At 40.2% G+C, this 72,089-nt stretch overlaps 1 protein-coding gene across 1 annotated transcript; it reads right to left on the bottom strand.

Annotated features, from left to right (window-relative positions):
* Nucleotides 1-11,618: 11,618 nt before the first annotated feature.
* On the bottom strand, nucleotides 11,619-64,919 carry nrip1b (nuclear receptor interacting protein 1b). The gene is made up of 2 exons (XM_084730571.1): nucleotides 64,601-64,919; nucleotides 11,619-15,977 (listed from the first exon to the last, which is right to left on the bottom strand). Exon 2 carries the CDS (start codon nucleotides 15,533-15,535, stop codon nucleotides 11,900-11,902), a length of 3,636 nt encoding a protein of 1,211 aa, XP_084586697.1. The 5' UTR covers nucleotides 15,536-15,977; nucleotides 64,601-64,919; the 3' UTR covers nucleotides 11,619-11,899.
* Between the last annotated feature and the right edge of the window lie 7,170 nt (nucleotides 64,920-72,089).

Genomic DNA, 72,089 nt, shown 5'->3' with positions numbered 1-72,089 from the left:
TTGGTCACAGTTAACTGTGAACCTGATTGTTACTATTTCGTTGCCTTAAGATTAAATGGTTTACGCTATGATTTTTTAAATACAACATTTTGGGATTTGGAAAAAAACTCAAAGTTTTAAGTTAAATCTAGAGAAAAAAAAGTAAATTATGTCAATGATAAAACTTCTTCATAACTAAAGAATTTGACTTGGGCTCAAAACTCAAATATCTATTGCAGTATGTTGGATTAAAATTTTGAGCTGTCTCAACTTTCCCATAGACCCACAACAATGAAACATGAAAGATATTTTAAAAATATAATATTATTAATTTCCATATTATATTTTGCCAAAGTCACAGAGAGCCACTGGAGAGGAGCTAAAGAGCCACATGTGGCGCTGGAGCCTCAGGTTGCAGACCCCTGACTTAGACCATTTTAACAACACATTTTACTGCAGATTATACATTTTACTCACTGACTACACAATATTATCCTTGCTGATTTAATAAATGTACAGCATGTGTTTCAAAAGAAATGAAGTCTTCACTGAAATTTTAGGATGTGGGGGGAGGTGGGTTGGCACCATAGTGCCCTCTTTGACCAGCAGCCACTGCAAACACCCCAAAATTGCACTACAGTTCTTGCACCTTGGGGGTTTGAGCTAAATGCTAACAAAGGCTTGTTAACATGTTCACAATTTGACGAAGCTAACATGCTGATGTTTAGCAGTATAATATTTAGCATGATCACCATCTTAATTAAAGTGTTCGCATACTAGCATTTGCTCATTAGCATTAAACACAATATGACTAATAACTAAGCTAACATGCCTATTATCACACAATCGGCTGGGGAATCTCCTGTTCCTGCACATACTTGACCAGACTGCCACCTTTGATGGCTACCTACGGCAACATCACTTGGACAAACCAAATAGTTTGCTAGTATTAGCCTGTTAGCCAGCCGCCAAACCAAGATTCTGAATTGATTCTTTCAGTTCTTAAGACATTTTTTCATTTACATTTATACTTTTGTTGTTTTGTTATGTTGTGTGTTGATATTTATTTTTCTCTTAATTTCTGCATTATCCCTTTAAAGTTTTTTTTTTTTCCAGACTTGCTGTGGTTATTGTATTTTGCTACTCACACAGAACTATTAATGCTGCAAACCACATGGTTGTCCAACTGCTGTTGCCGTAGGAAGCTATCCAGGATGGTGGCCTACTTGCACATGTGCAGGAATTGATCGTACAGCTGGTACAGATTGTGTACTGACAATGCTGATGTTAAGCAGGTGTTTAGGGTGTTAGCTTACTAACATTTGCTCATTTGCATTAAATACAAAATGTCAAAGAAAACATGCTTTTGTTTAGCAGGTATAATATTTAGCATGTTCACTATCTTAATGAAGAGTGTCAGCATAGCCTACTAATATTTGCTACATTAAACATTAAACTACATTTAGCATTAAACACAATATGACAGAGCTAACGTCAATTTTTAGCAAGTATTGAAAGTGTTAGCATACTAGCATTTGCTTATAACATAGCATGCTGATCTTTAGCAGGTATAACATTTAGCATGATCACATCTTAATTAGAGTGTTAGCATACTAATAAATGATAATTAGCATTAAACACAATATGACAGAGCTAATGTTGATTTTTAGCAAGTATTGAGTGTTAGCATACTAACATTTGCTAATTAGCATTAAACAGGTACAGCTGAGGCTGATGGAAATGTCATTGGTTTTGCAGGTGGTATGTGGTCATAAAGTGGTGAACCAGTTTAAGTTTTGAAAGTCAGCAGACCACCAAAGTTGGTACATTTAATTCTGTGGGTGAAGGTCTGAACTAAATTTCATGTTACTACCATTTGTCATTGAGATATTTTAGTCTGGACCACCGACAGTCATAGTGCTACCTTGCTAACAGAGCTAAAAACCAGTCAAAAAAATTAAATATAAGCAATGTCATCATGACTGTAATTCTAATTTCATTCTGCTGTTTCACATTACAAAATACTTAACAATGACAAAGCAGGATATTTCCTTCCTCTCTTCATATCTTACAGTGTGATTGCTCTTTTAAATATTGAATTACATTGTCAAACTTGTTAAGAGCTTTTAACATTCTTTCTGAGATGTAACTGAATCCCCTCTGAGTGCCAGATGCAGCTCTATTATTTTTTTTTCCGTATGACTTCACACTGAGTGGAACATCAGAGCACAAATTCAACAACAGAGTTAAATTTGGCATGCTTCGTCCTAAATGGCCCTTAGCCCCCGCAGCACAAAGTTCACATCCCTAGCTGGTCTTAGCCAGACTGGTTGACACTGAACTGCCCTTTCTCATTCTACCGGGGATTTTCAGAAATGTTTACTTGGAAAGTTCATGACCCTGCAGATCAACCACAGCGTCATCAGTTGAGATGAAACTTACAGGAAGTTAGTGGTAAATACATTTCCTGAAGATGAGATTTTTCACATGAAAGAGTTAGAATTTGGTAAGATGCACACCTTTCTCAGGGTCTAAAGTTCAGAAGCATAAGCAGTGGTGGAATGTAACTACATACATTTAATAAAGTACTGTACTCAAGTACAAATGAGGTACTTTACTTATTATTTAAGTATTTTCTTCTTTCTTCTTCAATGCAACAAGCATTGTGACTTTAGTCCATAATAAAAATAATCATTAGTTAGTCTGAAATGCTACAATCCAATAGAAAACACTGTTAGATTAGTTGATTCCACTAAATTGAGGTATGATGTTTTACAGTGTTGGTAGAATTGGGATAATTTACTTAGTAAATAGCTGTGATTATCTTCAGCACTTGGCCTGGAGCCTCGTATCTACGACCGTATCACTGCCATGCTGATATTAAGCACAACAGCACTGCCTCTTGTTTGATATTGCTTTAATAATTTGTAAGTCTCTTCTGCACCAAATAAAGTAAATTAATACAGTAAATTATCCTGATTATACTATTCTTATTAAATAAATTTAAATATATGAGTTTTATTTATTCAGATTAATAACATTAGATATTTTCAGAACACTTCAAAACTAAACATGAGGTCTTCTAACTTGAAATCTTTTAACTTTAAATGATGAGTTGAATGAAGGTACTGTACAAAGTTCAATCAACTCATTACTTTAAGATTCTAAAGAAACTTGATCAGCATATTAGTAGACATGCTGATATTTAGCAGGTATAATATTTAGCCTGATTACCCTCTTAATTAGGGTGTTAGTATACTAACATTAGCAAATTAGCGTTAGTCATAATATATTAGCATTAAACATAATGCTAACATGCTGATGTTTACCAGGTATTAAGTGTGTTAGCATACTTACATTTGGTAATTTACTTTAAACACAACATGACAAAGATAACATAATGATGTTTAGCAGGTATAATATTTAGCATGCTCACTATCTCTACGTAGGAGTGCTAGCATAGCCTACTAACAATTGTTGATTAGCATTAAAGAGAATATGACAAAGCTAACATGCTGATGTTCACCAGGTATTGAGAGTGTTAGCATACTAACATTTTCTCGTTAGCATTAACAAGGTAGTTGTGGTACTGAGGCTGATGGGAATGTCATTTGTTTTTGCAGGTGGTATTTGGTTGGCAACATGTTTGGCAAATTTAATTTCAACTTAATATATTTAGTTTATTGAACTTGTTTTCTCAAGTACAACTGAATTACTATCAAGTTAATTTGACTTTGATTTTAACTTTTTAAAAGTTAAAATAAATTGTTTATTTTCGCAGTGTACATCCTACTGTATAAATAACATTTTCAGTGCACAACTTTAACTTGTGATGAACTATTTTGGCAGTGTTATATTAGTACTTCTAGTAAAGGGTGTGAATACTTCCTCCACCACTGAGAGTAAATTGCGGTCAGAGTCAGGTCAAGAGTGAGATTAATCACCTCTGAATGAACCCAGAGGGGACTTTCTTCTGTCTACAGGAATTGAAACCCTCACATGTATGAGCAAAAACCTCTGTAAGAAAAGACATACAGAGAGATCCGTGGAGGTAGAAGACGCTGGCAGACAGGAGATTGACATTGCTAGCTCTCCCTGGCCAGTTTGTAAAACATTTACCCTTGCGCTTATCCGACATGGCAAACATCATCCATGTTCTTTCAGTGTCAGCCAAGATCCCTCAAGCTGACAGGCTGAACTGTGGACCACAGGGACTCTCACTCATCATGAATATTACATCGGCTCTGTTTACATGCTGCACACAGCCACCAATAAGGAAGCTGTACGAAATAGCTGCCACTGATCTTAGCAACTATAAAAAAAAAACAGTAAATTCTTGTACTTTACTCTTGTACTTTACACCCAGTGGGCTTACTGGTGAAGTAGGTAGTCTTTTAACTTTTAACTTATTGTTTCCATCTCTTCTGCAGACACTCTGCACATCAAGCTTACTATTTATTTATGCAGAAGTGGGAAGTAACCAAGTACAAACACTTCGTTACTGTACTTAAGTAGACTTTTCAGGTATCTGTAATTAATTTGAGCATTTATTTGAGGTAACAAAATGTAACAAGATGAAAAAGACATAAAAGACATAAAAAGATGAAAACAACGTAATAAGATGGAAAAGACATGAGATGAAAAAGATGTTAAAGACATAACAAGATGAATAAGTCGTAACAAGATGAAAACAACATAAGAAAAAAGTCAGAACAAAATGAAAAAGATGTAAACAATAAGAATAGATAACAATAACAATAAGAAAATGGCATATCAAGATAAATAAGTTGCAACAAGATGAAAAAGATGTAACAAGATATAACAAGACATATCAAGATGAAAACAATGTAACAAGATGAAATAGATATAACAAGGCAAAAAACATAAAAGATAAAGTGAAAACAATGTAACACAACAAGATGAAAAAGATGTAAAAGACATAACAATATGAAAATGATGTAACAAGATGTAAACAACATAACAAGACAAAAAAGTCATAACAAGATAAGAAAGATGTGAAAGATGTAGAAGGATGAAAATGACATAACAAGGTGTAACAAGACAAAAAGGACGCAACAAGATAAAAACAATGTAACAAAACATATCAAGATGAAAACAACATAATGAGACATAAGAAGAGATAAACTACATAAAAAATATAACAAGACAAAACGGGAGCCTCCCTGATAGCTGATAGAAATATCCCTCAGAGGACGACTTTTTACTTTTATACATTCAGAATCTGTACTTTTACCCTTTTACTTGAATAAAGTAAAGTTGAATCTGTACTTCTAGTTTGACCAGAGTCTTTAACATAAGTATCTGTACTTCCATGTGAGTAACAGAAGTGTGCTTTTGCTGCCTCTGCATTAATGACTAATTGCCACGTCATACATGTTGGCCATGGGAAGCAGCAGGGGTCAAGAGGCTGTCAGGCATAAGAAGAAAGAAAGGACTTGAGCCGTGCTGCCGCTTGTCATATTTACACAAAAAACGAGAAGAATGGCCTGAGTGTAACGCTGTGAAGGGGAGGAAGGTGGGTGGTGGTGTGTGGTTTGTGAGTGTATGTGAGGAGTGGGAGGCTCGGGGGTGGGGTGGAGGGGCTGCCACAGCTGCAGGCCAACAGTTGATCCTGTCCCGGGAAACAGGATCAGCCAGGTCAGGGCAAGGAGGGAGGGGGGAGGGGGCAAAAAGGTCATGACCCCCGGGGGTTAAGGAACAGACTTCACAAAGAGGTACATCTTCAAAAGCAAAGGCCCCACTGGGGGAACCGGTATAAGGTTGGGAAAATAAACCAATCTGACCTCTTTTCTCGGAGCAGGAGTTTCCCCAGGTGTTTGCTTTAACCTCTTTATTGTTGTCTGACTTGTGGCGCTGCTGCTCTCATGTGTGCTCACGCTCATCCAGCCACCGCTGCAGCTTCTCATCGAGGCAAAGCACAGATACCTTTCAGCAAGAAGGTGGTGTCTTGGCATTTTATTCATATATTCTGTCGTTACGATGCTCCAAATGGGGTCATGTGACCCATAAAATGCTAATTGCATTGTGTGTGTGTGTGTGTGTGTGTGTGTGTGTGTGTGTGTGTGTGTGTGTGTTTACATAACGTGAGGTCAAGCCACATGCTCAAAGTTCAAACAGTTGTATGAGGAGAGGGTGATCGAACATCTGTGAGCATATTCATCACACCAATCACCATGACAACTAATGACAAGTGATAGCTCCGTATGACCTCCATGTGAATAAACAAAGCACCTAACAGGCAGTGGTAGAAAGAGTACTGAAAATCAAGTACAAGTACTGTTACATTACTGAAATATTATCCACATTGTGAAAATAAACAGTTTGGTTAAACTTAAAAAGTCAGTGTCCAGGCTGCCTGAAAATTTTAAGTTGACTGAATTTGAAAGGACAGGTTGAGGTAATTCAAAACAAACAACAAAATAAACCTTTCCAGTCAAAGTTAATAATAATTCAATGACTTGATTGAACTCTGTACAGTACATTCACTCCTGTCTATGAGTTCTGAAGTGTTCTGAAAATTAATACTAGAAATTAAAATTTTGATAAAAAATAATGTATAATTACATTAAGTTAATGAGAAAAGTTTAGTTGATTCCACTAATACCTGTATGTTTTTTATTTAACAGATAATAATAAGATAAACAAACAGCTGTTCAAACTTAATTTAATAAGTTGATTAAAGTCCCTCTCTCTTCCCTACTTGTTCTTTTTCTTTTTTGGAAAAAAAAGTATTTCAAAGAATTGAGTAAACTTATTAAAGTTAAAGTGAATAAAAGCTAATAATTTAATATTTAATATAATTTAATAACCATTTAATCTTCAAACACAAATAATGACGAACTGGGTTCACAGCACACTCTGAACAATTCTTGAAGTACAGAATTTTAGGTATTTTTAAAACTCAAAGATGTTCAAAGAAGTAACTCATTTTAACAAAAGATTACGTGTCAGCAAAACTAAAAAAACATAAATAAAAAAAATTCAAAGCTTGTGCATTTGAGTTTGACTTATAACTAAAAAAAATAGTGAAGACAGTTGCCTAAAAATTGAGTGAGCTTTTTCTTTCAACTTTTCTTTACAATGTATGTTATGGTAAATAAATATTCAAATTACTGTACTCAGTAGTGAATTAGGATTTTAAAAGTACATACGTATATGAATGTATAGGCCTACCTAAATACTCATCAAAGTAGGCTACAAATACCCCCAGCATGACTTAATTCCAGTATTTGAGTGGATGTAGTCACTTTCACTCCTGGTAACAATCTGTGCACAGTGGTAGTTGGTGTTTTAAACAGTTCCCATGTCTATAAACACTGAACCAGGCGAGCACATTAAGTGCAGTCATTAAGTTGTTTGTCAGAGAATAAGCATCTGTATCGCCAGGAAATAGTTTTCGGAGGCCTCATAACTATGAAATGTCTGTTGTGGGACTTCCGAGTCCTTGGCCTCTGGTTGAGTCACTGGTGGCCTGGTGTGCAGCACTCACATCCTTTTGGCCTCATGCTGAGGTCAGGAAATCAAAGAGAGAAGCCACAGACAAACAGCCGATTGTCAAGTTTTACACCTTGACCTCAGCTTAAACTTGTGACTCCCGCCTTTATGTTTGCCGCTTGCTTCAGCAATCGGAGGAAATCGAGAGGTTACTGGCGGTTCAGCCTTGATAAGAATCTTGAAATGGAGAAGTTCACGGAGGGGAAAGGTTACCGGGAGTTTAAAGAGAGTGCAGTCAGTCATGGGGAGTATTAAATAAAAGGGAAGTCAGGGCTGAGGAACTGCGCTGCGATTTCAAAAGTGCACTGCAGACAAAAAGCCGTCTGTTCACCCACTGGACTTCATATTCAGAGCAAGGGAAGTTTAGCCTGAACTCATCTTCACCTTTAGGAAGTCTCACGCTACAGGCTGTTTTTCTCAAGTCAAGAAAACAACAACAAAACGGACAACTTTGTGCACCGAACATAAGAACTACGGTTTTGTATTGACTGTACAATGAGAGCTATTTTGGGTTCCAAATAAAAGATATATGTTCCATTTTGTAAGGCACATCCTTGGGCATTCAGAGTACATCTGGTGACCTCCATGTGTCCTCCCTCCTTTCAGTGTCTTTCCTGCCTTTGTTAAGACTCAGCACTGTGGTGAACAGCAGCCAACTCAGAAGCACAAGTTTTAGGGCAAATACAGGACATCCTCTCACTCTGCTTTAATAGACCCCAGTCTTTGATTACACAAAGTGCAGTTTGGCTTTGATGTCATTTTTTAATAATAATATATATGTTGTGAGGTAAATCAGATATTGGGACATATGGTGCCCCTTATTTTGCCCTGTTGGTTGCTTTGGTTCATGTTCTGAGAGGCTGACACACCAACAAGGATTCATTTTTAAACACAGGTAAATCAAGGTTAAACTTAAAATTATGTTATACTGTACCTAAACTAATTTAAAATGAATAAAGATTCAATTTAAACCCCAATCAATTTTTTTTTTTACTCTAAACCTAGATTAAATTGATTTCAGTTGCACCAAAACATTAAAATCCAATTTAAAATGTGACCCAAACTTTGAAAAAAATTAAAGAGCAGACAGCAAACAGTTTTCTGTTAAGTATTTAGCTAGCTAACAAACAATGCAACGCTTTGTTAACTTTTTAGCTAGCTAACAATGTAGCTAACGTACAGAGCCACCAAAAGTTAACGGTTCCCTCCTTACTAGGTCAAGACAGTATGCAAACCCATATTGATTAAACTCTACTACTACTGTTACTATTTCATTTCTCTTTACATCACTAAACCTGGATTTCCTTACTTTGTTGTCTCTTTTTTAATCTTATTTAATATCATATTACTCCATTAATTGGGGCAACAAGTTTTTCTAAAAGGAGAAGAGATTGGAGTAGGTTAACTAGGATAACTTACATTTTAGCTAGCTAGCAGACAATTAACATTTTGTTAACTTTTCAGCTACGACACAAACAATGTAAAGTTTTGTTAAATTTTTCACTAGCTAGCAAAAAATATAGCTAATGTACAGAGCAACCAAAGCTTTTAGCTATCTAGCAAACAATCTAATGTTTTGTTAAATTTTAGCTAGCTAACAAACAATGTAACATCTTTTGGGACTTTTTAGTTAGCTAGCAAACAATGTGACATTTTGTTAACATTTTAGCTTACGAATAATGTAGCTAATGTACAGAGCAGCCGAAAGTTAACCGTTTCCCCCTCACTAGGTCCTGACAGCATGCAAATTCATTATTTCCATCTCCATACTGATTGAACTCTATTTAATTCCCATTTACATCAATATATTTGGATTTATGAAACAGAAATTAGTTTTTGTTTGTATGATGTCACATATGGATTTACTCATTTTAAACCTAGGTTGCTAACCTCTCATTAGAATTATTCTTACATCAATCTTTGGTGTAACCCAGTCTAAAAGTGACAACACATATGAATGCCTGCACACTAATGTTAAACAAGAGAGAATAGCTAAACGTGTATTGTTTAAAATCATTTAGAGAAGTACAAATGTGTTTTATGGTGGCACCTAAAGACTAGAGCTTCCCCCAGACAACATAATATCGACATATCTGTACACTTCCCCAATTTGTGCAAAAGAAAAACACATTTCTGAATGGCAAACTAGAAAAAGAGGAACACATTCATACTAGGTCATGCATTTTAGTACTTTATTTCTGAGATATCAGTGCAAATGAACACCAAAAATGAAAACATAAAAAATGAAATAATGTTTCAGGTCTTCACATGAAAAAATGAAACACCTTTTTTTAATATTTGCTGCTACAAATGTATTTCTTAGATGCACAATGCAGGTCTATGATTGTACGTCAATCCCCCACTATAGCCCCGAGCTCTTTCACAGAGCTTTTGTTAACCAGTAACAGAAAAGAAAATCACAAAAATATTCAATGCACGTTTATTTTTCACACATTTTAATCAACTTGCTCAACAGTCTGCGGTTATTTAGGGACTGTTCATATTCTAAACGAACCTCTCTCTGTGATAAAAAAGACCTATTTTAAGACTTGACATTTTCCCCCATCACCAGTAGGGATACACAGGTAGTTCCCATGCGTCTGCATGCAACAGGCAGCAGTGAGGAGAGTCAGACATTATTACACAACACAGCGCAGGATAGATTATCATTTACCACATAGAGACACATGCAAAGAACAAACCAACCAAAAAAAAAAAGATGGGCATAGCATCCTCTGCCTTTGTATGTACACTTGTACGCATATAATTCATATTTACATATCAGGGCATTAAAAACTAGGGTAATATCTTTTCTTAAACATTACAAAATAGTCATCTTTCATATTGAAAGTACTATTTACACAAATATATTTAACCATTGTGAAAATGTATTAATCGAAGAGACGTACTTCATAGGTATATGTATTAAAAAGATCACAAGACTAAATGGATGAAGCAGTGTGTGAAATTAACTGAAAAGAATACAGTACAATCAAAATAACGAGCTAGATACCAGATATCCCTCAAGACACCAAAATGCCGTGGTGATTATTGGGGGGCAGGTACGCATATCCAGCTGCTTTGAAAACAAAGATGTACCTGTGGTCTTCTCTTAATTATCATGCATTTCTTTTGACATTTTATGAGTTAAGAGACTGCCACAAAAAAAATAAAAGATGCTCATAAACCACAACAGTTAAGAAATGATGAAAAAAAAAAACCTTCACAAACTGTCAAATTCTCAACAGATAACAATACTGACATTTTTTTATTACATGCCATTAAATTATTCGGAAAAGGACACCAAGGACTCCGCTTCGGTAGTGCAAACTCTGGGTGCTCTTTTGTAAGAAATGAAAAGGAAAAGCCATGTGCTTCACACTCAAAAGTTTTTGTGTGCATGAAGAAAAAATGGTGTGGGTTTACCCAGGATGGTAAGATGCGCTCCTCTGATGCTGCAGCCTTTTAACTGTTGCTCTAGAAACCTGTTTACATACAGTTGCTCAACTGTAAGCACCGCACACGCTCTGTTGACCCATCTGCTGGAAAAAACTGCACTGTCTGCAAACACATCACCCTGAGCTTGCACTGTCGAATATTGCCCTTAAAAGTTCAATTCAAATAAAAGCAGAATTCGATGAGTTGTGACCATTCAAACCTCCACTGATATATTCTTACTCCACTGGTAATTATGCCACACCGTAAATCTCGAGGAAAAAGCAAGACAAAGCATTCATCATGGTAGGATCCTCACTGAAGCTATTGCAGTATGAATATTGTTTTCAAGGTCCTCCTTTGAATAAATTTATCATGTACATTGTTGTAATGGGCCGCCATGTCTGCCCTAGAATGACTTTATTTGGAATCTTATCTAAAATTGATGGGACTTTGTCTATCTGAAAATGTTCTGATGGAGAAAATAAATAAATGTCCACTGAACTGAGCGCTAACATTTTTGGAGTCATCAATAATAAATGTTGCCTGAAATGTTCTTTCTAAATGTTTTATGGCAGACAACAAAGAGGACATGGAATAGTGATATGTGTGCAATTTAGATACAAATAATAAGAGTAAAGCAAGACCAAATTGTAAAGGAGGACTGCAGAACAGAATGAAATATGATGGGAAAGGTCAAATTTGTGACAGCTGTGTTGAATCAATTAATCAATTTTGCTAAGATAGACCTGTTTTGTACCATTCCATGACCTCACTATTTAAATTTGAGAAACCAATGCATTTGAGGTATGCATTTGAATTTGAACTTGCTCTCTTCCACTAAAAAAACATTTTTTCATTCTTTGTTATTTGTCTCATCAAACCAATTTGGCAAGTCATTAAAAAAGGAAAAAGAAAAGAGTCAATGAATTCGATTCCGTTTTATATTTTTCTGTAGTTGATACAACTTCTACTCAGATGATTGGCTCAGCCCCTGGCTCTCATGGCTGTGCTTGTCATTGTGGGTGGGTGATTGCGGGGTGGAGCTCAGACTGTGTTCATAGGCATGCATGTCACTGATTGGCTCTTCTTTAACTCTGATCACAGACTGGGCTCCCTCCGTCTGATCCCTCACCTCCTTCCTCAGCTGAATGCTGCCCTTCTGCAACATGTAGTACAGGATGGGGTTGGAGCGCGAGAGTCGTGGAGAGTCCAGGTTTGAGTCACAACCCTCCTCCTCCTCGTTCTCCTGACTACTCCACCGCACAGGGCTCTCGGGCTCCTGCTTTACTAGAGTAGGGGGGTCCCGTTTTTGAGCGACTGGCCACGGAGCTGGCTGGCGGCTCCAGGGGGTGCAGATAGGGCTGTCGCCCGCAGGGGGGGTGGGCAGTGGTCTGAGATTACTCGGAAGCCCTGAGTTGAGGGAGCCATGGGGGTGCCAGCTGGGCAGGTGGAGGAAGCTGTGATTATGGGAAGGCTGGGTGAGAATGCTGCCGTTGGCCTTGCCATTGGCCTGCAGGACGGAAGGACTGGGCGTACCCCGGGGCTGCTGGGACAGCTCCTTCAGGCAGTTGTCGGAGAGCAGCAGCTGTTTGAGCACGTTGAAGCCGCGACTCTCTCTGGTGAGGGTTTCACTTGGTGGGCTCCTGGGTGGAGCCTCCTCCTCCTTCAGACTCCTCTGCTGATCAGGCTCCTCCTGAACAGCAGAAGAGGCAAAAATGTTTGTGTCGCCAATGTCCACTGCTCTCGGAGAGCTAATATTGTTCAAACTATCAGTCCGATCGGAGCAGAGGCGTCTTTTCTTGGGACTGGGGCTTGGGTACTCCCTCTGTTCCTCTTTAACCTGTCTGGGCTGTGACTCAGCCTGCATAGCAGCACTGGTGTAGTAGGTAGCAGTCTGTTGTTTAAGCAACTGGCTGAGGAGGCCATATTTTGCTATGACCTCTGCAGGCCGTGGTTCTGTTTTAAAGTCCTGCTGAGGATCGGAGAAGGGGCTACTCTTCTCGTAGCCACTTGATCTTTTTCTGCCACTGGAGTCCTCAGACACAGCTGAGGACGGTCCTACCTCCTCTGTGATCTCCGTTTTGACCTTTATGTCCAAAGGGGGCCCGTTGGAGCTGTCACAGACGGTAGAAGCACCAGGGCTCTTCTCATAGCACCCCCCTGCCATCTCCACACTCCTCCTACCACTGCCACTGGGCCTCTTTTTGCGGTTCACTGTAGTTGTAGCCGAGCCTGTTCCTAGAAGGAGCTGCAGCACAGTGCGCCTCTCCAGAAGGTTCTCGATCTGCGATGAAGGAGGAGAAGCCTCCTTCTGACTGAAGGGTGTGCCACTGCCTGAGGGGCCGTCGGAGAGAGGAGTGGTGGTGGTCCTATGGATCGGAGCATTGAGCCTTTCCAATAGGGCGAGGGGCCTGCTGGCTTCGAGCTCCTGACCCACCCCTTTGCTAGAGGGGATGGGAGGGGAGGAAGAAGCCGTGCCACACTGAGCCAGATTCTGTAACAGTTTACTGGCACTGAAGGCAGGTTCTGCAGCCTTCTCAGCAGGGAAGGCTTTAGATTTACACAAATCCAGTGGGCTGGACTGCACATGGGGGGAGGGGTAGGAATACGGGGATAGTACGCTGCCAGGGTCACGGTTATGTGAGTACAGGGGCTGGGCGGGGGCTACAGGTCTATCTAGGGGGCTTTTTGTCCTGGTCTCCTCCCAGGGCACCAGTCCCTTTGTTTGGCCTCGAGACATAGTGGCCATGGTTATATCAAGTGGCAAATCCTGGTTACCTACACTTTTATTAACCATCTCATTATTTCTGCGCTCAAGAAGAAGCTGCATAAGTGTGACTTTAGGGTGGGATTTTAGGTCTGGACTCATTTCAGGCTCCTTGTTTTTGGACACTTTTGATCCTGATGGCTCTGGCTTCCACTTGTTTATTAAAGATTCTGTTAGTTTGTCAAGGGAGGATGTAGAGATGGAGGAGGAGGAAGATGAAGAAATAACAGTGGAAACAGAGGAGACAACAGTAGAGGATGGTGAAAAGGTTGCAGTGGAGGGCTGAACAGAAGCCTGAGGGGAGAATGTACCTGGGGTGGAGGAAAACACTGGGGTGGAAGAGGAGAGGGTAGAAGTGGAAGAGGAGAAGGTGGAAGAGGGGGTGGTAGTTTTGGGCCCTGTGTCTTGTGTATTAGCCCGGCTCCTAATAGAGAGGTCAATGGGAGAGCAACTTGAGTAGGAACTCTCCGCATCACTGCTGTCCTTGGTGAGGCTCCTCTCCTGGGTGGAGCACTCGCTGTCTGATGTAACTGAAGAGGAGCCGCTTGGCGGCAGAATTCCACAGCTGTCCTCTAGGTGCCCATTCTTGGTCAGCTGCTTCTGGTTGTTGTGGTTGTTGAGTAGCAGCAGCAGCAAGCTGCTGCATGTCTGGGGGGGACGGGTTGGACGTGAGTCAAAGCCTCGCTTCTCCCTGGGTGGCTGGCTGTGAGTGTGGTTTGGAGCATGTGGGGGAGTGGGTGGGGAGCTTTGGCTATGGCCACGCAGCAGAGAGGGGCTCTGTGGACTTGACAGGGCCGTTCGAGGGAGTGTTGTTGTTATTGTAGTTGTTGTTGTCATTCCATTTTGGGTTGTTAAGGAGCTTAGTGTGTCTGGGGCTCCTGGCAGAGTCCCTCCCACACTAGGTGGCCTTTTGTCCTGGCCATGCTGCTGGTTTGCCATGGCAGCTAGTCTCTCGCTGGCAGATCTTCCTGAGAGCTGGGCTTTGAGCGCATGCTCTCTGGAGTACTGCTGGAGGTGGGCTTCACTGGACAGCAGCAGGGCCAGTTGACTGCAGGCCACACTGGGCTTAGGAGAAGGTGCTGGACTTGAACGTATTTTCACCATGTTGGCCACAGCCTTCAGACGCTCTGCACAGGACACTGATTCAGCAGATGTGGGAGCAGAGGGAGGCGTGGCGCTGTGTGCTGACCGAGGTGATTCTGGGGGTCTGTCTTGACTGTGTCCCCGCCGACTGTAAGGTGTGTTGCTGTGATTTTGAAGTTTGCTCTTCCTCATGAGGCCCTTCAAGCGGCTTGAGGCTGTCCCATACACAGGAAGTGGTTCTTTGTCTGCAGGTGGTGCCTTGGAGGGAGAGGAACACTCACTGGGGGGTTTAATAGAACGCTGAGACATTGCCACACTCTGAAGCCGGGAGCTGAATGACTGAAGCAGGGAAGCCAACAGGGTGCTCTCCCCAGCATGAGGAGATCCCTCTAGTGCTCCATTTTGCAAGCCTCCCCCTTGGCCATTCAGCTCCACTGGGGGTGAACTCATCCGCGGGTTCCCTGGATCATTCCAGGCTCCAGAGCGCAGCAGGCGAGCCTTCTTCAGGTGCTGCGAAGAACCTAGTGTGGGCCCGTTGGTTCCAGCCTTGGGAGCTGCGGGGCCATGGTTGGGCAGTTGGAAGGGCCCGCCCACCTTGTCACCCTGCTCCTGGTTGCTGTGGGCAGCCTCAGATCTTCCGCTTGCCGTGGCCCCAGGCCCGGCTACCACTGGATGCATCAGTAAACCTTCCAGATAAGTTAGAACAGCTGAATCCTTGTGTGTCTCAGGGCCAGGCTCCTCCCCATGAGTCATGTTCAATACTAGGATCCCCTCGTATGGTTCAGCACTGCTACTGGGAAATAAATGTCCACTAGGTCATCTGGTTGACAGTGGCATGTACTTCCTAAATACCAAAAAGAGGGAGTGAATCTGCAGAGGACTGAAGGATGCACTGGCCGGATGTGATCCCTCTCTGTATTGGGTACAGTCAGCACTGTGGTGAAACAGCAACCATGGTTGGAGGCAATCTGGGGCAGGTGGGCCTCCCAGGCATTGTTATATGCCTTTAAACACTGTAGGATCCCAGAAGGCCCCGCTCCAGGCTTATGTGAGTAGCAAGCGAGGAGTCAGCGGGATTTCACCACAAAGATGTTGACACATTCCGTGGCTGTGGATGTTTGGGATGTCTGTCCTAAGGCCTGGCTGTGGTTCTGTCAGTGGCGCCTTTCAGCTTTGCAGATCTCACATGGGGGACCTATGGGAGTGAGTGAGAGAGAGAAAAGAGGGAGGAAGGGAGGGAGAGATGGTGGGGTAGAGAAAAAGAGGAGAAAAAGGAGAAACTGTGTGAGAAGCAGGGATTTGCACAGCACTATATCACATTCATTTCACCACCTCGTCTGCCATCTCTGTTACTTAGCAACATTTCAGATTGACTGCACACGGCTCCTTCTCCTCTCTGCACTCTCCCCTTGCAGCCACCGAACAGACGACAAATGTAGATTAGGCCTGATTGGATCCAAATTGAAAATTCAAGCCCACTACCTTGAAAACATTCAGGTCTTGAGCTGCAAGCCCCTCACAGCGATGTCTTTCAAAAGTGAAGGGGCTTGTGAGAGCTGTGAATAATTTCTTATGCAGCTTGTCATTTCAGTGGATTATCCCCCCCCCTCACCACCTCCTGCTCCTTATGCACTTGAGCAGCATCTCACACGACGCAACCCTCGGTCTACATAAAGCGGAAGCCTCCCACCCACATGCATACTAGTTAGCATTTAAGCATTCATGCCTATACACAAGCATGGAAATGGCCATGAAGACATACATACAAACAGTATGTATGCTTTCTCTCACTTGTACACAGAGCGAGCTGCTGGTGGCTACTCAGTTTCTTTATTAACACCTGACCAGGTCTTCTGACCATGAATTGTTTTTAAACCAGAGGACAGGCGCAAAATAGAATCAACTTGATGCAACGTGAGTCGTGTTTGTGGGTACAGTACTACAAAGGCAGTGGAGGATCACAGCAAGGATATAACTAACAGACAAGCTGTACTTGACTGTCAAGTGTGTTTTCGCGTGTGTGTATTGAGAGGTGGGGGTGGCTTAAGGATCAGGTGCACCTGTCACACCACACCACTGTCAGGAGGGCAGCACCGGTGACACCGGGGTGAGCATTGTGCCAGTTGCCATGACAGTGTCAGCGCCGCTGCCCTGGGAGACCTCTGCTCTGAACCCTGTCAGCGTGGTTTCCGTGGATACAGGACACCTCCGACAGTCCTGGCCGCATCCCATAAAGGTTAATTAATACAGAGTTTCCACCTCGCCTCAGCTGCTGCCCGTGTCCTTTCCCGATGCCGCCCTCACCTTTGGTGTCCGCTGAGTGGACCAACATAGCAGGTCACACAACAGGACAGCAGCCCTTGATTATGACGAAAGGCCATGGCAACCCACGCAGCCACCAGCCTAAATACTTCACAGAGAGCAGGAGCCAGGGCCAAAAACAACAAGGCACCAGGCTTCTAATCAGGCTGAAATCCATCCCCGTGGCCAAGGTCCACAGGTTGTCATGACGGTAAGGCCAACTAGGTGGCACTTTTAATGCCACCTTTAAAATGAGCAGGGATTAGAGGCTGGGTTTAAGTTGATCAGTGCACAATTAAGTCTGAGGAGCAGTAGGAAAACAATCGGCTAGCAATTTTAACAAGCAAAGGTCCACAGGTTGATGAGGCTCTCCAGACTGGGCAGCACTGTATGCAGGCTTGAGTTGTAGTGGATTACATGTGATGGGATTACGTAATTAGTAACTATACTCCATTAACGTCACAGAAAAAAACAACATAGATTACAGTTAGATTTAGAAAAAAATAGTAGGGCTGCATTTTTAAAATACATTTTAAATTTAAGAGCTATATACTACCATGTGCAGTGCGCACACATTACAACACTCACAACACCACTCTGGTCTCATTGAAACCAGCTATTCATTATCATGGTCTCTTGTGAAAAAATGCTTTTACCGGGTGAATATTATTGCCATTATTTTGTCTTTAAATCAATAAAGAGGAGCAACATCACAGTGCAGTGACAGTTCTGCCTTCAGCTGTGGACATGTTGTCCTTCCAGGAAGTTGCAATGTTGTGATCGCAACAAGTAACACAAATTCAACCAATCCTTGTGAATTCTGCACAACCTTGCAATTTTGTCCAATCTTTCAGCTTTTCTGCGAATTTGGCATATCATTGTAACTTTTGTGAGTTCTCCATGCAAATGTCATACATGTATGACTCAATAAAATTTATTGTTTGTCACAGGTACTAAATATAACACAAGGTTTGTCATTACTATTGACATTCATCAATGCTCTGTGCACTTTTATTGTATTTTGTAATCCTGAGGCTTTTTTGTAAGGTTACTCAGAGTGTCGTCTTATTTTCCTTGGAACAAGCTGCCTTTGATTTTTAATGAAATTAAAAATTCATTGAATTAAATTAAAAAATATATTTATGGGTAGAAACAACTACTATGCTTAGTTACACAGAAATCCAGTGCGGGTGACTGGGATAACATAGGCTACTTAAAGCTACTACAAGGAGTTTTTAACTTGTTATGGAACAGTATCAATTTATTAGTGATGCCTCTATATGACATACATAAGCAAGCAAGTCCATCAGTGAGATGATCACCTATTTCTATATACATTTTTTTAATGGCTTCCATCAGGTTGGATTCCCTGGAGCCAGCCTGTGTTTACATTTTCCTAGACAAAGTTACAGGGAGTGCTATGTTAGCCAGTACAAAAAAGAAGCAGGGGGAGATTTTTATTTATATCATTTGATTTTTGAGGTTATTACAGTGAAAAAACTACTGTTTTTGTCCATGTGGGACCCCCAAAATCAACAAAATATTAAAGTTTCATGTAGTACCTTTAACAAAGTACATTAAAATGTGCATAACTACCACTATTAATCTAAACAATAGACACATTAAATTATATTAGGCAAAACAATTTCACTATACTTTTTGGTAATCCAAAAGTAAAGGAAAGTGATCAAGTTACTTTACTATTGTGATACATGGGTTAGGTTACTAACTACATTCTTTAATTTTTGTAACCCTTTAAAGTAACCCTCCTAGCCCTGACTGTATAGAGTCATTTAACTGAGATTGGCCCATCAGCGTCAATTACAGTTCAAGGCCATTTTTAAGCTGTTGACCTAAATCTGACAACAACAAAAGCCAACCTGGTCATACTGGGCCATCTGACGTCTGCTGTCATGCTAATCTTAGATGCTCAGGATTAGGGCTACTTTCCCGCCAGCAAGCTTAACGCAATTATAATAGAACGCTCTGTAACACCACGTTTGATCAGCACTGTAAACACGTGTTTACCTTTCAACACAGCGTGGCAAAGTAACTTAACACGCCGTACTACAGCCCCCCAGTTAAGTGTGAGAGAAAAAAAAAAATGCAAATGGAAAAGAAACACTGACACGGTTTCAACATGGGAAATTCTGCTAATCTCTCCGCTGCTGGCAGTGAACCTTTGGAATTACGGTTGACCTTGTCTATGTTTTTGCCCAAAGAAACTTCAATACAGAGAAGCCAAGGCAGCGCAGGGACACTATGACACTGCACTATGTTAGTTTATACACAACAGAGCCACTGCGCTCACTGTCTCCCATTAAATAGTTCTTTAAACAAAGTGGGGACCTTCAGGCTCTTGAGAGACATGTAATGACAGAGCCGGTGTTAAAAAGCCCCGCTACAGCAAGGGCAAGAAAAAATATGTTCTCCTCAGTGACAGAGCTCTGTTAACAAATAAATGACCTTAATATGGGGAAAGTTGTCCTCTATAGTGAGCCCCTAAAGCACACAGCCCTCCTCCTTTTCCTCGCTCCGAATGTGTGATGTGCATTACTATTACATTATCTCCCCTGGTGTATACATTGAAAATGACCTTACACATCTGTTAACATGTCATCGCATTGGTGGTGGCACCCAAAAAGCCTGACCTCCACCCGCCTCCCCCTCCACCACCACCCCCCCTCTGTGGGACACCACACAGCACCAATGAGCTGCTCTACGGTTTCTGTGGTGATTATCCATTATCCTTGACAATGTCAGCCAATGACAGAGCAGGCACCATTCTAAAGTGATTTTTACCCCTACGCTCGGCCACGTACATGTGAGAGGGAGGGCAAGTGACGGGGAGAGGGGGGCGAGAGCTTCATCATCCCCGGCTGGTGGGCTCTTCATCTATTTCTCTCTCTTTTTTTGCTTTCTCCCCGTTGTACTTAAAAGACGGCGGGGACAGGAAAGGTCAACGCTCTCTCAGCCGCTTCCCGAAGACACGTCGAATTACACGTAAAAATGTGCCGATGCAGATGTCACGGATTAGATCTCGAAAATGTGACTTCCGCCCCCTCCGCTGACCTCCAGACTGCACCCACTCCGCCACCACACTTGCTGGTAAAACAGCCTTTTTCTTTTAATATAATCTTTAAAAAAGTGAGTTCTTAAATGACCTTCATTGTCAGGAACGGTAATCCATTTAAGCCATTTAAAATGTATGAGACCAAACAAAAGAATTAAAAAGGGGAAGAGCCAAAGGAGCGGCAGTTAAAGTCAAGGTCATTCATGCCGCCAAGGCTTTTCCACTTGATGCAACAGCTGGTGTCCATGCAAAGCTCTGGGCGTTAATAAAAAGTGACAATGCTGCCCGAGCGGTGTGTATTACTAATGTCTGACACCAGCCTGGCAGATGTGTTCTCCCTGCATTTAAGGGGGAGTCAAGGTTAAAGGAATTTAAAAGGAGAGGCGATGCCTAAACACTATTATATCATGTAATCTGCAGCCCAGCCCTGCTGCACATACTCAACGGGGGTAGCTCACTTACACATGCGGTGTGACCGCTATTTGTAAATTCAATATGGCCTGACATGATTAAATAAGACAAAACATAAGCTACCTGACCAAACGCAGTTGTTTCCGAGCCTTCCACAAGTGAACCGGAGGAAAGTTGAATTAAAAGCTCTCTTGTTCACCTTGAGAGAGGTAAACAAGAAAATAACATGCTACCGAACAGCAGGAGAACTGGAGCAAGGAGATGTTTTTTGCAGATAAGTCAATCAGGACAAAATAACACTGAAATGCAATACACAGACACATGCACGCTCACACAATGAGAACTAGGGCGCTCTGACCCACTTCTTAGGATGCATTGACCAAACAAGTCATGCATAGTACACATGCCTCCATGTGCGCTCACAGAAAGCTGTGCATGCACCCCACATAAAGAGAAATGTGATGCTGATAAGTCAGACCTCTTGTGTTAAGTGGCACAGGAGATCCATCAGGGGGAAAAAAAAAATCATCCTACTCACAGAGCACTTGAATGTGAGGAACAGAGCGATGGCTGAATGCTAACGTTTCAGACTCGGACAAGATGGGATCGGAGTGCTAAAGTTCTTGGCCCGCATCTGGCCTTGGATGAGGAGCGCGGGGGCGGATTTTAACTTCATCTGCACTCATCAGTACAAAGAGTTCTTGGGGTTGAGAGAGAGCATAGAGGAATTCATGCACACTGATGAGTCATCTAAGCGGTTCAGAGCCCAGCTGACTGGCAGAGGACCTGGCCAAACTAGCCAGTACGATGATGATATCACCGCACTGTATCAAGAGTCTTTCCCCTTACCTTACATGCCCAGGCTCGCTTACAAAAATGTTTGTGTCCATAGTAAATATTTGTGTGCCATTTGGAAGACCCACCCAAGGGCCATTTCCTGAGTGGCTGAAAATTACTGCATCAATTAAACACACACACACATTCCTTCTTAATGAGCCGTGGCTGCCATCAATCTATACCTGATTCATTTCTATTGGGCTCCGAGGTAATCTTCTGCTTACATCGCTCGTCCAAAACGGTGCTCATTTCCCCTCCCGAAACAACACACATTTTCCATTTGTAAACACTGGTGCTGGAAATAGGAACAGCTGATTGCCCCATGGCCAGCACGCCAAAAGGCAGAGCTCTGCTCTTGAAACAGACTGCAGTGGTGATGTCTGAGGGAAATGGGCCACTTTGCAATTGAGATCAAATGTCCCACTGTCAGGCTGCCCTGAAAGCTGGATAAAACCAGCTAAAAAACCTTGGCCTTTAATGAATCATTTCCATAATATCCTTGGCATCAGCCCTAAGAAGGCTATTGCCGTGAGTCAGCAAGATGTCCGCCTTTATTGGGTTAAAAGTGCACTGAGTTTTTTTCCTTTAACTGTGAGTAATTTGGGATGGTTTGGAGTAATATGGGGTGTGACAGAGGTCTAAGTGACGGAAAAAAGAAGAGGACATATCTCTGCTATCATTTTGCCTTTCATAATGCTCCCATTGACCTACTTTCTAGTTTTTAAATCATCCTAATGCTCCGAGTGAGATTGGAGAATGATATTACAGGGTACAATGGCTTGTAAAGGGACATACCATTAGAATCATCAAAAACACAATTCCCCTTTTACTTGAGTTAAGAATACAAGTCCTATTCAAAGCTACACAATTAAAGAAATCTTTTAAATCAACAGGATGCATTTAACCCAATAAAGTATAAAACAATTATGTGTAACCTTTTCTGAGAAAATCTCTCAAGCAGCACAAATCCAGTTGGCAGGGCAGAGCTGAGTACATGCCAATGAACAGGAGACTTCAATAAGATTAGTCCTACACCTGGCCCCGGTGCCCGACCCAGTGCTCACACAGCGATAGCTGCTGCAACCAACAACAAAAACAGCTTCACTCAAAATATTTCTGACCGTCTCAGAATCTAAATTAGCAACCAGGTTAAAAAACAAAAACAAGAGCCAGACTGATAAATCAGCTGGTCTGTTATCAGCCTACCACAACTATATTCATGTATATGTTGTCTGACACGCTCCAATAACAGCACGTACGCGAGATTTTTATCTATTTACCTTTTTAGTTTTACAGTGTATTTGTGTGTTATATTTATAGTTATTAAAAATAAAATATAGAGAGATATATAAATATAGATTAGACTATAAGAAATAGTTGAGATGACATAAACTTTCAAGGCACTGCAAGAGATTTTTGAGTTTTGAGCCCAACTTTGTTTTGCTGACCTATAATTTTCAGTTGAGATAATTTACTTTTGTTCTTTAGATAAACTTGAATCTTTGAGTTTTGGAAACAAACAAAGAAAAAACTTCACACTGAGCTGTGAACCTGAATAGTTTTAACTGAAAATATTAAAATTTTAGCATTTACTTTCACTTCAGTGTATTTACTCAATATGTTTTTTTAAATACTGTTTTGAGTTTCTAAAATTCAAAGCTTTAAGTTTATCTTAAGAAGAAAAGTAAATTATCTCAATGACAGAACAGTAGTTGGTAAAACTTTTCCAAAATGTAAGAATTTTAATTTGTGCTCACAACTCAAAAATCTACTGCAGTCCATTGCTGTGATTTTTTTTTGTTTTCTCAACTTTTTCATTTTTAGATAAATGTTAGGGCTGCACATGATATCGCAAAAAAATCTGATTGCGAATATTTTGACTGACTGTGGTATGCGATACCACAATCCGCATTAATGGGAATGATCATTTTTGCTTCACAATTTTCATTTTTACTGAAAAAAAATGAAATTGGTCAGGGCATCTATGCAGCACACATTGCCATGTGGTTCTGCGATCTGGATACTGCATTTGGCCACATTTTTTCATAACACCTTCAAAACATAGTTACAAAGTGCTTCACATCAGCAAAATAAAAACTGAATCCAAGAAAATGTCAATGAAATAAAAACATAAAACAGAATATCAGCCGGTATATCAATATTGTCTTTTTTACTCCATAACATTGGTATCAGCATCTGCCCCCAGAAACCCAGCATCGGTCAGGCTCCTACAAAAAGTTTTATAACTTGGCGATCACATGAAGACGGCACAAACATGTTGATGCACCTGTAAACTGAACTGGTGATCTAACTTATTACCCAACTATGCCTAAATATATAAGGAACACGATTGCAGCAACAGATGGCACAAACATCAAGACAAATTAAGCACCTGACTATTAATAATTCTGACTCTTGGGGGATGAAGTAAATGCTCCATTAAGAGCAATGTGTGAGGAAAACAAAATGAGCTGCTAGCTGTGCTTCAGCACAATACAAGGGGTTTAGGTAACACTGATAAAACAAGAAACACTATGCTTGCCGTCCTGCCACCTCAAAGGACCTTGTACCACCCTGCACCCTGTTACACAACCTGGAGAGGACCCAAGTGTTAGACAGGCTAACCAAGTTAATGTTACAAGCCTCAGGTGACACCACAGGACAAAATACATTTTAACCAATTATTAAGATCAGATAAGCCTATTCAATTACATCAGAGATTATGATGGAATGCTTGTGATCACGCCCTGTGGGAAAAGATGTTTACTTTTGTAGAGTCAAAAATACAGCCCTGATTTTATCAGCCAATATTGGCCTGTCACAGATATATCGGTATTTGCATATATCTTGTCCAGTATGCAGCAGTATAAAAACTTTTTTTACTTTGCAGAACATTATGCATTTTTTTTACATTATACAGACAGCATTTTGTGCGTATATTTTTTTAAATGTAAAGTTATTTATAATTATTTAAGTTTCAGTGAAGTTTACTGTTTCAATGCACTGATGTCACTTTGGATAATAAAGTTTATTGTTAAACTAAAATATCTTGCCTCCATTACAAGTGTTTGACAGGATCACTGCAAAAATGTGTGTTTTCAAAGAATATTGGCCAATATATTGATGTTGAAATCTTTTACTCCCTAATATCGGTATTATTATTGGTCCCAAAAATCAATCAGTCTATACAACCTCTACTAAGTGTCTTAAAAAAGCCAGGTGTCGTAGACAGCTTTAAATGTTTCATGGTGCCATAAGACTTAAAAAAAAAAAATCACTACCTTGAATGAAATGACAATGAAACAGAGACCCATGTTAATCAAAAGCTGTGACACTACTGTGCATTTCAATATAAATCATGAGCCAAGACTTAACTAAAAATGACAGTTAGTAAACTAAACATCAGATGTAGTTATTCTCATGAAAAAGACGCGAGAGAACCTGATTCGTTACTGACTGATAACCATGTCCATCTCTTCTAGTTTGTCAGAAATATAAAGCTTTACATCCAGCATAAAAAATTAAGACACATTAGCTCCCCTTTGAAACATTTCACTTCATATTACTTCAAATATGAGTCAACTCTACTGCTGACTACTGCATAGTTCACTACTTAAAAACTATAAATACAAAAACACTGCTGTATACAATCCTAAAATTAGACAGTTGAAAAGCTTCATTCAAAACCAATGTCACAATTATTTGTTAGTGTTCTAAATGGTACTTTAAAAAATTGTCAATATGGACTGAAATGAGATACATATGCATAAAAAAATGCAAATTGTAACAAGAGAAAACACACTTTCATATAAAACTGTACAGCAGAAAGTTTACATGTGAGCTTGCATCAACAAACTCTCTCTTAAATGCTTTTCTTGATGTGCCAAGATCACCATGATCTCCATCTGATCCAGAGAAAAATCCATATCCTAGAGACATGAGGGCAAAACATACTTTATTTAGCTTGACCTCCTCCTTATATATAAGCCTTCCCCCTCACCATTAATTCTTAAAAAGCTAACACACAGTGATCTGCTACTTACTGCATACAGCAGGGTTATTGGATCGCTACAAGATATGAGGCCCTGTCTGAGGTGTTCTCTGTCTGTCCAGTGATTTGTGGATGAGCTGCCTTGGTCAGGAACTCATTATTACAACGATTTACAAAATATGGCCAAAGCAACGTGTCAGATTTAACCCAGTTCTTTACATTACTGACTCCACAGATAGTCTACACCAGCTATGTTTAATCAGGCAGAGAATTTGGAAAAGAAAAAATATGTATCATAAAATAGATTTTGACAACTTAAGGCATGTGACAGTGGTTGAGTGTATGGTTCATAGGGAATATTTATCTCTGAGCATCAAGTAAGGAATATGCTAGCAGGCGTACTGAGGATGGTATGCATGGTGTACTTTTTATAAATATGAACATGAATAGCCATACTCATTAGAGTCCTGCACTGTGTAAGGTATCCACATGTACCCTGCGGGTGACCCTCAATAATGTTGTATAACACTGTAAAAAATACAAATGCAGAGGTAAAAATGAACTAATTGCGGGCGGGCAAAATCAGAAACGAAAATTATTGTGCAGTATATTTAACATTTACATTTGCTAATACAGTAACATCAAACTGCCAGGATGTTACTGTGAAAGTCTACAACACAACAACTCTTGTCACCACATCCTGCCAAACAATGGTCGTCACCGTCTGATCCGTCTTACAGTGATGGCGGCTATCTGACAGCTAAAACTGATGACATTAAGGCAAAAATAGCTAGCAGAGGATCCCAAATTGTGGATAATTAATTGTTGAATGCCAGTCGGACGTTTAAGAGGATTTTGATGGGCTAAAAGGCTGCGAGAATAATGTCAAATGCTTGGCTGCTGGTAAAAAGTTTCAGAAAGTCCTAGCTGCAAGTGACAAGAGAGTGACTGGGTATGTGTGTTTAATCATGGATGCCGTTCGGGTCGCAGGGCTTAAAGTCACAGTTCTGGGCGGGTGCAGATTTGACTTGGAAATAATTGCGGGTAATGGGTTCTCAGCTTTGCAGGTGCAGGTAGATACGGGTTTGCAAAACTGGACTTACTTGTGATTAAATCCTCATTGGGTAGCTAAGCTCAATGCAAGAGCTGTATTCACTGTGGTTAAACTTTTGCTAAACTAAAACGAACAAACAAACATGTTCTCTAACTTCTGATTGACCCATCACAATTTCTAACAACTTGTGGTTAGTTAGTCCATCTCACCCATTCTGAATATGGATATAGACAGATCATTTAGTTGGTTGAACAGACACATACCGGTGACAACTACTCACTCATCCCTAATGATCACCTAATTATGATGAAATAATAAACCTGCTTCTCATTTGGATCCTTTTAAAACAGGTGGATTAGATGAGACTGTGCTTAATCAACTTTCAATGGTCACATTCTGTCAGTGAATGGAGGGTTCACGACGTGAGCCAGGTCGGAGACAAGCAATGAATATAAAATTACTTGCAGTGGCCACTCACTATTCACAACAAAGCGTTTCCCCTAGAATTCAGAAATCAGGCCTGGTGGTACGCACCCATACAAACCTAAACAGACAAGGCGCGCTGGACGGCAAATTGACGTGGTGGGCTTTGGTGAGACGTCTGCAGTTTATATTTTGTTCGCTCAGCATATTCAAGAGTTCAAACAAAGTGATCACAAAGAGAGGATGACTTAATAAGCTTAATAAACAGTGTGCATGTTTCATTGCAACAGCACTGCATAGATGCTGAAGCACCCTCAAATGTGACCCATTTTCCAAATCAATGGATATTTTGTTATTCGGTGTTATTTTTGGCATAAAAAAGTTTTTTTGGCCTGGTGGGGTTCCCGTAACCTGACATGCCAGATGGATAGTCATCCTAAGAAACTGTCTGGAAAAGGGCACGCACTTTAAGAAAAAAACACTTTGGTAATTGGTGACTGTCTATCACATCTAACACTGGCTATCTTCAACCAATCAGATCAAACTCTTGCCAAACCGGTCCGGAAAAGAGCGAAAACATCTTTTCCACGGAGAAAACCCTTCAGTGCCATTCTTTGCTTTTCTTTTAATGAGAAAACACTCTCCAGTTCTGATATAACGGATGTTATCACAGTATCTATGCTAACCTTTGGGTCCACGTTGGCCTGGTGAAAACACTGCAACACACTGACAAGCTGAACTAATCAGTGTTAATTGGCTCTGAATTAAGAATTTACAATGAAACACATCTTTTATACTAATAAATAATACTAATAAAATAGTCTTCCTCTACATATCTGGTTCAGTCATCCAGAACAGGAGCGGAGGGGCAGATGAGCAGAAGTAATGTATACAATTCAGTGAGTCTCAATTCTGGTTGTCATTGATCAAACTACTGCTGGTTTTCTATCTGAGCAGAGGTTAATTGCGATTAATTGCCTTCACCTTGCAGCCCAGGTGTAATCAGCCGCTGATTGAGGAGAACGAATGAAAACCAGCAGGACTCTGCAGCCTGAAGACCACAGCTGAAGCACCGATGTGTTGACTGAAATTATGAAAATTAACTACATTTCACAGTTTTTTGTTGCTTGGAAGTTGATCAGGTCGCCTTTACTGTAAGCACACACTAACTGTCAGCCTAAATGCAGACGAGCACGGAGGGCCAAGGCTTGCAGGAAATGAGTCTGTCTTCCCTCAGTCAGTCATTGACTATTAAATCAGACAGAGAGCGATAGACAAGGCCAGCACCCAACTGCAAGCGGCCTATTATTCTGCTGTAATGAAGGAGATGGAGAGGACAGAGAAAACTATCCGGAGGTAAACGTTGTAAAAACTTCTCAACAGAGTAACAAAAAAATCCACACTAAGCCAAATGCTAACGCGCCCATTCTGCTGTGGTTGGGGAGGTGAACGCAGACACACATCATGCTCCCGTACCTTGTCATCCTTAGCTGTGGAGGCTGATACAGGTAAAGTGCAGTAATCAATTTGCTCTACTGGCAGGAGTGCTCCTTTAGAATACTAATCAGGTTCCAGCCCTCCCCTTCTTCCCTCATCCTCGCCATCTCTCCGCCGCCGCCGCTGCCCCCTCTTTCTCTCTCTGCCTTTCTCCTTCCACGTTCACCTTTCTCATGACTTGACACCCCCCCCCGTGCCCCAGACCTGACCAAATGCTAAAGGAGGGCGGGCTGTCTTCTGCACAGATAACTGCTGCCACTAATCAAGCCTACGTGCACCGGGGCGTGGGATTAAAAGAGCTTGCACAGCTTGACTCAGGCACTGAATGGTGTTAGCGCGCACACACATACACACACACACACAAGCAAACACACACGAGGTCAAAATAAAAACCTATAGGGAAGCCAGCAGCGTCTCGTCCTGGAAAGACACACATACACACATGAGCCTCAGACGGGCAAACAACACAACAAGGTCAACTTAAAAGCTGATGTTAGGTGAACATTCTCGGGCTATAAAAGAACACACACAAGAAGATTAGATCTAAATTTACTCCGCCAGTCAAAACGGGACTCGGTGGTGAGCCACCCATCTCTATCTCTCAGAACACATGTCACGCAGGGAGCTGCAGTGTTGTGCGCATCTAAAGCGAAAAAAGAGGAACAAACTCGGCTGTGAATTGACAGGGCCTTAATTCCTGTTCGTTTTTCATTTGGAGAGATGGCTTACAAGGGGGGGTCTCTACACCATATCAAACACATACCAGAGTTGCCTGGAGGCTGTAACAAAGCGTCCTCAACGTTACGCTGCACACACATACACATATAGAGGGGATAGGAGTGTGTGTGTGTGTGTGTGTGTGTGTGTGTGTGTGACAGAGGCAGAGGGAGAGACAACGCCACCCTATGCATCAGCAGGGATATTTCATTATGTACATAACGAGTGCCATTAATCGCTCTTAACAAGAGGACACAACCTCACCTTGGCAGTCTCACACACACAGCAGGAAGGTGGGGGGGGTGTTGGGGGTGGGGGCATGGAAATATCTACAGTGCGCACAGAAATTAAAATTCACCACACTCAAGGATCTGCCGCCTCCTTTTGACCGACCACATCGCGGCCTGGGGGTGTGTGGAGGCGAGCCAGCAGTCATATAGAAGCCGCTCATCTGATAGACACATAAAAACACATAAAAAAAAAAAGTAAAAGAAGAAGAAGAAGAGGAGGGGACAGGGGGAAGGGGGGGGGTAAATATATAAATAAAAGCGGGGGGAAAATGCCGCAGTGGCGGCTGCCAGCGGGGGCTCGTGCCCTTGACATACTGACACGGGCAGAGGAGGGAGGGAGGGTGCTGTCATGTGACACTCTTGTCATTCGCCTGATCACCCGCCTGTCCGCCCACCCGCCCGGCCACCTGGCAAACACACCCCCCACCCCACCCTGTTCCCGATCGCTCGCCCACCTTCGCACGACCTCATCCTCCGCTGACCTGACGCCACTCTTGCACCCCCGTCCTCCCTCCCTCCTCCACCTATGCCCGCCGCCGCTGCTGCCGCCACCCCCGCACTCCGCCCCCTCTGCAGTCCTAGCACCCCATCCGCCCCACCCCTAGCGCTCTGTCTCCCCCCCCCCACCTCCTCCTCCTCCCCTCTCCCTCCCCCGCGGCTGTGCAGCAAGGTCAGGCGGGTCACCGTGTCCTCATCTGTAATCCGCTGCCATTCGTCAGCAGCCCCGGCCCAGGCTGGAGGAGAGAGAGGAGAGGCAGGCGCTCCGACGAGGGGAGAATGCCCAATTAGGCAGCTGTCACACACACACACACACACACACACACACACACACACACACACACACACACACACACACACACACACACACACACGGCTCAGCACAGCAGAGCAGGAGAGAGAAAGAGAGGAAGGGAGGGAGGGAGGGAGGCTGCAGAATCAGCCTACTGTCCACAGACAGAGGGTGGGTTGGGGTTGGGAGTGGGGTGTACATGAATCCTTTCAGCTGTGAGTGTTTGTGTATTGTTTTGGTGTATGTGTGTGTGTGTGTGTGTGTGTGTGTGCGCAGAGCAGTTGGGGGGTCAACTACAGTTTAGACATGTATGACTACAATCTAAGGCATGTCAACAGGAGGGGCAGCGGGGGTGCGCGGACTTTTGAGGATACAGTAGTTAAATGAGATTTTATGACGGGGCAACTATTCTTATCTCCGAACGAGACGAGCGCTGAGTATTCCGTCGAGTACCTCTTCTTATCTGTAAGCGCAAGATTGATGAGATGATCGGGGGAGAAGTGGCTGGGTGCTACATGGGGACAGACAGAAAAACACCACAGGGGCGAGCTCTGTCTAATGGCCAGTTAAACAAATCCAAAGTCCAGGTCAACGTGTCCCCAGCCAGAGTGGACTCAGGACCGGAGGGGTAGTGTCACATGGGGATGGACAGTATAAATGCTATTTTGCCCCCTATGAATTTGACTGTATTATTCTGACAGGTAGAGCCCTCATTCTGCTTAACCCCCAAAGAAGAGAAAGTTAAAGCTACTACAAGGAGTTTTTAACTGGTTATGAAACAGTCTCAATTTATTATTAATGCCTCTATATCACATACATAATCCAACAAGATCATCTACAAGAAGATTGGATATTTCTATAAAGTAATTCTTAATAGCTGCGACCGGGTCAGATTCTCAGTGGAATCAGATAAAATGAGCCCATGTTTACATTTTCCCAGACAAAGTTACAGTGAGTCCTAATGTTTGCCACTTTCTATTTATAAAAATTTTACTTTGGGCAACATATTTTTCTGGTTATCACTTTGGAAACACTAGTGCTTTTGTCCACACAGGCGTCCAAAATCAATACATTACCAAGGTTTCTTGTAGTAGCTTTAATTTTTTGGAAAATGTGAGAGTCTATGCGGCTTAGCGTAAAAGCGTTGCACAGTCAAGCTTGCGCGCTGTGCTTGCGGCGGTGGATGAGAGACTGTGGGCAGTGACACTTCACTGTCTACACCTGCAGCCTCTCTGCTGACTGGGCTAAGTGTGAGTCAGCACCGACAGAGGGAGCAGGGGAGAAGGTGCAGCGTGATAATAACTTATACCAAAACATTAAAAGGACAATAATTTCTGAGCTTTCGTGAATTTCAAGATACAAAAGCAGTAAGATTGCAAACAGACAGCTTTCGTTTTAGCTTCTTTTTAACAATTTGCTACTGTCCATATGGGGAGGAGGACGAGGGTTGGTAAAAAGACCGGAGCAAGTGTCAATTTAAAGACGATATACTTGACTGATATACTTGAGAGCAGGTTTGTACACACAAAAAAAAACCTGGGACAACTCAAAATTTCAAGGCGACTTACCGCAATAGATTTTTGAGCGCAACTGAAAAACTAAAAAAAAGTTTGCCACATCTTTGGATGAGATAACTTACTTTTCTTCTCTGGATAAACTTGAATCTTTTGAGTTTTAGAAACTCAAAAAAATTGTTTGTCTATTCAAAGATTATGCGTCATTATTTGTGTGCCTGACAATTAGAGTTTTAATTGAAAATATTAAAATATTAAACATTATTCACGTTTGCTTTAATGAGTTTACTCAAAAATTTCTGAAATACATTTTTTGAGGTAAATTATCTCAACCAAAAGTTAGTAGTTGGTAAAACTTTCTGCCTAAAAATTTTGAGTTTTCTCAACTTTTTAGTTTTAACAGTGTATAATCTATTATCGCAGTTTTTCACAGTACCTCTGTACTATGTGAAATATGTCCCATGACACAGTTAAGAGCACAGTGATAGCTGCCATGCAGTTGCCATACAAGTGCTTCACCTCTTCATAAGATACCTTGAAATTTTAAGGAAAACAAACATATCGTGATATATACCGTTGCCATCTGTGCTTCAAATTATACCGTGCTATAAATTTTAGACCATACCGCCCAGCCCTAATGCCACACTGAAATTCTTTACAGTCCCAGACTAGCAGCAGATATCAAATGGGTGACAAATATCCCATAATTGGATCATTCATCACCAGCAAACACATCTGTTTTGAGTAATGGGAAAACTAATCAGCAAAAATGATACAGAGACGACTCCACGCCAGGCACCGGGAAGATTTATGCTCCAGCAATTCAGGACTCAAGCCTGTACCTATTGATTGTTTGGTCTAAATGCTTTTTCGTTTAATCAAAAGAAAGAGTCAAAATGGTCCTATGCCAGCTGGGTGATGAACAGGTGTGATCGAATCGAACGCCCCCGGGGGCTGGAGGGGGACACACGGCGGGGAGAGAGAACTCTCTCTACACCCTCTTCTGCCTCAGTTCCACTTTAAATGTCAAAGTTCATCAGGGTTCAGCGGAGCTTCAAATCCAGCTTTGAGTGGTTAGTGTTCAAAAGGATTGCGTCACAAGTGCGAGGGACACTTATCCTGTAAATCCTGTCTGAGTAGAAAGTACAGTTCATAGAGACTTAGGCTGGATGTCATACAGGCTGGATACATATGTTCCTTTACCCCAGGGAGAGATTTTCACTGGGCTACAGGTGTCTGGGGTAAACCCGTCCTCTCTGCTCGACAGTCAACCGACACACATACAGAATTGAAGGGAGAAGGGGGAGTGTGCAGGCAGGCAGGCAGAGGAAAACTGCCCTGTTCCATTAATATAGTTAGAGCATGCAACAGGGATAAACAGTGAAATCCCCTGAGCAACACTCCACAGAAAGGACTTTCTCTGCTGCAATTTGAATGTCAATTTATTATTCATCACTGGAAGTGACTTTTTCCAAGGTAGCAACACGCTCATTTCCTATCTGTATTCTCTGAGAAAGTATAATATAAATCCATTTACTGTTTACCAGCCAAGCTGCGCAGTCACTTACATAACATGTCAAAGTAATGTGGTTACTTACTTCAGCAGTGGTGGGAAGAGTACAGAAAATCTGTACGCCAGCAGAAATACTGTTACATTAATGAAATATTATTCCTCTACAAATAAAAAAATTAAATATTTGTTACTTAAAAAGGTGAGTGTCTGGGCTGCCTTAAAATTTCAAGTTGACTGAATTTGAAAAGATAAGTTCAGGTAATTTTGTTAAAACAAATAACTGTTCTGATCAAATAACGTAATATAATTAATATTGTTATACTTGAGAAAACATGTTTAATGTGCATAAGATATTAAGTTTAACAAACAACTGTTCAAACTTAATTAATAAGTTGATTCAAGTCTGTACAGTACATTGATTCAACTCATCACTTCAAGTCAAAAGACTTCAAGTTAGAAGAACTCATGTTTAGAAGTTCTGAGGTGTTCTGAAAATAAATACTAGAAAGTTTAAGTTTGATTAACTTAATAAATAAAATTTGTACATTTACTTTAATTTAATGATGAAAGATTAGTTGATTCCTCAAGATGCATGTATGATATTTTACAGTGCAACTACAAATAAAACTACTGGTGTCAAAAAATACTTCAGTAAAAGTACAAAGTATTCTCAAAAACTACTCAGAGTATTACTTTTTAACTGTTGTTGTTTAAGGCACTGTTGATTGAGGAATTCCATCAAAATTGCTTCTGCTTTTCCAAATCTTCAGTCTAAATTACTAACAACTCCTGCTCTGTTGTGCTCAGTGGTCACAGTCACCTCTTCATCTGTGCCTGCTGCACAGTTTTGTGTTTTTTTTCTGTCCACATGTCAAGGTTTCATTGGTCCGTTTGTGATCAGATAGCCCTATTGGCTACAAAAAGACTGACAAACAGTCTGGAATTCAAGTCGTAGGACTACTGAACAGTGAATTATAATTTTAATAGTAGCCAAGTAGATTACAAGTGCTTGCTGTAAAATTACACATTTAAAAATACTCATAAAAGTTTGAGTATCCAAAAGAGGACTTAATTACAGTAATGTGAGTAGTTGTGAATCATTGAGTACAGTGTAAGGAATTATAATTTGATATTCATTCATTACATTACAGTTAGTAATCCCTGTAATGTTTTCTTACTTTGACATTTTGTCAGCATGTTTGCCATCTTGCCATCACTTTAATGGTGGTTAAATATCAAATTTCGGTCTCTCTAAGACAGGCATGTCCAGACTATTCCATGAAGGGGGACGTGGCTGCAGGTTTTGATTCTGGGCTCGATTGAATCAACTGATTTCAGTCTTCAAACAGCTGATTAGTTGAGTCAAGTGTGCTGCTGGTTTGTTGGAGTGAAAACCTGCAGTCAATCGGCCCTTTGTGGAATAGTTTGGACATGCCTGATATAAAAACTAAAAACATGACATTATGCACCACTTACTTAACTGTAACTCCTCTGGAACCCAAGAACTCCCCTTTGACAACATATCACACCACACACTGACTTAGGTTACTCTGACATGCCACTTTGATAAGAAACAAACAACTACTGGGTAACACTTTCTATCACACCAATGTCTAGAATGCATTATAAATACTTCATTATACTGCTTTATAATCTGCTTATAGCACTGTATAATTGTAGTTATATGCACTCTAAATATTCATTGTGCTTTTAAGCAGTAATAACAAGACATTATAAAGCATTTTATAAAGCATACTACATACATACTACGCATGCTACATAAAGCGTACAAACCATACTTCTACTGTAAATTCCATTAGACACTGTTTCTTTGCATTTACTTCTTATACACTTTATATTTTACATGTACTGTTGTTATTATATTACTGTAATTTTGGAGCAATCTGGCACAAGAATTTCCTTCAGTATTAATAAAGTTCTATCTTATCTTATCGTATTATAACACCCTAACCTTAACCCCAACTGTTAAAGAAACGGTTAAATGAAAAGAAAAAGTAACATTAATTGATTATCCTGTATGTCATTTCTAAATGTACAGCCTGTTTGATTTACAATACCATTTTTCCTTCAGTGAGAAACACTAGAGGCAAGGTAAGGGTTATTTAATGAGGGAAAACATTACTTAAATCACCTTTGAGTAACTTTTAATTACATTATAATGCAATATAAAATATTATAATGTATTATGACTATGAGAATTATAATGCCCTATGATGAATGTGTTATGATACTTGACCTTTTAAGTCATTTATGCTTTAGAATGTGTCATGATTATTGTTGTAAAGCATTCTGAATGTTTATAAATGCTTAAAGCTGTAATTAAATGAAAGATTATAGGTATGTTTATAATGCATTATAGACATGGGGTTACCAATGACACCAATCTGATCATACTGTCATACCTTGGTGCACTGCATTAGGAGAAGGAATACTGTGATACTGCATGAGATAAGAGGTAGTATAAAGTTCATTAAGGTCACAGTAAAATCCCTATCAAGCCCCTCAGACACTCCCTGTGGGAATACTTTAGTAATTTGTGTTTGGGCTGTATCAGTGCGCGGCTCCACCCATCTCTGTGATTGTTATTATAATGACTCAGTGTTTTGTCGGCCAGTTCTCGCTCCGTTCCTCCAGCACTGAAAGTACCTAAAGTGCTCCCAAAGTCTAAAGATTGTAATCTGTGATGTCATATTGATGCATAGCCTGAAGCGGCTCCATTAGCGGCCTGACTGACTTTGGGGGACTCATACAATGTCTGCCTGTACTTTTACATCTACAAGGAAATTTAGATGATAGGACGGCTATTAGTTCTGTTCCAGAAAACAGAGCCTTATCTCTGCCCAAAAATCATCCCAATTACTTTCACCTTGTACTTCTTTTCCAATTCATCGTATATTGGTATGAAATCACAGATGGGGAGGTATTTCTCATTTCTGGCTATGGATAATAACCGTATTAGTCTGGGGGAATAACATACTCTCAGGGCTGAATTACAGCTGTATAAAATAATAATTGGATTCTGTTAAAAATATGATACTTCACTGAGGGGAATCCTCGTCACTTTCCCTGTCAAAGAGAGGTCAGAGGTCACACAGGTCAGATCGCTGGTAGTGATCCAGTGTTTCTCTTAATGACAATTTAGTACAACAAACAGGATGCTGCCAAAAACGGGGGCTTGAACTAAGGACGGTCTCTAAACTCACTACACCACTCTGATGCCTTAAGTGCAACCCTGATATGAGCACTTATGTCCTGTCACAGGACGAGACACTGCTCTCACTGAGCAGTCACAGCGTAACGGGCACTGCAAGCCGATACCTGATTGACCGACGGACACATGACTACAATGTAAACACAAAGCGGACAAGCAAGTCTGCCCATGCATGGACACCATCTAAGACACGGTGACATCAAAACAGAAACTAAAGTATGACTGCTACTGATGAAGAAGATGAAAATGATGAATTGAATAATCGATTATGGTGTCTTTCTGGTTTCTGAGGACGTCATCTTGGACTTTGTGAAACACTGATCGATATTTTTCACCAGTTTCTGACATTTTATGGACCAAACAAGTAATCGATTAATAAAGAAAATGATCCACACTGATAATGAAAATAATTGTGACAGGAAAGACTTGAAAAATAGGTCCAAACTAACATGTGGAGCACACGGATGTACGTGTTAGTATGGACTTTTTTTTCCAATTGACAAGATTGTGACAGGATTAATTAATCGAGAAAATAATCAACAGGTTAATAAACAATGTAAATAAGTTAGTTGCAGGCCTAAAAAATAGAATTCAAGTTTATTTCATGACATCTGTTCACATACTGCACATTAAAACCAATGATTATCAGTGTAAACTGATAAACTGATAAATAAAGTATAAAATATGATTCGGGTTTTCTTTACTAACTCCCCTGTCAGAAAAGGAGCAAGATCACACACAAACAACAGACTTGTCATGATATTCAATGCTTTGTGCACATAGGCTGTAGAACTGCATGATTAATCGATTATTAATTGATTATTATTATATTAATTGCCAACTGTTTTGATTGTCAGTAACTAATCTTCTAAGACAAAATAAGTCAAAATTCTCTAATTCCAGCTTCTTAAATGTGAATATTTTTTTGTCTCTTTGCTCTTTTATGACATCTTAGTTGCAGCTCTAACAGCCACCAGAGCATATTATACATTCAGGATCATTATCTTATTATTTATCATGTCTTTATCTAGGGATGGGGACTGACAAACTTTTAAAACTTTTAAAACAAACTTTTCTTACTGATACCGATACTGATCAATTTTAAAACGGGAATATGATTTTCAAAATAATGGTCACATACCGGCCACTAACAACATATTCACTGCAGAAGTTGTCTAGATAATTTGCACTACATCACACTATGTTTCCTCTCAGCTCTTCTCTCAGTTCTCTCAAGTTTGGATGTGCGCTCAGTTCTCATGTCATGTGACATGGACCAGCTCAATAAAAACATCAGGGCTGTTTATTGGCACAAACATTACACAAAAGTTCTGAAAATGTTTGGAAGTGATGCAGTCATTCACATTCTTATTTATATACTGTCATTTAATTATCAATAGTTTTTAAAAGAACCGTTCCCTTCTTTGTATCAATCCTACAGAATTCATCCGCCCATCCCTGTCATGTACGATCAAAAAAAGACACCATTACAGTATAATAATTAATACACAGTGTTACACAGATCTCCTTATATAAATTTGAAGTAGGTAAATAACAGTACCAGCGGCTGTGTTCTATTCAAGTGTCAGTAAGCCATGACAGCGTGACAGTGAGCCAGCAAGCACAACACCAGCAGCTAAATGGAGTTCGGCCATCATTCATTTCATTATTTACAACTGAGCTTTTCCTACTGTGACATGTCAAAATATCCTCTGCTGAAAAGTTTGCATCCCCCCTGACTTCATCCAGGCTACTGTATGTTTCTAGCTAATGGGGAAACGCTGACGTTCAAATGAGCACTTCAGGAACCCACTGGGTGTGCAGGATAACACAGGCCTGACATTATTAAAACGCTGAGTAATGGTGTCAAAAATGATTCACCCAATCTTCAGAAATAAAACTTTAAAAAAACTATTAATAGTTTAATGATTCATATATGTGAAATTATATGTAATATGTTTTGGTTTGCTTTAATTTTTAATTTAATTTCAGAACTTGCTCTGTGCTAGAAACACCCTCGTCCCAGACAGGAACTCACAACTTCAGACAATTAAAAATGTGTTTACAGTTACAATGACAGGTGTAAAATGTGCTATTATAATCAAAATGGATTTTTTGTGAAAATCTTTTTAAGTTGTGTCCCAGATTTTTTATCAGATTTTAACAAAAACATGAGGACCCCTGTCTCACTTCCTGTTTTTAAAAAAAAAGGTGGGAAAACTGCTCAGGCACCGGTAAACTTTCTATGTTTCAACTAATTCATGAAATAGTATTACTATCAGATGTGTCTCTGCTGGGGTTGAAACTAACGCTTATTTTCATTATTGCATATAGTAACTGGTTGATTATTTTCTCGATTAATTGATTAGTTGTTTAGACTATAAAATGTCAGAAAATGGTGACAAATGCCGATCTGTGTTTTCTAAAGCCTAAGATGACATCTTGTTTTGCTCATAACTCAAATATATTCACTTCGCTGTCATAGAAGACTAAAGAAACCAACAAATATTCACACTTAAGTTGCTGAAAGCAGAGAATTTTGACTTTTTAAATTGAAAAATTAGTCAAGCTGATTAATCAACTAATTTAATAATCCATTAATAACCGATCAATCAATTTAATTGTCGCAGCTTTAGTCTAAAACACAACATGTCGACTCTGTAGGTCTTCTAAATCAAAGCCAAATAAGAATTTTGGTTTAAAAATGTGTATTTTGATTAACATTAAGAGAACTCTGAGACACTTCAAAAAATAAAATTGCTGCTCACTGCAGCTATAGTTGTTGATATAGAGTTGATATTTACATGCAGTAAAAAATCACTTGGAGATTGACCTCTTACAAGGTTTAATAGCCAAGAGTTTGATCTTTTAAAATATATTTTCCAGCATAATTGCAGAGTAGAAATCAAAACCCCCTCAAAAGGAATGAGTGGTTTATGTTCACATCCCATTTTTCTGCAGCTGCTAATCAGTGTGACTTAGAATAACGGTTACAACTCTGCTGTGTATTTGAAACCACCTGCTGATGCACTACAGTTTGCCCGTGCAGCAGTGTGTGTGTGTGTGTGTGTATATGTGTGCGCGTGAGCTTAGGAGTGAAAGCTTATTGGTCGAGAAAGGTGAAATTCACTTAAGCTAAAAAACACACTTTAGCCTCAACCCTCGACTGGAGAACATTTGGAAGCGACTGCCGCTGGTTCACTGTCCCTTTAAATAACTTTAAGACCTTTTTTCTCTTCTCTACCTCCCTCCCCTGAGCTTTATCACTGTGACTCTTCTCTTTTCCATCTTTCCCCCTCGCTCCCTCTCTCTCTTTCACACACACACACACACACACACACACTCAAATGCTGCCTGTATGTGTGGCTGGCAACTACAAAGCAGTTAGCCAAGCATCTCTTGGCTCTGTGCAGAGAGAATAAGACACTCTCATTACTGCCCTTAAAAAGCTCTTGCCCTGACAAAATCCACTGTGGACCCAGACACCGGTGCAGAAAGTCACAGGAAAGATTCGACGAGTTAAAGGCTACTTTTCCCCTTACAGCTCAATCTCGTGTGTGTGTGTGTGTGTGTGCATGTCTGTGGTTGATGGTTTCAGCCCCCCCCCCCCCTCCTCCTACCCTCCCCGTTCCCCTTTCCTGTTCCTCTTTAATGTCACAGGGCTGGCTCATATGACCTTGAGCAGCAGCGTTGGCACGGCAAGAGCGAGAGCTGCCTCGCCTGCGGGCGCCCTTGAACTGGATCTGCAAGACAAAAAAAAAAAAAAAAAAAAAACCCTTCACGCGGCCTGATAGACATCTCAGCCCTCCTCCTCCTCCTCCACCTATCCTCCCCCCTTTCTCCTCAGCTCTTTTATTCAATCTACGCCACTCCTTATCTGTTCCCCCTGGTGGGAAGAGATTTATCAGGATGCTGTATCTTTAACCTCTCTATCAGACTGAGATAGAAACAGAATTTCAAAATGTCTGACCGGCCTGCGCGGATTTATTTTTAAACCACCTCCTCCTCCTCCTCCTCCTCCTCCTCCTTCTCCTCCTTCATGCACAAGCCCCGTGCCATTTCAGGAAAGCGGCGGTGGGTGTGCGCGGAGGGGGGTCGTTATGGAATACACCTGTGTGATGATGAGATGTCCATCCATCCACTCCTGAGGTGTTGTTTACGTACAAGGAAATTCCAGGCTGTTTTTCCTCATTGCTCCGCTCCGAGTCGTTGGCACACAGCGACCTGTAGCTTCAAAACAAATATCCCAGCCTCCGTTCCAAGGATGAGCGTCGGCTTACCGGCCAATCAAGGCTCTCTGACTAAGAGCGGGGGCGGCGCCTTTGGGGCCAGTGTTTTGACAGGTTGATGATGACCTGCTGGGTCCCAATGAAGACCTCTGATTTTCCAAAGAAAACACCGCTGTCCAGAGTCCAAAGTCTGGCTCTGCACTGTCAAACCCTGCTCCTGCATTAGAGCTGCAGTCTACTGTAAAAGCACAAAGAAGGGTTTTATCAGCATGCAAATATTGCGGCACCCTCCCTGCGCCTGCGACTCAGGCCACCGAGGTTCAAATAATACAGTAAATATTTGCATAGCCTTGTTAGAAGCTATGTGTTCAATACTGGGTGTTTGAAAATTCATAAAAGGCCTTTAGTTTTGAACAGAGCGTGCACACACTGTGCAGGGCTGCACAATTAATCAAAATACTATCGATTTCGCAGTGCAATATCCAAATTGCTTCTGAGACTGGAAACAGCATCATAGTGAAGTAAAAATTTTGTTTTCCAGATGGAAGAAAACATGTTGGTCCCAACATCATCATGATATTGATAGTATTTTTTCTGTGAAAATTATAATTGGGATGCAAAAATGATCATTCCCCCAAGGAGCATCACAATTCTCCGAATCCATAATTTGATTTGATGTTCTTTCATATTGTGTTGATTTTGGGGGCCCCTGCAGACAAAAGCGGTAGTGTTTCTGCCATAAAAACCACAAAATAAAACTTCAAAAATAAAATTATCCGAATAAAAATCCTCCTGCTTCCTTTTAACTGGTTAACATGCTACTCACTGTAACTTCGGCTGGGAAAATATAAATACAAAAACTCCTTGTAGTAGCTTTAAAGTCGTTGATGGCTATGCAATTGTTAGACTCTCTATTGGTTTTATGCCCTGACAACTGTCATTTAAATTGTCAATGGCGATATAACGGGCATTCAGCTACACTATGTCGTCTTTTGAAGTATTCTTTTTTTCTTCAAACATGCACCGGATGCCACAAGTAGGTGGGGCAGAGAGGAAAAGAGAATCACGGTAGTATTGCTGATTCTGGCTTCTTGATTTTGGATTTCTATTGTTGAAATTGAAAGCTCATTTCGATCCATCTTCCATGTGAGCTAATTCACACTGATCGTGAGCGTATCGCAATCAGAGCTGCAGTGATTAGCCGATTAACTGATTGGTCGATCAAAAGAAAATTGATTGCCAACTATTCCCATTAATCATTACAGTTATTTTCAAGCAAAGAAGTCAAAGATTTGATAAAGAGTCGAGAGCCCTACAGATAGATTTCTTGGCTATTATCGGCCCGATATTGGCTTTCACAGCTATATTGGTATCCACATATATGTTATATGCACTGATATGAAAACTTTTTTGTAATGCAGATTGTTTATTTTTGTTTTCTTTACTTGTTTTTTTGAAGTTCGTAGTTATTTAAAATTGTTCAAAATACTGGGGAGAGTTTTTACAATTTCAGTGCCCTGATATCATTTGGGACAAAAAAGATTTTATTCATGAATTGGCTTTATTCTATATTCTACATATTATAGTCTGTACAAAGACTATCGGCTGATATATTGCTACTGGAATTTTATTACTCCCTATTATTGCATCAGCATCGGCCCAAAAACTCCAGTATCGATCAGGCCCTTGAAGAGCCTGTTGGTTGGACAAAAGATTCAATTTGAAGACGTGTCTTTGGCCTCTGGTAATCTGTAATGGGATTTTTTCTGCCTTTTTTTTTTTTTTTTACATTTAATAGACAAAACAATTAATCCTGACAATAAATAAATAAATGTAATCACAATCACAATATCTGTCTGAACAGGACTTGTTTACCACATCATGCAGGACGGACAGTGTGTGTGCAGACGACTGTACTGGAGGTTTGGACACTCTGAGACCGGCCTAGCCCTCCTACTGGTTCTCTTCATGCCTGACCTTTCCAAACGGTAATGTTATCACATGTCATACGCAGGCCTGCTGGAAACCATCTGCTAAAGGCACTGTTGTGGCTCCCTATCACCAAAAAAAAAACAAAAAAACAACAAAAAAAACCCCAACAACACTGGTCTGGCTGGAGAAGCCAAGTACTGGTTCTGACTGGTTTACCGCTCAGCACGTCTCACCTTCACACATGCGCACACACACACACACACAGACACACACACACACACACACACAGACACACACACGTAGAAAGACAGACGGTGACACGCATTCACCCCCTCTGAGGCTGTTGTTGAGCGGCATGAGCCATGAGCAGTCTCCTCAATTAGCGTTAAGGGGCTTTCGCACAGAGACATGAAGTTCTGGGGCTAAGAATAACATTAGACAGGTCTGCTGCCCGGCAGTGGCAGGGCGCGGGAGCTGTGGCACCAGGGAGGAGAGCCGGGTGTGTGTACTAACCGGAGTCTCGCTGCTAATCCGATCCCCCGCCATGTTTAGCCCCACCTCGGGATATTATGTTATGTTTGTTAGTGTGACACCTTGGCTAATAAGGCTGTTTTTACACTGAGCGAAACCAATATGATTAACATTAGTCGGGACTGATATAGGGAGAGGAAAAAAAAAAAAAAACTCTAATGAAGCTTGCTTTTATTTGCTGTGAAATCCCTACCATCAAACGCTAAAATCTAGTTTTCATATCAGGGAGATGTGTTGAAATATTAAAAGGCCCACTATAGATCTCCCCTGCAGAAGAGCCAAAAAAGCGAGGCTGGGTTGTGGAGACACCACAGTGTCCTGGGAGATTCATTACAGGCAGATTTGTTCCACATAGTGAAATATGAGTGAGCTCTACCGCCTGAAAATTGCATTGCTCCATAAGCGGACCCCCAATGCAAGAATAAGCCCTGATTTTCAGTTCTAAGGTCTGAGCTCGATACAACAGCCGTAGCAATTATTTGTGACTTGGAGATCAAACTCGGTGTTTATCCCGCTTTGTCTGTCAAAGACGCAGCAGGAAGACACAAAGGGTATGAAACAACGAGCCGTGGCACAGGCCCTTCTGAAATCAATATCGAAAATATATGGCGACTGTGGATAATATCTCCCCAGCGGCTTGAGGGCAACTTGCCAAATATCAACATGAGCAAAACTGACCTACCACTAAGTTTTGTTCCAACATAAGATCAACGCAACATCAGCCTGGTTTAGCCAGCACTGCCGTGGTAAGTAACACTTTATAATAACCATCATTCATATTCAGAGCCAGATATATCAGTAGGCCGATATTGATCTAGCACAGATATATCAGTCTATGTTGGTTATCAAAATGTATGTTGTCTGGTATATTTTACAGTACATGATGCAAACTGTTATGCATATTTGATCCCTTTTCTTAATTCAAGTTGTTCTATTTCAGTTTTTATTTATAATTATTCATAACTATTAATATATCAGTCAAAGTTTACCGTTTCAGTGCCCTGATGACATTTTGGATTTTAAGTTTAATTAAAACAAGCCATGGAATGAAGACTAATTATGTTTATTAGTAATCCTACAATTTGTTATTTTATCATTAGTTTGTGTAAAGTAATTAGTTTATAAATGATGTATTTTATCATAGCTGATAAAGATGATTACAATTACAGCGTAATTAATTAGCAAACTAACCGTCTATTGTCCCACATTTTACATATTAAGTACTTGAATATTATAAGGTTGCAACTAAACCTCGACTGATATATCAGTCGACCAATATTATGAGCCCTATGTCGGCATATCTCATGTTTATTAGTCGAGATCTGTTTCAGTATGTTGTCCAATATGCACCAATATGAAAAACTTTTTTTAACAGATCATAGTGCAGATTGTTTTCATTGCTCTATTTGTATATTATATATGAATTATTACGATTATTAATTATTATATGACTTATTAAAAATACTGTTGAAGGTTTCAGTGCACTGATGTCATTTTGAGCAATAAAGTTTATTGTTAAACTGTAAAATATCCTGCTGTCATTACATATCTTTAGTGCTAACCATCTTTACAGGATCAGTGCAAAAAAAAAAAAGTGTATTTATGTATATATTCAATATTCTGTATGTAGAATTTCAGCCAATCTATCAGTTTCAGTATTTTCTCTCTAGCTGATAATATCAGTAAAATCCGATATCGGTCGGGCCTTAGTTACAAGTTATGATTATAATACACGTACACTTAACTCTGACCCTCAATGTGTATGTAAACTTATGTAACTGAGGAACACGAGTAGTTTTGTGTCTTTATTTTGAAAGTTGTTGCATATTTATTACAGTTCTGCATGTGAAAATGTGTCAATAAACATTATTTGGAAGGCCATTATTAAGTTGTAATTGATATTTATATAACTTCACAAAAATGGTTTATAAAGTATTTATAAACATTACTTGAATGTTTGTTACCAGTAGAATAGCTATTACCTAAAGTATAATTAAGTGTTATCCATTATTACAGTGTTTATTATTGTTACACAGTGATGCTGAACCTTTGCAAACTTAACCAGAAGGAGTTAAATAAAAGCTTTTATTTGTTGTCAGAAAAAATAACATCTCATGAGGGCTCATGTAAGCAAATTATCTATTCACATGTCTGGCTTTGGCACAGATGATATGCAAAGAGGTCACTGCAGCTGAATAAGCATCTGTATTGCTCATTTCTAAACCACAGTTGAACTTGGTACAGTAAATAACCTGACCTGAATAAAGTCGAGCAAATCTGGGAGAAAGTGGACTATATTTAGAAAACAGCAACCCGTGTGTCAGAGAAAGAGAAATGTGAAAAGATCCCTTACTTAAAAGCGCGTGTGGCTCGGGCTTTGAGCCTGTCAGGTCTGACTGCAGTAATCAAACGCTATTACTGGAGACTGAGAGGGGAAGAGAGCAACTTATAGGAGGTGGCAGTGCTTCAGAGACTCCTGCGTGTGCTACTGTACGGCTTATATGTGCGTGTGTTTTTTGAAGTGTGGTGCTGGGGAGTGAGGAGAGACCTCAGTGCTCAGCTTGGGGCGTATAATCTATGGTTCATTTGCAGCTTTTCTCCCCAGTATGACAAGCCGTTTACAAGACGTAGCCTCTGCTGCTGACCCAGTTCTGAGTGGCTGCGTCTCGCGACAAGGCCCTGCCTCCCCATCAGGCCCTGCTCCTCGTCTAACTGACGATAACACCGCCACCCTCTGCCTCCGTGAACTGTGGGAAAAAAAATAGGTCGCCCTGACCCACTTTTCTTCTTCTTTTTTTTTTTTTTTTCTCTCTCCCCTCCCTAAGATCGTGCAAGGAGTTCTGCAGAGCATGATCGAGGGAGACAGTAAAAGGGAGAGAGAGAGGGAAACAAAGGAAGAAAAGAAGTTAAAAATGACCGACTCAGACGCTTCTCTGCGATGACTCTCTGCATTTTGGCGATGCGTTTCTGTGGCCTTTGGAATAGAGGCGACTCTTATCAGTTGGCAGCTGAATGTTTGGCAAAACCCCTCCCACGCCTTTATACAACAACTGCTCCTGAGGTTAAAGGGATAGTTTGGATTATTTGATGTGGGGTTGTATGATGTCCTTATTGATAGTCAGTGTATTAGCTTAAGTAGATAGTGGTCGGCATGCACACAGTTATGAGAAGGTATTTTAGCCCCTTCAAAAAGGTTCACCTAAAAAAAAAATCAATATCAGTTTAAATGTATGCTATATTTAGAATAACTTCCATCACGCAGCCTTTTCTGATGGGAAACTGCCGTTATGGAAGCCAAATATCTGTCTCCGAACCAACCAAACTCCATAGACAAAATCTGTCATTTTACCTCACACAACATGATAGTTGCTGGTCTATTGCTGCCTCAATCTGTTAGTTTGTTTGTGTTGTTTGGTGACTTTGGTGGATCTGAACGATCCTTTTAAAACACCAAAGTCACACAATAACACAAACAAACACACAGATTGGGTCAGTGGTCAACCAGCAGCTCCCATGTTCTGCAAGTTAAAATGACTGATTTCATCAATGGACTGTGGCTGACTTGGAGAGAGCCACATCTGGCTTATGTAATGCTGGTTTCCTGGACGAAAAGACTGTCTGACAGCAAGAATTAATTTGAAGGGACACACTGACGGCATCAATATTAAACTTAGATGGTTTCAGAACCCGTTAAAAACTTTGTAGTAGATTTATGTGTTATAATGTGTAGGACTGTGTATTGGCAAGAATCAGGCAATATGATACATATGATATAGATGATTCAATACAGTGTGATATAGTAAGCAAGGTGATTTATTGCTATTTTTTTAAAATAAAATTTTTGAAAAACTAACTTTCTTTCTAAAAGAAAACACCAACAACACAAAAAGAACCACTGCAACACATCTTTGCATGTATCAGGATATCACGATTTTTGGATTGCTGAATTGATTTTATACATAATAAGCAGTTAGTCCATTAGCTCAATGCTAACACATAATGGGAATTACTATTAAAGGCTACGGGAAATTAGCATCGCAATAATGGTAATATCATTTTAATAAACAAATCCATGTTACATCACATGCATAATGTAAAAAGCTGTGTGCTCTTACTTTCAGGCATATAATCCAAAGTAAAGTGCTGAAAATATTCTGAATATAGCATGCACTTAATTTTTGGACCTTTTTTAAGTTTCTAAAATACCTTTTGTTGCTGACGTGTCCCCAGCAATTCATTGCTTAGTTTCTGTGATAGTAACCCTTTCTGCTTCTCCAGTCTGGGGGTTTACTGACCAGTATCTACAATCAGTTAAGTACCTCATACAACCCCACATCAAACAATCAGAATTATCCCTTTAAACAAACCTCAACAGTCCTCCCCTCCTCCTAATTTCTACATCTCCTCTTCTAGGTGGCCATTATCTCATGTCTTACTCAGAATGCTAAATGGGATCCTCTGCCTTATTTAAACACAGACGTACACACTGCTTTTTGCAGTCATTTAACACCCGTGAAGGTATGACATGTCATCCACCCAGAAAAACGATGAGCCGTTCTTGGCTAGGGGAGGCATTACGGGGCTAGCTGAGCCGGGAGCTGCCCTAATGCCTGCTGGTAGCATGACACTGGCCCCCTCGAATGCCTCTGTGTGGGTTAGGACAGCTCATGATATATCTCAGATCACGCACGGTGCTCTCATGCAAACCCCTTCCCTCATTAAGCCGCGCTCAGTCATGCATTGCTTTTGTAATCCCTCCATACATTAAGTACGGCTCTCCTCGACGGGGCACGTTCCTCTGACGAGTTTCATTCATTTATAAAACAGATAGTTTGTTCTGCTACGCCCTTTGTATCACTGTTGGATTCCTATTTCAAGCCTTTGTGAAATACCTAATCAACGCACACCTTTGACTGCTAATTTAAATATTAATGTGCCAGCCAAAAATCATCACTCATCACTCACTGCCTTGGTGTCGCTTAGCAACCTTTGTTTAGCTTCTGTTCGAGAGCTATATTTGTAGCACTGAGAGTGACATTTAATTATTACCTTTTAAAAACCTTTTACCTTTTAAGAGACTTACTGAACTGAATAATACTACTTCAGCTACAGTGTGCTATTTCCTCTTATACTTGTATTCTTTTGTAGTAGGGGAGACCAGGAGCAATTGTACCACTGGGCAATTCTAACACACTTACTTAATTCCTCCAATCAGAAATGAGTTAGAGTGATGATACTGACTCAGCACACGCTCAGTATGATTATCTTGCTGTCGGTGAAAAAGGAGCAGGATCTTTTCACCTTGACAGAAGTTTTCATCTAAAAAATGTAATTTTTGGAAGTATAATATTTTCTTCTGCTGTCTAAACTTTAGATGACTATGAATTTGTACTTACATCAATTTTATTTCAGGTTTGCTGGTTAGAAATTAACATGAACAAACTATGCTAATATAGCTGGAATATAACATCTTATCCTGACTCCAAGATTGGGGCAATTTGGCAAAATGTTACCATATACAAAAAGAAAAAAAAATCACATATCACAATAACATTAGATACTACAGAAGTATTATGATTACTTTGAGGTGTGCTTTTAGTTGAGATACAGTGGGTTAATGTGACATATTGTTTTAATGTGCAATAAGTAAGCTCTGCTGCTAGGGGTCTTCTCACATAAAAAAAAAAAAGATGTAGCTGAATGATGAATCTTCAAGTAGTGTGGGATGATGGGAATTGTTGTCTTCACTATTAAACAACCACCACAGCTGATGAAAATCTATCAGGCACGATTCAGGCAGAAATCATGTTAACAGATGAGGTAATATTAAAGTTTCATTCACTTTACACTTAGTCACATCCACCAACTTCCTTCCTCACTTTCTGACGTTTCATGTTTTCTTGGAAGATAGAAACAAGCAGCAAGCTAGAAACACCTAAGGAAACGCACTGTTACCTTCAATAAATTACAGATTTCTCTGTGCAAACATTGTTGGAAACATTCGGGATAATGTAGATATTTTAATTCGGAAATGCTACATATTATAGCTTTAAATTTAATACTATAGTCTTGTCCTCATTAGTGAAAATACATCAATTGTATTATGAATTGGTGCACATATGTAAATTTCTTATATCAGAAGAAAAGAACTAGAATATTCCAAGTAGTCTGTGAGAACAATTAAGAAAAACAATGTTAAAAATGTTACACTTGTCCCAGGTCTCCCCTATCTGTGTAGACTAAGGTCTAAATGTAAAAGTGAGCAGTTAAACTGATCACACTGCAGTGACTCTCTCTCATAATGTCAGGCCCTGTATGCAGTATTCTTATGGTGTCTGGTTAAATGTTTTGTTATATATGTGGAACAGTGTACATCCTGGAACAAACAAAGAATACTAAAGTGAAATGAAAGTACTCGTTACTATATACATCAGTGGTTTTACACATTTTAGGCCTCCTGAAACCACAGCATGACCTGTGTACACAAATTCAAAAAATTTGGTTACACAAACCTCTTACAAATAGACTGTCAAATAGCTCTCCAAACATTAGTGTGCCTTATGTTAGCACCCCGGTGTCACACAGTTTGCCCGTACAAGAACATTAGTCCCACCAGATGCTAGCGACTACATGTGTTTGCGTGTGTACTCATTTGCATCAGCCACAGTTTGACACTCCACTTTAAAAACCAGAGGAGGGTTGACCTGCCGCTAAACTCTCACCAGCCCGGTGCTAAGCCCCTGCGTGCTAATGGTGACCTAGTGCACACAGACATGTTGGTGCCTCAGAGACGAGTCATGAAGCCCGCTGCTCCACTTTCCTCTGCTGCCAGACACTCTGCAAAAACCACGGAGCTGTGCTGTATCTTACTTTTATGTGTAAAGTGCAGCAAATAGGTCCAGAGGCGGGGAGAAAATGGCTGTTGGAGCAAGCAGAATAGGGTGTCAGGTCTCTTTATTCGGCGGGGGCTGGTGGAGGTTCTAGTTCCAGTTAAGGGGGTGGATGTAGGTCAAGCCCTGCCTCCTCATAAGCACCAAGGTCAACGCTGAATGGAAGGGAAGGTGGCTTAGAGAGAAAGAGGCCCTGGATAAACCACATTCGTCTGGCTCTTGTGCCAGCACCGGCCCCAGACGTGTAAACACAGTTACACAAGCACACAGCTCCTCTGTGCTAACCCTAGGTGTGTGTGCTTGCATATGCATAAAAAAGATCTCACGTTATACAAGCTTTACTGTAGCTTCCATTACCTTTTATAACCCCAAACAAGACTTAAGCTGAACTGACATATGAGTTAGCGACACTTGTTGTGCTGCTTTCTCTGGACATAATACAGTTACACAAGAGGTGCACCTCTGAAAGTCAACATCCAACACATGCAAGCTACAGGTTCCTCCAGGCTGCTTTGTGTGTGAGAGCTGGAGGTGTATCCAGGCAGGCAGCTACTGATGTCTGATTTTAAATGTCAAAGCCTAGCAGGCGATCACCTTTATTTTAGTTGCATCTAACAAGACGACTCTCTGCACATAATCAAGAACGCTTATGAAGTGTTTTGGAGTTTGATTACCACTGGGGCCGTCTGATAATAATAAAAAAGCCTGATAAACAAGTACTGATTTCAATAATTGTCAAGAAAAAACTTGATTATACAAAAAAAAAAATGACATAAACTCATGTGGATCACGAATCTTCCTTCTAATGACTCTCCGTCCAACAGTCTTGTATAAGGCCTCAATCCGTCCAGCACATGATCAGTTAGTTTTATTAAAGCCGAGGAACACGGCACGTCTCGGCCTGTTTTCTAATAATGCTTCAGTGAGATGAGAAGCACAGGATTTGAGAATTAATGACACTTGGCTCCACAGAGAGCAAAGAAGGAGTATATTTTTGTGAAAACAAGACTGGAAATTAAGTGTTTGCTGCTTCAGACAGTTGCCTGAGACCCTGTGTGCAGCCAGGAGGCCTTTCATGTCAGGTACAGTATTACATGGGGTAAGTTAATAGTTTATCAGATTAGGTTTCTTATTGTACTATGCCAAGCTTAGAAATCACAGTATTTGCACTGATGACATTATGGGTCGTTTTACATCACTTGGGAAAATGTCAATTTTCTTTTGGTGCGTGCTATTTAATTTATTCATTTAGGCATTTTTATGGTATCATTTTGATGTTATGACATGTGCTGTCAAAGCACAACTGTGATAATTAAGACAATGTTCAGTAATGAAATGAACAAAGATTATGTGAACAATATTAGTTAATAGAACAAAACAAATTTTGTGAAACACACTTCTCTCCCCCATTTTAATTTTTTCTTCTTTTTTCCTCATTTAAAATTTCCTTATTCAACAAATGGCTCTGCCAGACAAAACAATCTCAAATGAGATGCAATTACTGCCACTAATTATCAATTAATACATTCTTAATCAATTAAATTCTTATTGTGATTAATAATTTAATCATTCTCATCCCTGAGCTAAACTTTTAATATGTCCAATAGGATGACAGGGTTTGAGGCCTCTACAAAAACCCAAATGCATAATTATGAAAGTGACTGTATAAATATTTTAAATAATACTTAGTCATCATCTCATAAATAAAGTTAAAATTTAAATTTACATACAAAGGCAGCAAACCAGAATTGAAACTTTCTTACACTGAGATTAAAGGAGTATTGTGTAGGATTTAGTGTCACCTTGCTGTGAAGCTGCAGTTTGCAAACACCTCACCTCACCCTCCCGATAAAGGCATGTAGAAGAACTAATGGGCAGAAAGAGTCAGAAACATGATGATCCAAAATGGCGGTCTACATCAAAGAGGACCCGCGCCCTCTGTAGATATAAAGGGCTCATTCTAAAGTAACAAAAACACAGTGGTTCTTATTTTCAGGTGATTATATATTATACACTAATGAAAACAACTTACGATTATTTTCAGTACCAATTAATCTGTCACTTATTTTCTCACTTAATCAATTAGTTGTTTGGTACATAAAATGACATAAAAATGATGATCACCGTTTTCAAAAGCCCAAAGTGATGTCCTCAAATGTCTTGTTTTGTCCACAACCCAAAGATACTAAGTTAACTGTCATAAAGGAGTAAAGAAACAAGAAAATATTCAAATTTGAGAATCTGAAATCAGAGAATTTTGACATTTTTTATTAAAGAATTACTCAAACCAACTCATGTAGAACTCAACAGCCAATTATAATCAATTAATGGATCATTTGTTGCAGCTTTAAAAGTTAGTTTTGAATGCTACATTCCATTTCTGCCATATTCTACTAATAGATCCCCCTAAATATGACAATCTGGACCTTGAATTCAATTCAGTTTTGCATTTTTGGTACATTACATTGTATCATTTTGATGTTGCATTTCAGTTGTGGATCTAAAAAGACTTACCACACTTTACTAAACTGCCACCCTGCTTTTTTTGCCATCTGATCTTTTACAGTGTGCAAGTGGGTAAGTTTAATGTGTAGGGTGACACTCTAAAAAACAAAACAAAAAAGTTATGAAACTGACATAACTTACATAATCATTTTAAATAACACTTTGTGATCATCTCATCGCATTCACAAGCCTGAGGAAAAACTTTTTGATTGTGGGGTGAAGTATCCCTTTAAGAACTAGATCAAAAACACAATACACACTCTATGGATACATAGAACCACAACAGGATGAAACTAGCCTAAAAGGACCTGGGGGAAACAGTGCCTCCCTCTGATTATCCAATTCCACAACTGCAGTTTAAAGACAAAGCAGAGGATGACATTCTGTAACAGTGATCACACGTATAGAAAGACTGACATTTGGCAGTGGTGTATGATTGCATGTCTTAACAAAGTGGGCCGGGATCCTGATTTACCCAGCCATATGGTAAACATATCCAGGGGGCAGAGATGTTAACGTACTAGCATAAAAATACTCTGAAGCAGAGACAGTAGCGTGCTCTACAGCGAGACAGTGAGCCAGCGTGGTTTAAACAGCGGGGCAGCTGTAGTGAGTGAGTGAAGGCAACTGCAATAACACAAATCCTAGCAGCCAGCTCACTCTGGACATGAATCACTCTGGACATGAAACAACCTTTCCCTGACATATGCTGGTATCAGTGATTAAGAATTGAGAGGATGACTAAACCTGCTCAGTTCGTCACCGCTGTCAAACAGGGTGGAAAACTTAGTGGCCGGAGATTCCCAAATTCACATTTGGTCAGGGGTGGGGGGGGGGGCGCAGGGATCGTTTGAGCGCTCTCTTCGGCACGACCTTGACCCCGCTTGACCTCGGGGTGATCACCGCGATTGAATGACAGCCCCTGCAGCTGCATGCACGCCTGTGGCGAGTGTCTCCACCCCCTCATCCTCATAGACATACAAGGTCAGGAGAGAGGATAGGGGGTGAGGCTGGGTGAAGGGTGTCACATGATTGGATCTCCTTCTGGAGAGTTACTTAAAAAGCCCCTCGGCAATCAGGTCAAGGTCACGCTCTAGCCTTAAAGCTACAGGAAAAGAAGAAGTAGTCTGCAAATGCGTGCGTGTGGAAGAGTGCACAAAGACAGACGAGCGGGAGGAGGGGTGACAACGTACTCCTCTACATGTTCAGCAGTCAAGGCTCCTTGATAACTTGAAAACACAAGCTATGATTCTATTAGCTGTATTAATCTTCCTGCTTAGTGGACACTTTTATTCAAAGTCACTTACACGATTATCACTCTTGCACATCTCTTTCCATTTCTGCAGCTGGATATTTACTGGAGGAATCCAGGTTAATTGCCTTTGCTCAAGGGCAGAGGGTGAGCAGAGTATGAGCCAGCAATCTTCTGGTCACCAGTCCATTTTCCCAAAGTAATAGGTCATATGGCTGCCTCAAGTCATCAGCCCAGTGCTCTCCATCTCCTCTCAAATGGCCTCTCTGCTACTGCACGCCTTCTAACACAGTTATGAGAAAGCTGTACGTTTGAACCGCAGTCTTTCGGTCTGTTTACCCGGCTCCGGTGAGGACGCGCTGAATAACGCCACCTCGCTAATGGATTTAAAAGTGGGCTGGAGCTTCACAAAAGGACAGCATGTTTCAGAGATTCAAGAGACCACTTTGAGTGAAAGAGGGGGACTGGGGTTATGCCAAATGTCCTCGCTCCTTGCTTTGTGGCGTGGGAGTGCATTCATTTTTTAATTTAGAGATGTGCCACTTATTTAACCGTGCTCTGTTAAAAGATGTTTATTGAAAGTGCAATGAGTCATTTATGTATTCATTGACAAATTGAAAAGGAGTGAAGGGAATCTGTAATGTCAGAGCTATTACAAGGGCTGCTCTTTATGCATCTTTGAAGACAGACTCTAATGGAGTATTATTTAAGACTGACGACAAATCATCAAGCTTGGAGTAATTTGCAGAAAAATGAAGGTATTTCAAGGAAGATTCGGTGACATTCCTCTTTTGGGAACCCGGATAATGTGCTGCAGATCTATCTGAACTCACAGAGCTCAGACTCTCCACGGCCACCCGCACAGGTCCCTTGTTGCCCAGCAACAATTCAGCTCATCACTAGAAGCCAAAAAGTTACACAATTACAGTTCAAGCCAAAAGAGGATTTTGGGTGTTTAGCATGTAACATCATTCAGCAACTTACAACAAACTTCTGTACAGACAGCCTGGACCTGGTCTGGACCTGGGTCCACATCCGGATCAAACTGCCTATAAATCCTGGGCCATATCTTCTGTTATGAATATAAGGGTACTATTTTCTAGAATGCGTCTTGTTCTCTCTACTCCACAACTAGGCCTAGCATAAATGTAGTTGTAAGAATACGAATTATTATAGAATACAGGATTTCCCCCAACAAAGCTGTTCAGCCTAGTGGCAAGTATCTTTAAACAGGGGCCAGCGACAGACTGATGGCAGCATGAAGGTAGGGCCCTGTGGTTTCTGTGATAACATCATCACGTTTGAAATTGCAAAACTGAGAAAAGCCATATCACAAATCTCATAATCTCAATCAAATCTTTTTTTTTTTTTTTTTTAAATACACCTTATTAATACATCCCCTGAAAATAAACTTCCTCAATGCTTAGGCCCATGGGGAGCTAGCTTAGGCCCAATGGACCAGGCTTGCAATACATTGGGGAAAAACCTGGATTAGGACTGGGCTGATGGACGATGTAATAATGGCTGACCGCTGAGCCATCTAAGATGTATTTGAGGTAGCGTGTCCCCTCAGAGTTACCATAGAGTTGTTGCCTAAGTTCTGTATCTGACTACTCAATACACTACGTCTCCGTGCTCCGTTGCTGCTTTCAAAACACAAGTTATGCATATGTGGTGCCAAGACGCAGACCCTTTTAGACCCAGCAACGATATCATTGTCCACTATTGACATTGTCATGTGCCAGTTCAGTAGCCTGGACTTGACTGCCTGAGCTGTGTTCACCTCGGTTTTATGCTGGCCCAATCACATCATCACACAGTCAAGCATGTGATGTTAATTAATTGCAACAAGGAACAGTCTTGGTAGGCAGAATAGGGTGGATCTTTGCAGAACATTCCTTAGCCTAGGTTCAAGTAACTGACTGCAGTAAAACAGCACCAGTTCTCCCACTAGGCTCAAATTTATTCTGACTGTTTCAACTGTCTCAAACTTGAATGTGTGTTGTATGAAAGTTGTGAGTTGATTAAATGTCATTTTGTTATTGCCAAATGTCCCAGACCTCTGATCTTAAATAAAAATCAGATGTGGACCTGATTAGTACATTTAAGAACCCCTGTTCTACGGGGTGTGGGCTTGAATTATGGGTGGGAATCTCTTGGCACCTCGCAATTCAATTTGATTCCGATACAATGCAGTTATAAATGGTAATCAATGCATCTTGACGCATCAAATTTTTAAGCTTTTAAGCCAAGGGGTGGTGGTCAAATTGTATCCATCTGCAGAACACGCTCAGCCATCTTCATTAAAAATCAACAAGTAGCCGAGTTTGAATGTAAACATGATGCACATGTTTGCGTCTATTATGGTAAGGAACATACAGCCGGTATTCCAGAATTGTTACTTGTGATCATAATGTAGAGAACTGGGTTTTAAATTTCAGATAATTATGTTTTCTGCATTGATTCATGATCTTTCAAAAGAGAATGGCGAGGCATGTAAGGATCAATGATTTCCACTACCCCTACTCTGAATGAATGAGGAAGTGGGGAAACCCCAGCTCCTGCATTTTCAACAATCCTGAAAATACCAGGCAAGGTGAAAGTATGTGAGTGTTCACAGGGTTAGACTGAAAATAACCCAAATATTGACAGGAGAATGGTGTACTGTGAACTCTGGAGTGTTGTAGCACTGGTGGCATAAAAAGAGCAGCTCTCAGGTACAAAGTTTAATGATGCCTGAATTTCCCCGAACTTCACCCGTTTCGCAATGGAAATAAATCTCAGAGACACGACCTCGCAGTATATACTGCATATGCATCCCCCTCTCCTTCTCCTCTCCCTCCTCCCTCCCCTGTCGTCCTGTGCAATATATCCATCATTCATTCATAAATTCTGAAAACTCCTCTTTAGTTAATTGCCTGGGAAAATTTAATTTCAAACGAAAGCTTTTAAAAGAGAAAGATATAATTAAGTTGCAGGGATCTCTCTGCCCCCTTCCTCGTTCCGGGGCGGGGTGGGGGGGTGGGGGGGGGCCGAGGGGACATGTGCTGCGAGCTGTGCAGCTCTGCACCGCACTGCTCCGTGTCAGGGAAGTCATACACCCATGTTTAAAGCAGAACGTTACGTAAAGCCTCCCCCTCTGCACAGGCTTACTGCACCAGACGCTGTGTCCTTGCCTGGGCTGCTCAAGGTTCCCAAAAGGACAGGCTGCTAAGAAGTTGGGAAGGACGGGGCCCTGTGATAGCCTGCAAAGAGAGGGAGGGAGAGGAGCGAGGCGAGGGGAGGGAGGGCTGCTGCCTGTGACAGCTTTGGACTTTGAATTCAGCGCCAGACAGGCTCATGCATCAATCCCTCAACTTACAAAGACAAGCCACTAACCTTGACGAGGCCAGGGACTCTTCAGGAATGAGTGGCATTTTCACTTAGCCCCGGCTTCTCCCCTGCACTCCTGCCACACATAACCTGGTTAAAATAAGACAGTTGAATAACAGCCAACCTCACTCTCTGGACTTTGTGACCCACTGTTTTAGCCTTCAACCCTTAGACTTCTTAGACCATGCCAGGGACATATGCGATAATACATTTGGAGGCAACACAAATAGCATTTAGTACACGAGGTGCAGCAGCCTTGTCTGATGCCTGTCAGAAGCTGTTTTGTTTGAGCGAGGCATGACGCAAGCTCATGTGAATCCATGTGTGCTATGATCCTTGGGATCAGCCACTGTATTATCACAGACTTAATTACGCACATCCAGCTAAACAATTGCAACAAAAGCGACAAACATGCAGACGAGTATCTGCCGTCTTTATCCTCCGCAAGAAAACAAGATTCTCTATCGCATGCACGCACAGGCTGGGTATTCCTCCCATCCATGAGCGTCTGTCCTCATTCCCCTTGCAGCCCGCCCACTCTGTCACGCCTGTGACATTGGCCTGCTTGTGGCAAAGCAGAGAGACCTTCCCCCTCGTCTGACTGCAGCATCCTGGCAGCACGCTTGCCACAATGGTAGAGAAACCTTCCTACTGCACCTCTACAGCCCGGGGGCAGCAGCTCTGCTACAGGAGCAAAGAGAGAGGCAGAGAGGAGAGGGAAGAGAAGGAGGGAGGGAGGGAGTCAGCTCCACTCCGCTCCTCTGCTGTGACCACACCAGCCCGGCCAGGAAAAGAGTCAGCTCCTCTCACATCACCCAGGAGGTCTGCTGCTCCACGCTACATCTCCTCAGTCTTTACTTAACGCATCAGAGGGGAGGGACAGTGGAGATTTGGTGTTGAGCTGGTAGCTCTGTTACCAGTATAAGGTAGCTTGATGCTGTTCCCCCTGCTCTGCTTCATTGATCGGCACAGTTAGGCTTCCACAGCTGTTGTTTTTCAAACGGGCCGATGCTTCATGTTGGGTAATGTGTAATTTATTTGACCGACAATATCTCTCTCTTTTGGTCTCCCTCCCCCTCAATGAGCAATTTCAGCAAAGTCTAAATAATTCACGGCAATTGCAATCAGCAGCGATCAATCGGCGGAGATAATTGAGGGGCCTGTCATTGCGCCAAGGCCAAGGTGAACGGCGAAGGCAGAGGGGTGGAGAGTTGGAGGTGAGGGTGAAGGGGGAGGAGGAGGAGGAGGAGGAGGAGGGGGAGTCATTCAACAGATGAGCTCTGGCTAGTATAGCTCTCAGGGGTTGCAGCGGAGGCGTCCATCTTTCTTCCTCGCATTTCGTCATTCCAGCCCCGCATCCAGGAGCGATGGCTGTAAAGACGCATTTAGCAGTTCCTGCCTTGTCATCAAAATGAGTCCCATTGACTTTGGTTGCCTTCTGTTCATGACAGAAGCACCAACAGGAGCCGGAGTGATTGTCTCTGAATGAGATAGTGCTGCTATAACTGAGAGCCCTCACTAAAACCCTATCTCCTAAGCAGCACGCAGTGGGAATACTCGCAAACTGCCCACACAATGATCTGATTTCAGAAAGCAAAATTGACTTCAGGAGTTTTGGGCCTTGTTTTTCAGATGCGGTCTCATTCTTTGGATTTTCTAGTAGTGGAATATTCTAAGAATACATACTAAAATGCCATAACATGAGAAAACAGCAAGTTACCACATGCCTCTTCATTAGGGCTGCATGATACATCAATATTATATCCATATTGTGATATGAGACCAGATACTGACTTAGATTTGAGATTTTTATTGTTGTAGTGTGATATGGTAGAAGTGTTGTATTTTCCTGGTTTAAAAGGCTGCATTACATTAAAGTGATATAATTTTCTGAACTTACCAGACTGTTCTAGCTGTTCTGTTATTTGACTTTACGCACACGGCCATTATATCCACATTACTGATTATTTATTAAAAAAAATCTCATTGTGTTAATAGTTTATGAAATCACCAATAGTGAAAGTCATCTCTAGAATATTGTCACAATATCAAGGTATTTTGTTAAAAATATTGTGAAAGAGTTTGATTTTGTCCATATCACCCAGTAAGATCATCGTATATTCACACTAAGAATGAAACGTTAATCGGTTTTACAATAAACAGCTATAAAAATCCTAAAGATTAGTATTACAGTCTCAAATTTGAATCGCTAAAACTGTGTTTTGAGCAAAAGTTGACTTTTTTGTGCAATCAGAACAGTGAAGATAGATAACAACACAGCTATCTAGTGATTGGGGTTTACTCTAGAGCTGCAACAATTAATGGATTATTAATCACAAACTATTTTGATAATCAATTTAACATTCTGAGTCACTTTTTTTAAGAGAAATATGTCCAAAGTTTCTGACTTCTGCTTCTCGAACATGAATTTTTCTGGTTTCTCCAGTCCTCGCTGACAGTAAACTGAATATCTTTGGGTTGTGGACTACACAAGACATTTGAGGATGTCGTCATGGACTTTGGGAAACACTGATCAACAACTAATTGATCAGTCAAGAAAAAAAAAAAAATCGACAGATTGATACTGTAAATATTGTCAGTTGAAGCCCTAGTTTAAACACAACACATAATGAACCACTGCCATGAATGTTTTTGAGAATTGATACACTCATAAAACATAATATTGCGATACTACAGTGTTTGATATTTTCTTACACCCCGACTACAAATACTGAGATATTATTTATAAGCCATATTGCCCTGCCTCGCTCTTTAAGGGTAGGCCTAACTAATCAGCTCAGAATAGTGGAGCTCCACTGCTAGTTTTAATGTCTGTGTTTAATGTCTCAGTTTTTAATCAACTTTGTTGGCTTCGGTGGTGCTTCAGTCGCTAATTCAATCTGTGTATGTTTACACCTTAATCACTCAAACCTTGACGTTTTAGCCTTGTCTTCGTCTTATCCATTTCAAGACATTTTCCGTTCCAACTTTATGCAATCTGGCCTTGCTGTGGTATTAAGACTTGATGCTGTACTCTGTATAATACTTGTGTGAAATCCAGTGAGAGATAAGAGGTGTGGAGGAGGAGGAGGCAGAGAGAAGAGTGAGGATACTAAGGAGTGCTAACATGCTCTCTGAAAACTGATCACTTCAAACCCTTTGATTAACTACAACATCGACTGCTCTTGTGTTTTTGTCTCGTCAATTTGTGATAAACGTCTTAGTCCGAATATTAAATTTACAGCATAATTGTTGGGGTGTAAATCTCTGCCCAATAACAGCAGTAGTATTGAGTATTGTTATTAGCAGAGTGTCTACTGAATAAACAAACAATAAAGGGGACAATAAAATGATTTGGCTTAATGCATGCTCCACACTGGTATTATAGAGCCCAAACAATTAGAGAAATGAGCTTGTGGCCAAAAGGTCTCAAGTTTGGATCTTCAGCGGGCCGACAAAGTACTGGCTGTAAGTAGATGAGAAATGCACTTCTATTCCTCAACATCTACTGTCAAAGTGCCCTTGAACAATGTTCGGTGGCCAACAACACAAGTGCTGGGCAGCTCCCAGGTCTATAATAAATCAAAAACTCTGCAGTAAATGCATGACACTTGTTCTGGTAGATTGCACATTAGTTTGTTTTTTTCGCAGACTATCTCGGCGATCAAAAAAGCGGGATGCCGCCCTCGATTTTTGCCTGCCCCCGCGTCTCATGTTATTGTGACTGACAGATTTACAAACAGTGGGGTTTGAGTTGGCACAGTGGTAGTAGTTAGAGAGGCTGTTAGTAGAGATAAGTGCCTGGGCAGGTACTGCTGTATCTGTGGCATCAGCCTGTATAAAAACACACTGCTACATCTAATTATTTAAAGGAGAAAGCAAAGTCACTATGTAGCAGCAAGCGGTGGGATTCACTGATGACTTTTTCATGCTACAACATAATAAAAGCCCAACAGATATATCAGCCAACTGATATTATCGGCCCGATATCGGCCAATTACAGCCAAATTATCTTCATCTGAATCAGCACGTGTTGTCCAAAATGCACTGATATATAAAGTTTTATTTTTTACAGAACAATGTAGAGCTCTACCGATACTGTTTTTTGGGGCTAATGCGGACACCGATATTAGTGAGGAAAAACATTCAGATATCAATATATCGGAAGCTACTCTTCTACAGAACACATTTTTGTGATAATCCCTCAAAAGTGTTCTGCACTTGGGACAAAGATATGTGAAGGAGGCGGGTTATTTTACAGTTAAATAAAATAGAAAATAAAAAAGTACATGTGAAACCTGAATTGAGAAAAAGAATCAAATATTTAGCCTATAATTTAGCCAGTAAAGCTAAAAAAATAAACAATTTGCATATGTTCTGTTAAAATAAAAAAGTTTTCATATTGGTGCATATTAGAACAACATATATGGCGATATGGATATTGACCAACATAGCTGTGACTGGCCTATATCGGGCCGATAATATTGGTCAGCCAATATATCAGTCAGGCAGTAGAACATTATGCAGATTGTTTTGATTTTTTGGCTTGACAGACATTTTATATATCTATCTGATATATTACTTATATATTTGTTGATTACTTAGGTCTGTATTGGTTAATTATTTTCTTTTCTGTGTTTTATTTAGAATTAATAAAATATCAGTATCAGTGCCTTGATATCATTTTGGACAATAAAGTTTATGGTTAAAAAGTTAAAATATTCTGCCTCCTTTACATATCTTTGTCACAAGTATTTCATAACCACATTTGAGGGATCATTGCAAAGAGTGTTTTTATGTATATATTCTGTATTATGTGTAAAGAAAATATCGCTATATCTGAAATCTTTAACTCCCAAATATCAGTAGAAATTCAGTATTGGTTGGGCTTAAACCAAAACACATCATCTATAAAACAATAACAAAGACGATACTGAGAACACACCTACATGAGCAAAATCACGCACTTGTCAAAACACGGCACTTTCACACATGGCAGCGGTGTTTTGATAGCTGATAAGGTTTGCTGTCATGAAAGGCAGCCAGTGGATAAGAGAGTAGAGAGCAGTCCAGAGTCCAGTCTTGTGACTTGCTCGGCAGCCTCGACATCATTTGCATTTGGCCATTTGAATGTCCTCTGGTTCTGTTGCAGGCTACTGCACATCACTCAACAGCAGCTCCCTGGACAATAGCAGATGGCCCAGTCAGATCGAGCTACATGCAGTACATAGGATCCTTTGAGCTACAGCATGCCGGCTGTGAGCACAACACTCCAACACAAGTACCTTTGCAACTTTTAAAGTTGGGCTATAAATGTGCAGGTTTTAGTTATCTATGGCAAAAGAGGACAAGCTGAACTACCTTGAACATCTTGTGTAAGTTCAGGTCAAATAATTAAGCAGCTTAAATGCTCAACAAAAGAAAGGCTAAAAGGCAGACCCCCAGACACAGACAGTATTTAGAAGGCTTTAAAGAAGTTTGACTTTTCTCCACATTACTTTAGATTGTTAGTCGAGGTTATGGCTGTGTTTCTGCACAAGGTAGCACATTAACCCGACACACTGTTTTTGTTTAATCCTCCTATTACGACATCCTGATGGGTTGCTTTTGTAAATTGCCCTTTAGGAACCTGAGCCGAAGATGTACTCTGCCCTCTTTCCTGTAACTCGCAGCGAACTCCAGCCCCCGACCTTTTGCCTCCAGTTCCACGCTGATCCAAAGTCCCATGAAGCAATAATAGGACGTTTCAGGAAAAGGAACACCTACGCAGAGGCCGTGCAAAAAAAGCCAAGCTGCTGAAAAACATCCAAGTCTTTGAACTCTATCAAAATATATCTGCCATGATGACACAGTGATGTGACAGGCTGCAACGGACCAACTTCAAGCAAGACTGGAAAACTAACAAGTGGTCACAGACACATTTTTCTTTTTTTAATTTAAGATGCAGTGTAACAAGATCATTAACTAAGCCACAATTCCAGATATAGTACATTAAAAGGCCAAATGTTACCTTTATACTGATTGTACTGTGATATAGATTTGTTGTAACAACAAATACGGAGATAACTGTGTAACATCTCAGCTACCTCAGCTGTATTTACTGTACATGCTTAGGGGTTACTGCCACTGCCACTGACATCCCCTACTGCACTGTAAAACAGAGGCAACAAGGCAAATTTAAGATCCTTTCACACATTTATTAAGAGTAAAAATCTCACACTGAGTTATGAGTCAGGGCAACCAAGGAGATTTATCATTAAATACCCTTATGCAGCCAGGACAAAGCTATATTTTAACTATGGCTGGGCAGTATACTTATATATTGTATCGTGATATGAGACTAGGTATCGTGATACATTTTGGATATTGTTAAGTAGCATGAGAGTTATCTTTTCCTGGTTTTAAAGGCTACATTACATTAAAATCAGATATTTTCTGAACCTACCAGGGTGTTCTGTTTTTACCCACTTCATCATTATACATATGATTATTTATCAATAGTCACAATACTGATATTGATGAAAAATATTGTGATATTTTATTTTGTCTATATCACCCAGCGATAATACAACAAACTCATTTTATGATTGTGGCTGCTTCCTCCCTTTGGAGTACACAACACGTCTCCAGTCACAACCTACATGATCAATAATTATCGATACTGACCGATATGAAACTTCATTATCATGATAGGCCCAATTTTGTCAACCTATTCATGACTCCAGCTGGACATATAACCACACTTTGAAGGCCTTTAGGTTCATGTAAAAGCCGCCCAGGATCATTTTAAAGGAGCAGGACTTCCCAGTAGTACTAGCAGCGTACAGAGCGGTGTAACTGTGAAGTGTTTCCCATTGGTGGTGCTAAAACGACTTGAAAATAGGAGGCTCCTGTCTGCTGTTTTGACCCAATGTGATGAACTACATTGACTGTACTAACGTTACATTACAACTCCTCTGACATGGACATCCCTCCACTGTGTCGTGTTATTACATTAGCCCACGGGCTGACATTATTCATTCAGGGTTCATGCGGTCAGTACGTGACAGCAGCCGAAAATACACTTAAAAATGTAGCTACATTTGATTTAGTCGCTCCGTGTGTGAGGATAATTGAACTGGAGCTACCACATTTTCACACAGATAAATACCCCTATTGTAGGCCTAATTTACGGCTCATATGTTAGCTGTGAATACACACCGTGAGCGACTTTGTGGGCTAAAACAGGAGCCGCACACAGCTATAGCTCTCTTCTCCACTTCTTTATGCAGCGTTTTCAGCGCTGTATCCATATGCGACACACAAACAGCATTTCCTACCCTCGAAAAAACACGCAATAATCTAGTATAATCCTCCACACCGCGTCCCGTATGCTCACCCGTGTGTTTTTTTCACCCCCGGCGGTAATAATAATTCTCCACATATGACAGTGCGTTTATCTGTAGCAGCACATAGGGCTCCTACCTGCGTTGTCCACCCCACAGTCAGCCGGAGAGGCGCATCGTTATTATTCGACAGGAGGAGGCAAATCCAATGAAAACGGTCGCATCTGTCTTGACACTCTTGGCAGGAGACAGAAACGGCGAGGCGGGTTCTGAAAAATCACAGTTTTAGTCCAAAAAAATGCCTCGTTGTTTCAGCGGTGCGACTGAGAGCGGGCTGAGGTGTGTAGCCTGTGTGTAGTCTGAGGGAATTGTTTATTCTCAGAGTCAGTCAGTCCCCTCGCTGTGGAGAAGTGAGCGGAGACAGTCAGCCACACTCCTCCTACTCCGCCTGCCTGCCTGCCGCTGACACCACCCTTAAAGGAACAAGCCTTCACTCAGCACAGTGCGCACACACTCCCACTAACAACAACAACAAGAAGAAGAAGAAGAAAAAGAAGAAGAAGAATAACAGTAATAAGAATAAAAGTAATTAATTAATGGACAGGTTATGCTCTATTAGGTTTTTGTTTGTTTGTTTGTTTGTTTGTTTGTTTGTTGCCTATTTTACCCGATCTTAAGAACTGGGACAAATCATGTCCAAGGGGGAAAAAAAAACTTTGATTTTTTTTTTTTTTTTTTTTTTTTTTTTTTTATCAACTCTCTAATTCCATTGTCAGGTGAAAATGTATTCTTTCAGGATTTGTATGTCTGAAATACATATAATTTATGAAATGTTTTGGTTTGCTTTATTTTATTTTTTTTAAAACTTGGTTTGCACCAGAAGATACCTTTTCCCAGACAATAATTCACAACTTCAAACAGTTCAAAAATATGTTAAAAGCCTTCAAAATCTAAAACTAACAATATGTACTGGTAACACTAGTATTTTTAAAAAATGTGCTAAACTAAAGTTAACGGTGCCAGATTTTTACAAAAATCATGATTTAATCAGGTTTAAAAAAGTTTAGCTATACCTTAAGGACCCCTGTCTCACTTCCTGGTTTTAAAAAATATGCTGGAATATGGCTCAAACACTGATTCATTAAATAATATTGCTTTCAAATGTGTCTCAACCATAACATGTCAACTCTGTAGCCCTTCTGAATCAAAGCTAAATATGACTTATGGTTAAAAAAAAATGTTACATTTTGTCAACTCAATCAGATGGGAAAAGTTGATTGCAATTGAAAGCTTTAATATGTAACATTTCTGCATTAAAACATAGAAAAACTAAACAATACATTTTTGCTGAGTTGTAGGTTACCCTTCACTATACGGTAAGTTACTCAAAATGTTTTGAAAAATGTTCAAGTGCATGCAAAGAGAGAAATCTGTAATTTATGGTACGTTCCATTTGAACTGGAAAGTCAGAAAGATCCCAGTTGGAAATTTCAACTGGAACACCCCCTGAAGTTGGATGTCTGACTCAGAAAGTCAGTGGAATCTCAACAACCCATGACCTCAAAATCAAAGATGGCTGCTCCGTGCATCAACAGTAATGAAAGGTATTTGTTATTATGATTATTATGATTATTATTATTATTATGCTGTCTGATGAGCCTCAGTACAGTGGATAAGCTGCTACAGCTTGTGTAGACGGCTCATTCTAAGGTAACAAAAACACATTTTTTTCAAGTAATTATACGCTTTAAACAATAATATATTCATATTATATAATATTATATTTAATTTCTGCCATTTTCTGCCTATACATCCTTGTAAATTTTTCACACTGGGCCTTTAACTGAAGCTTAACCTGTAGCAGCAAGTTGTTAATGAGTAATGCTTTGCATTAAGGGCCTTGTAATAAGAGTTAGTTAAGAGGTAATAAGGGCCTCATTAATCCTTATAAAATGCCTATTAACTTTATTATGTATTAATGAGACTATATAAGTGTTAGTAGTAGCATCATAAACACATTTATTTGATTACAAAACATTCATAAGCAATTATAGACAGATGTTAACAAGTTATAGACTGCTTAAGAACTTCAATAGAAGCCTTATGAATTTATTATAATTGCTTGAAATACAAACTGAGTTTCACTAACTTTCCTATTATGTCTTTGTAAAAACCTGACTAAGCTGTTTTACCAGGTGTGTTACCATGGCAACCCATGCTTTTTGTAGCTACTGGATATGATGCTACAATAATGTCTTCATAAGGTTAATAAATGCATTATTATGCACTTATTAACAATTAATTGTGCAGCACTACATACAGTCAAGGTTGATTTAAAAAAGTGATATTAAAAAAGTACAAAGTTTTAGCTGTGAAGCACAAAAACCTTCATTCTTAAACCATGTTTGAGTTTTGAATAACTCAAAGTAAATACTGTCCAATATCCACCAAAGTTAGCAGCAGTGTCCCAGATGCAGGCACAGCAGCAACCTGGCTTTGTTTTGCATCAATGAAAACACTGACATTGCAAAGGACACGATGACATTTCAAATCATTGAGAGGTTTTCAAAATAAAACTTTCTCAAATGATCTCAGTCTGTGTGACAATACTTTTTGGACATTTTCAGCACATTTAACAACAATAGTAATATAACCATGATCATTTTGGTCACTGTAATCATCACATTCAATTTTCATACCATCCCTCTACTCATCACTAACTGACCCAGTCAATATGACTACTTCACACTTGTTAGATTAAAATGTTGATTCACAGTATTGTCACAATATTGGAATTTCTAAATTTGATATAATAATACCTTGAAAAAAATCGATATTTGATACCATTTTCAATGTCACAGATGGAAAAAAAGACAGAATTCTGAGGCATATAATTTCATACTTTTGTGGAAAGATAAATACAACAAGGATATAATACAGGGGTGTTTCTAGAGGGGGTGGTGTGGGGGGCACTGGCCACCCCTGAAATCTAATTGGCCACCCCAAGTGCCACGCCAAGTGGTGGACAAAGTACTCAACCCCAGTACTTGATTCAAAGTGTAGATACTCCTGGTCAAATATTACTCAACTACAAGTGAAAGTTGCTCAGTTAAAATCGTACTTGAGTTAAAGTACTAGAGTGCTTTAAAAATACTTAAATATTCAAAAGAATAAATTATAAAGTACATGTTCTAATATCAGTACATGCTGTATTGTTTTCATGATGCATTTACAGAAGCTTGTAACTCTGAAACCATCTAATGATGCACTGACCTGCTTGTACAACCACTCTGCTACACAAAGCCTATAGAAACACCTATAAAAACTTCAGCAGAGAAATTCAGTCAAAAACATTTTCTGATGTAACTGTATTAAAATCACTGCATTAAATTAGATTGAAGCAGACTGTAAGGAGTTCTTTAAGTCTGTTAAAACTGAGATTTATTTCTGTCTTCAGGGTCAGTATATACATGAATTATGTGGTATTTTTCACCCTGATAAAAACAATCCAACATTAAAAGTCTACCTGGAATTATTTCTCTTTTTCTTATTATAATAACATCTTGAGATTTAATGTTGTTTTTCTCCTGCCGTCATCACTGATGCTTGTTACAGAGCATCTGGATGATGTATTTCTGCTTTTACATCCGTCCCAGTTGAATGTGGGTACTGTGATTGCTTCTGTGAGGAACAAAGAAAAAACAGCAACAGCTGACTTCAAAGCTCTGCTTAGACTAAAAGTAACGAGTAACAACCTTCCTAGAAATGTAGTGGAGTCAAAAGTATAATATTTGTCTTTGAAATGTAGTGGAGTGAAAGTCTGAAGTTTCCAAAAAAAACAAACACACAAGTAAAGTACAGATACTAAAAAAATGTACTAACATCTTTTTAACCTGTAACTGTTATGGAATCCAGATTACATAATCCCATTACATGTAATCTATTACTCCCTAAACCCGATGACAACATTACATTTTGTTTTGTTTTTGACAACATGACCTCATACATTAAGTGATATGGGACCAAGTTTACTGGATTTCATTTACATAAAAGTTAATTTATGTAACTGTTGGGTTTTGTTTGTGCTTTACATTAAATGTCAGTGGGACACAGAGTCCTTTTTAAAAGTTGTTAGGTTTACAGACTAACTTTAAAAAGCACTCCACTGCTTTTACTCATAGAGTTTAGTACACTTGTCAGGAGCACCACTCAGTCTGTGAGAACAGTTGTATAAGTCTGAGCTTGGAGAATTTTAAACCTTTTAAACAGAAAGCTGGCGTTACAAAAGGGGCCATGGAGTTTGAAAGACGTGAGCATTTAACAGGCAGGGAGAGTTCAGAGGAAGATGATCAGGATGATCGAGGTGCATCATGGGAAATGCATCCACTGTTTTTGGAGCTTCACCCATAAGGACTAAAAATCTGAATATGTCAGCTGCATCTATTCTGACCAATTATTTTATTAATGTGACTTTCACAAGTTTCACAACTTTATTGAAGTCTAAAAGTGAGTGAGAGTGCCAACTATTAATGGACTATTAAATTAATTGCTAACTATCTAAAGTGATATTTTAAGCAAAAAAAAAAAAGTCCAAATTCTCTGATTCCAGCTTCTTAAATGTGAATATTCTGGTGTTTCTTTACTCCTCTCTGTCAGTAAACTGAATATTTTTGGGTTCTGAGTAAAACGAGACATTCAAGGACATCATCTTAAGTTGATTGAGAGTTTTCACTATTTTCCAACATTTTAAAATAAGCAACTATTATCGATTATTTGACGATGAAAACAATAGTTAGTTACAGCCCTTTTTTCACAGTCTGCTCAAATGGATAAAATTTACTGCAACTGTCATTTTCATGACATCTTCTAATGGAGGATCATTGTAACCTTTTCTACTTTTCTTTTCTATTCTGGAATAAAGATTATTATCCTTTGTTGGGCTAACATAAAACATAATGGTGGAAAATAGAATTCATATTATTTATTATACCACACTTAGGACCTTTGAACATTATTTCCAAATGTTTTGTTTTATAATGGACAGTCAAATACCAATTAATGGGCAGTGTAAAATCTAAACCCTTAATGGAGACTATACAATAATTCCTTAACCTATCCCTTTATAACAAAAGTGAGCTAATAAAATGCCCTTTCAGTTAAATGAAGTATTAAGTAAGAAGTGCCCCAACCAACCTTTTAGTCAGCATCTCTAAACAAATCATTAGGCCTCTCCTTGGATGAGCTCCAGAATATGAGAGTTAAAAGAATATATCTGCCACAGTCCTGGAGATTTACTACCTGCCTCTGCACACAGTGACCAAGTGGAGAAAATGAACAGCACCGACGCCATCGAGGTGCCCTTGAACAAGGCCAGTGAGGCAGTTCCCAGGTGTGAACGTGTGTCACTAAAGTGTGAAGTGGGGTGTCATTCACAAACAACAGATGTGCCCATGGAAACTTTTCATTTGGCTTAAAAATATCACTTCATGTTTTTAAGCCCTCATTATGAAGAAATAGTTTTCACAGCAGGCCATTAAAGGGCTAGTTTGGGTTTTTTGAAGTGGGGTTGGATGAGGTATTTATCCATAGTCAGTGTATTACAGTAGATCACTTTTGATACATCCCCAGGTTACCGGTGTAGGAAACTAAGCAATGTCCTGCTGTGGACAGCATCAGCAGCAAAATGCATTTTAATCACCTAAAAAAAAAAGTTAACATGCATGCTAAATGTAGTGTATGCTATAATTTGAATATTTTGACTTCTTTACTGTACCTTGCCGTCAGACAGCCTTTTCTAACTTGAAATCACTGTTACATAAGCCAGTTATCGCTCTCTCCAAAACCACCAGACTGCATTGGCAAAAACACTTATTTTACCTCACAGAATACAGGAGTTTTTCCTCCACGGCTGCCTCGATTGGTTTGTTTGTTTGTCTTATTGTGTGACTTCAGTGTTTTAAAAGATTTGTTTGGCTTCACTGAAGTCACACAATAACACAAACAAACTAAAAGAAGGACGCAGCGGTAGACCAGCAACTCCTGTGTACTGCCAGGTAAAATTACCAATTTTGTGTATGGAATTTGGTTGGTTTGGAGAGAGTGCTATTTCTCTGATATAACAGCGCTTTCCCTTTAAAAAATGTGATGGAAAAGTAAAGCAATGTAAATATTAAAGGTATTTACCAAAGTCACACAACAACACTGACAAACTAACTAGATCAAGACAGTGGACGAGCAACAAATTTATGATTTTTGGCAAAAGAGACTGGTTGCCTTAGAGGCAACGATTTTTGTCTTATATAATGGCAGCTGTCTGACAGGAAGGTAAAGCTATGAAAATATTCTCAATATTGCATTCATTTGAACCAATGTTGATTTTTTCAGTCTGCACTTTTTTGAAGAGCCTAAAATACATTACTTTGCCACCAGACACCCTTTTGTTATATAAGCCAAATATTGCTCTCTCCAAACCAACCAAACTCCATAGATGAAATTAGTAATTTTACCTTGCAGAACACAACAGTTGCTGGTCTACCACTGCCTCAGTGTTTCAGCTTGTTTGTGTTATTGTGCGACTTTGGTGAATCCAAATTATCCTTTAAATCACTATAGTCACACAATAACACAAACAAACCATCCAATCGAGGCAGCTGTGGGGGAAAAAATGTATTCTGCAAGGTAAAATAACTGTTTTTGCCAGTGGAGTCTGGTGGCTTTGGATGGAGCAATAATTGATATGTAACAGTGATTTCAAGTAAGAAAAGGCTGTTTGACAACAAGGTAAAGAAGTGAAAATAAATATACTAAATATAGTCTACACTTTTTTAGGTGGATTAAACATGTTTTGCTGCTGCCCCTGTCCACAGCAGTACATTGTTTAGCTTCCTACACTGGCACTCCTGCTGCTTCTCCAAACTGGGTCGTGTTGACCTGCATTTACTGTAGCTAACACACTGACTATGGATAAGTACCTCATACAACCCCACTTACAAAAAATCAAAACCATCCCTTTAATAGTAATCTAAACCTATGACTGGGCACCAAACGCTTACAGGCAACTTTCTTTCTTTTCTGACTCGTGCTAATCTGTGCTATCAGGTCCACTGGCCTGCAGTCTGGCTTCTCAACATGGCCTTGAACAAAATGTCTCTAAGGACCTGGGGAACATCAGTGTTCTCATGAATAAGAACACAACAACATAACCTACTTCTACCCATCCCTGTCTCTGTTTCCCTTTTCAAATCCAGGATGGGGGGTAGTGTATGTGTGAATGTGTGTGTGCATGTTGGAGGGGGGGGTAGCTTCTCCTCCTCCTCCCACTGCTCTGCTATCACATCCTGCTGTGTTATTGGCCACTTGTATCCAGCCAGTTGGATACTGTGCCTTCTAACCTGCTGTACCCCCACCGTGGTGTTTAAACAGTGATTCAGTTCATTGCCAGTAGTATAAACAGAGGCGGCACTCAACATGTCAGTCAGGTAAATTGGATAGTTTTCTTTTACAAGGCTGTTGTTCACAATAGGTGTTACCTGCAATTTGCATTTTGAGTACAACAGCAGTTAAAAGTCTGATCAAAGTCCTCGCCAAAGTGCTGTTCATAAAAAGTTGATGTTGCTGCGTTTATTGTT

Source organism: Lutjanus erythropterus, chromosome 11, assembly GCF_056507025.1.
Source record: "Lutjanus erythropterus isolate fLutEry1 chromosome 11, fLutEry1.hap2, whole genome shotgun sequence".
NCBI lineage: Eukaryota > Metazoa > Chordata > Actinopteri > Lutjaniformes > Lutjanidae > Lutjanus > Lutjanus erythropterus.
This window is presented reverse-complemented; position numbering and strand designations above follow the sequence as displayed.

What these genes read in the sequence shown, in the direction of transcription:
- nrip1b (XM_084730571.1), bottom strand. Translation starts at nt 15,535, where the DNA reads ATGACTCATGGGGAGGAGCCTGGCCCTGAGACACACAAGGATTCAGCT.